General features: G+C 36.5%; 4 protein-coding genes across 4 annotated transcripts; 1 reads left to right on the forward strand and 3 right to left on the reverse strand.

Moving 5' to 3' along the window:
* Positions 1-446: 446 nt before the first annotated feature.
* LOC117344707 (sialidase-like) lies at positions 447-1274 on the reverse strand. Its single transcript, XM_033907536.1, has one exon. The coding sequence runs from the start codon at positions 1272-1274 to the stop codon at positions 447-449; it is 828 nt and encodes a 275-aa protein (XP_033763427.1).
* A 12846-nt stretch (positions 1275-14120) lies between these two features.
* LOC117345248 (caspase-2-like) lies at positions 14121-30817 on the reverse strand. The gene is made up of 10 exons (XM_033908284.1): positions 30748-30817; positions 29207-29373; positions 26517-27312; positions 25784-25837; positions 23507-23787; positions 22994-23170; positions 22057-22276; positions 20890-21006; positions 19907-20016; positions 14121-18498 (listed from the first exon to the last, which is right to left on the reverse strand). Exons 3-10 carry the CDS (start codon positions 26578-26580, stop codon positions 18364-18366), a joined length of 1158 nt encoding a protein of 385 aa, XP_033764175.1. The 5' UTR covers positions 26581-27312; positions 29207-29373; positions 30748-30817; the 3' UTR covers positions 14121-18363.
* An 8170-nt stretch (positions 30818-38987) lies between these two features.
* Positions 38988-45006, reverse strand: LOC117345097 (GDP-fucose transporter 1-like). The gene is made up of 2 exons (XM_033908048.1): positions 44931-45006; positions 38988-41850 (listed from the first exon to the last, which is right to left on the reverse strand). The coding sequence occupies exon 2, from the start codon at positions 41744-41746 to the stop codon at positions 40718-40720; it is 1029 nt and encodes a 342-aa protein (XP_033763939.1). The 5' UTR covers positions 41747-41850; positions 44931-45006; the 3' UTR covers positions 38988-40717.
* A 1084-nt stretch (positions 45007-46090) lies between these two features.
* Positions 46091-53244, forward strand: LOC117314801 (14-3-3-like protein). Its single transcript, XM_033868905.1, is given in 3 exon segments — positions 46091-46410; positions 51358-51518; positions 51521-53244. Coding segments are annotated over 3 exon segments (756 nt in total). The 5' UTR covers positions 46091-46229; the 3' UTR covers positions 51935-53244.
* The last annotated feature ends 3292 nt before the right edge of the window (positions 53245-56536 follow it).

Below are 56536 nucleotides of genomic sequence, written 5' to 3' on the forward strand. Positions count from 1 at the left end.
CCATGTACTAACATCTGAGGGGTTGTGGGGGTTGTACCATGTACTAACATCTGAGGGGTTGTGGGGGTTGTACCATGTACTAACATCTGGGGGGTTGTACCATGTACTAACATCTGAGGGGTTGTGGGGGTTGTACCATGTACTAACATCTGAGGGGTTGTGGGGGTTGTACCATGTACTAACATCTGGGGGTTGTACCATGTACTAACATCTGGGGGGTTGTACCATGTACTAACATCTGGGGGGTTGTACCATGTACTAACATCTGAGGAGTTGTGGGGGTTGTACCATGTACTAACATCTTAGGGGTTATGGAGGTTGTACCATGTGCTAACATCTGAGGGGTTGTGGGGGTCGTACCATGTACTAACATCTTAGGGGTTATGGAGGTTGTACCTTGTACTAACATCTGAGGGGTTGTGGAGGTTGTACCATGTACTTACATCTTAGGGGTTGTGGGGGTTGTACCATGTGCTAACATCTGAGGGGGTTGTGGAGATTGTACCATGTACTAACATCTGAGGGGTTGTTGGGGTTGTACCATGTACTAACATCTTAGGGGTTATGGAGGTTGTACCATGTGCTAACATCTGAGGGGTTGTGGGGGTTGTACCATGTGCTAACATCTTAGGGGTTATGGAGGTTGTACCTTGTACTAACATCTGAGGGGTTGTGGAGGTTGTACCATGTACTAACATCTTAGGGGTTGTGGGGGTTGTACCATGTACTAACATCTGAGGGGTTGTGGAGGTTGTACCATGTACTAACATCTGAGGGGTTGTGGGGGTTGTACCATGTACTAACATCTTAGGGGTTATTGAGGTTGTACCATGTGCTAACATCTGAGGGGTTGTGGGGGTTGTACCATGTGCTAACATCTTAGGGGTTATGGGGGTTGTACCATGTACTAACATCTTAGGGGTTATGGAGGTTGTACCATGTACTAACATCTTAGGGGTTATGGAGGTTGTACCATGTGATAACATCTGAGGGGTTGTGGGGGTTGTACCATGTGCTAACATCTTAGGGGTTATGGAGGTTGTACCTTGTACTAACATCTTAGGGGTTATGGAGGTTGTACCATGTGCTAACATCTGAGGGGTTGTGGAGGTTGTACCATGTACTAACATCTGAGGGGTTGTGGGGGTTGTACCATGTACTAACATCTGAGGGGTTGTGGGGGCTGTAACATGTACTAACATCTGAGGGGTTGTAGGGGTTGTACCATGTACTAACATCTGAGGGGTTGTGGGGGTTGTACCATGTACTAACATCTGAGGGCTCTTAGTCCTAAATTATTCAACATATAAGAATATGTACATGGTTTAACTGTATCATTTACTGGCGCCTAAAGTATTGTGAGTGTTATAACATGCTTGTACTATTTAGCATATTTGAAATGAAGCTGCATGATGGGACATTAGAAATCCATCACTGTTAGAACATGTTGTCATCATACGTGTATTGTGTCATCTGTAAACGTCTTAAGGACGGTTACTAGGATTTCATAAAACCCTATGGCGGGTTCCGTCAATTGCATCTTGGTAAATTTCCATCGTGTCTTTTGCTGGCGTCGGAAGGCGTACATTAGGATTGTACCAACTGATAACGTCTGTGGGGGTATCAGGTTCTATCTCATGTTTCTGATACTAATACTATTGACGCATTGTGAATGAAATAGGAGTTTATCAGTTTTGCGAATTTAGACATGAACTCTTAAGCTATTGCAGGAACGCCTGTTGTTGTAAGCCGGCGGTATGATTTTAAACATCTTTTATACTGCATTGACAATAATCGCTAACATGCTAGTCGAAGCCCAATGTGGATCAGCAAGGAAGGCCAATACGATGCCTGGCGTTCGATATCTCGACTTGTCGTTTGTCTGTCGTTCTAGACTTACGTGTGTGTGTGATTTTCACTTAATATTGCTGGTCGATACGGGACAACACGTCGCTCATACAATTGTTCAAAATATAAAATTGATTTTTCTGTCCGGGTGCCAGTGCAACTATTCAAATGGTATTTATGTACATGTATTTGTGGCGTGGTGCTCGGTTGAAATTGTACTGTTAACTATGTATGCTGTTAATCTATAAACCGTTATTGCAGTGAAGTACAATCAAGAGGCATTAAAATGTGGATTGTTTTTAATTCAGAACATTTTTAAAGTTTTTTAATTAGATGACTTATCTTTTTTATCCAATTTTCAAATCGCTCTTCCGGTCCGTCTGATACCAAGTTGCGCATGTTCCATTTTAAGACAAATCGAAAACAAGATGACCGACAGGCGGCCATTTTGAATTTTGACCGTTGAAGTATGTTATCGCTATTTCTCAGAGAGTTCCTCATCGATATTGCTTGAAATTCATTTGGAATTCTCTATTTGTCAAAATGTTAAAGGATCTTTCTAAAATGTCACATGTAGGTTCTCCTCGGCCCCCAGTTGTGAATGTTCCATTTCGAGATTGATTAGAAAATAAGATGGCCAACAGGCAGCCGTTTTGAATTTTGTCAGTTAAAGTTTGTGATAACTATCTCTCAGAATGTTCTTCGTGGGTATTTCTTGAATTTCACCTATATTCCTCTTGTATAAGTTTGAGTTTATTAATACTATTTCTCAGCGAGTTCTTGATGGATCTTTCTAAGATCTATGTAAGTTCCTCTTGTTTTCAAATGATTTAGAGGAAGAAGAAAGCAGATAAAAGATCGTTCTAACAGAGATCCAATAAGGGTCGTTCGACGGTGGCTGCCAGGACCCCACTGGGATAACATAATTATATACTAGTTCCTGTTGTGTACCAATTTAGGATTGTTTTAACATAAAAGCATATTCTGGGGTTAATTGATAAATACCTGGCTCATCTCAGCTGCTGACAAGCTACGACTCTCCTATATCAAATATAAGGATTCAGCATCTTTAAATTTAGCTTAGGCCTGTCTTGAAATGATTATTGATTTTAGTTTACATGTCGAGTTTCTGACGAATATAACACCATAGTAGTTTATTTCTACAATATTAAAACCTGTGGAGTTTAAACAATAACCTACTGGTATATTTTCGTAAATGTTAGTAAGTATATACATAAAAGCAGGTTATAGATATCTCTAAACGTGTTTTAATTAAACTTTATTCATTTTACGCGACAAAAATGAAGTACCGTATCTTTCAATTGGTTGTCCCTGATGGAATAGAATGAACCTTAAAATATCAGGAAAAACATATACCCGCTAAATAAATTACCACATGGTCGGTCATGTAAATCTACATATTTTCGCTTCTGGACATCAGAATTGAAACCCGGCTGTTATGATGAGAGGCGAGCGCGTTATCCATTGCGCCACTAAAATTTAAACATTTAATATTTTAAGATGAGCGGATAGAAATTCCATCCCAAGGTATCACCTTTCGGAACAAGAGGCCCATGGGCCTTAACAGTCACCTGAGTTTTGAAGTATTTGGGTTAATTAGACCCTTTTAGACCCCGACCATCAGCCTCTGGGGGTCAGTCAGGACCAACATGTGCAAACCATCAAACTGTTATCCGATACTGATAATTTCAACCAAGTTAGAATGAATTCCAACAAAAATCAAACAGTCAAAAAGTGTGATTTCCCTATATAAGCTATAATTAACTTTAACCCCCTCCCCAGGGGGTAAACGTGAGACCCCAGGGTCATGAAATTCACAATTCTGGAAAAGCACCTTAAAATCCGTCAACCTGATAAGAGTATTTGAATTTACTATACATTGTATTTGGATATCGGAAAGAAGATTTTTGAAATTTCAATTTGACCCTTTTTAACCGTCCATCAGCCCCTAAGATAGCCGGAATGTCCTCTGGCCCTGGCACCGTGTCTACCACGTCAGGGCCAGAGGACATTTTGGCTTCTTAGACCCTCCCATCAATGAAGAGTATTTGATTCTACCGTATTTGGGTCCTGAAAAGAGGATTTTTGAAATCAGGGAATTTGCCCCCTTTTGGCCTCAACCCTCGGTCCCCTGGGAGGGGAAGGGGATTATTATTAACAATTTTGGTTGACCTTTGGCAATGGAAGTTTTCTGCGTCCAGTGTTGGTTCAGAGAAGTGCTTCATGTCAAGTGGAAAACCCCTCGATAACGCTTACACATTATGATCGCCACAATTAGTCAGACGAACGTGACAAATAAATCTGCCACGACGTTAACGTTATGTATGTGTCTGGAACATTGTCCATTACAGGAGCAGATCTATATCGAGGACTACTTAGACCTCTTTAAGTACTGTATGATTTAGATCGTTTGGTGGCTTGTCGTTCTGTGGCAAAATTGTCAACAACTGGTCATCGATCCTGACTAATTCTACAGTTCTGCTGACGTCAATGTCCAATGTATATTGACAGAATGACCAATTTAAATATTTGATGGTTTTGAATTTCTTCCAATATTTGATAGGACCATTATATTTCAGCATTAGGTTGCTAACGTTTATAAAATATAGATTATATCGAAAGAAAAAAACATATATATCGATTTACATCACGAATCTCCCTCCTGTGTATTAAATGATAGAAGGCGTTTCGTTAATCCGAACTCCAGATATCAATAAGGAAGTCTTATTAACCATCATAAAAAAACACATAAATAAATTATACTTCTTAGTCCGGATACATGACATTAATAAGAAACTAATAAAACTTGTATTCACATCAATAAACACCCTTAGTGCGTAAATACAGTGGAACTTCGTTAACTCGAAGTCGACGGGACCACGAAAAAACTTCGAGTTATCCGAGTGTTCGAATTAAGCGAGTTATCGTTTTTGGTGAAAAGTTTGGTCAATATTTGTCAACATTATATAATCATTATAACTGTAATAATACATGTAAATATATGTGTAATGTTTCGTTATGTCACTTGTAATTTGGTGTAGTTTTGCCGATATACAGTCACGATAAAGTTTCTTTCACTTAGTCACTTCAATAACGATCTGTATATTACATCCATATGACAAAACATGAGCCACATTCATATATTACAACAGTAAAGTAGATTCGTTATTCCGGATTTCTGTCACTAAATAATAAGGAATGAGCCACATTAATATATTACAATAATAAAGTAAATTCGTTATTCCGGATTTCTGTCACTAAATAATAAGGAAAACTCGGATTTGAACGAGCCACATTAATATACTTTCGTATTATATCAGTAAAGTAAATTCGTTATTCCGGATTTCTGTCACTAAATAACTAGGAATGAGCCACATTCATATATTACAACAGTAAAGTAGATTCGTTATTCCGGATTTCTGTCACTAAATAATAAGGAATGAGCCACATTAATATATTACAATAATAAAGTAAATTCGTTATTCCGGATTTCTGTCACTAAATAATAAGGAAAACTCGGATTTGAACGAGCCACATTAATATACTTTCGTATTATATCAGTAAAGTAAATTCGTTATTCCGGATTTCTGTCACTAAATAACTAGGAATGAGCCACATTAATATATTACAATAATAAAGTAAATTCGTTATTCCGGATTTCTGTCACTAGATCATTAGGAATCTCGGACTTGAACGAACCACATTAATATATCACAGTTGTAAAGAAGATTCGTTATTCCGGATTTCTGTCACTAGATCATTAGGAATCTCGGACTTGAACGAACCACATTAATATATCACAGTTGTAAAGAAGATTCGTTATTCCGAATTTCCGTCACTAGATCATTAGGAATCTCGGACTTGAACGAACCACATTAATATATCACAGTTGTAAAGAAGATTCGTTATTCCGGATTTCTTTCATTACATAATCAGGAAAACTCAAATTTCATTGGGATACGTCACACCAATTTATATTTGCGCTGCAATTTCTCTATATAAACCTAGTAGTGCCGTTTCGGGTTATAAGGCGATGAACCGAAATTAGTATGAATATGAACATAAGATGAATGTAAGCAAACGGGCTATTTGGGTTAGAAGTTATAGAAAATTTGTTATCACTTTTTGGACAGAAAAGTACAAGATTTCAAACGCTCACAGTCCATGAAGTAGGGGTGGGGTGGGGCTTGGAATGTACAATATCGTTTCAGTGGGCCTATTATCTGAAATAATGCAGGTAGTGTCACCAAGCTGACAACATACATGTATCTGGAGAATGGGTTTTCATGTAACGCAATATACAGCGGCCGTATTGACAACAATGAAAACAGAACTCCGACATATTTTTTTCCATGACGACCACATTACTCAAATTTTCAAATTCAGCGGACATGCCTCCGTAGTAGGTTGAATTGAGATAATAATGACAATTATCCCTAGTGTGTGCAAGATTGGGGGTTAGGGAATTTCGTTTCAGAACCAGGGTAGTCACCACTTCTGCAAAATTTATTCCACTTCCTCCTAAATAAAATAAAATGGTTCCTCTTCAGCAAAGGATGCTCCAGACCAAACTTGGTTGAAATTCTGTTATTTATGACTAGAAGAGAGTTGCTTCCATTTCCTCTATTGATGTAAGCCTCATTATTCCGGACATACAATGCCGGTACATTCGTTAGTTTGGGATTTCGTTTCAGAATCATATATAACTCCAACTGTATGATTCAGCAATACATTGATGCATGATTCAGTAATCCGGACAAACATGTATAAATCGGGCGTGTTACTGATGCATGATTCAGAAATCCGCACAAACATATATGAATCGGGCGTGTTACTGATGCATGATTCAGTAATCCGGACAAACATGTATAAATCGGGCGTGTTACTAATGCATGATTCAGTAATCCGGACAAACATATATAAATCGGGCGTGTTACCGATGCATGATTCAGTAATCCGGACAAACATATATAAATCGGGCGTGTTACCAATGCATGATTCAGTAATCCGGACAAACATATATAAATCGGGCGTGTTACCGATGCATGATTCAGTAATCCGGACAAACATGTATAAATCGGGCCTGTTACCGATGCATGGTTCAGTAATCCGGACAAACATGTATAAATCGGGCGTGTTACTGATGCATGATTCAGTAATCCGGACAAACATGTATAAATCGGGCGTATTACCGATGCATGATTCAGTAATCCGGACAAACATGTATAAATCGGGCGTGTTACTGATGCATGATTCAGTAATCCGGACAATCATGTATAAATCGGTCGTGTTACCGATGCATGATTCAGTAATCCGGACAAACATGTATAAATCGGGCGTATTACCGATGCATGATTCAGTAATCCGGACAAACATGTATAAATCGGGCCTGTTACCGATGCATGATTCAGTAATCCGGACAAACATGTATAAATCGGGCGTGTTACCGATGCATGATTCAGCAGTTCGGACAAACATAAATCAAGTGGGCATTGCTATACGATTCATTTCTCAAGACAAGCATGTATCAGGGGACGTGTTGCTGATATACGATTCAGTAGTCCGGATACCCATGATGATTATTCAATTACTGTTATATGATATACGACTCATTTTTCGGAAACTCTTTATCATTGATATATTATTCTGGATTGAGTCCGATGGTATATATATATATATTGTCCGAAGTAGTAAAAATGACCATGCAGTCCACTAACTAGCACGCTGTCGCCGGCCTTTCGGTATTTAATGCGGATCCCTCATAATATCAATAACCAACTCGATAAAATATCATGTTATATTTCATAACAATGTACACGACACTGTCTATTTTTCCCACTCTAATTTTCCAAATATTATACATTACACAAGCTCTCTGGTAGGACAACACACCAGAGATTCTGTCGATACCATCGGCAGACTTCCATGGAAACATCAGTTGCCATGGCGCGTATGACGTCAGGTGAGGAGCCCGTGTCTGACTCTGTGATAGAAATGATAAGGATATGGTGGGGAGAGGAGACGTACTAAACTCACCCTACGTGATCGATTCTTTACGTGGGGCCACTAGTGTAGTATTTCTACCTGAGAGTATGGCCGGTAATTAGACCCGTATTTAATGTACACGCCGATGTAAACAACACCAAGGTTAAGACTCCCGCGTATTATGCAATTGACTTGGAATATATAAATCAATATACACGTATCACATTTGGTTTCTACGTTTTGGTAAACGACTAAATAAATAAATTAATAAATGAATTAATAGATTACTAAAAATGCATAAGTCACATGATATCATGATTCCTGGCTGTTGTGACCTTGACCTGTGTATTTATTTCGTCAAATCTAAAAGTGACCATGGCCTTGTGAGATCATAACAATATGGTCCTTCAATCTTAAAATGACTTTGACTTCAGAAATCATATTAATTCCATGAATCTAAATGACCTTGACCTGATGAGATTATAATTAGTCCGTCAATCTTGGGATAGCCTTGACCTTGACCTTCTGTGATTATAATTAGTCCTTCAATCTTAAGATGATCTTGACCTGATGAGATTCTGATTAGTCCATCAATCTTAAGATGACCTTGACCTTCTGTGACTATAATTAGTCCGTAAATCCTGAGTGACCTTGACCTTCTGTGATTATAATTAATTCATCAATTTTAGAATGACCATGATCTTCTGAGATCACGAACATGATGATTAGCTAGTAGCTAGTTACTTATCAGATTATTACATAATAACCTTTATCTTATTGACATTTTCGAGAGGAAATTAAAGCGATGTCGCATAGTCCATTATGACCTAAATTCTAAGTTGACTTTGTGACCTTTAGACAATTCAAGAAACACAACACTGATGACGTATAGCATGCGAAAGTATCACGTATCGTGGTTGTATTAACGAATTCCTTCGATTAAGCTGTGTAAATCGGTTTATCCTTATAACTGTTAAATCAGGCCAAGGCTATAGGATGGAACTGTATAAGCACTCCCAACAAAATATATATACTGGTAAAATAATAATTATATACACTAGTGTATCCTGGCTTTAGAAAAGAATGTTATAGAGCTTAAAACACACGTTTGCCATCAACACAATTTAATGCACTATCGGTATAAAATATTATTTTCTTTCGATAACGTTCAGGGGGACTGGCAGGAATTCCCAACCCACGGTAATAAAATATGTGCGTCATGGACTATTGGTTGGGGATTCGTGCCTAAAAGTCCATGTGATTAAGTTCTAATCTAATCTATTGACCAAATATCGCGATCCTATGCTATTCGCTATGTAGAAATTTCAAAGAAATAGTTGAAAACCTCACAGACGAATATCGGAAGCCCTTTCGTGCCAGCCGAGCTATAAAACCTCAGACAGGTGGAAATATTTGTGTTTTAATGGTTAGATAACGGAACTGAACCTGGTGATGTCGTGGAACAGCATGTCAATATCTAACCAGTTAATCTACTTAAAATACAGGCACGTGATTTACAGATATGGAGGAAAATCGCACTTCTGAATAAGATTTACCTGGTGATAATGTCGTTTGATCCCAAAAGGAGCCATTTTGATTTAATTTAAGAAAGAGGAGATCTGATCAATACAGGCGACGTTATCCAACCCCATGCTCCATGTACCTTAAATTACCTTGTCGGCATGCTTCATGAATAATGGGACTACAATGGTACAAAAATGATAAATAAATAATTAATATTTTACCCTGTGTCGTTAAAAAGTCATCAAAAATGTTACATGTATACCAAGAAGCCAGGTAGGGGAGATAACAGTATCTGTAAGGCGAACGCAATCGGAACCTCTCGTTATTTTCTACGAAACTAGAAGTAGACGAAGGCGAGGTATTCCGAAAGAGGCGGACAGAAAATATTTATGGGGAGATAACTGCCGTTAGGTATACTATCGGTTAAAGAAAACGATTGAAATATCGGGTTAAGGATATAACCATGTTATTAGTTAATATCGGTCCACAAAACAGTAAAATATAAGGTAGAGGGGATAACCATGTTTCTTAGTAAATGTCGGTTAACAGTTAAAATATCAGGTGAATGGGGTACTCCAATAATATTAGAGGTTTACACGACAGGAAACTTTTGACAGGCTGTCATGTAACGATATCCACCAATGTAATCAGGTGGAATAAGACCTCATATACGTATAGGAGTAGTGAATGGGGGTGAACAACCGGGTTGAAAAGAAGATAAAACACGGGTAAGGGAGACAACTCAATTTGCTAGGCAAACGGGAGATTGGGGAGAAAACCATCTTATTTTGAATAAGGGAATTAACTCTCTTCTTAGGTCATGTCAGTTCCGACAGAAGACTTCTCTAGTGAGATAGAATCTGTCAACAGCACAGTATATGTCAGATGGGGAGACAGCGTGTTCGTCAACAGCCCGAACACGTCACAGGGGAGATAACTCATGTTTGAGTTCTGTGTGCTGAAGCCAGATCCTTAACTGATGATGGGCGGATACTAATACTTCTCCGTGAAACAACATGAATAGATTGTCTTCTTTGGGAAAATAATATCAAAACCTCCCAAAGCTATCCCCTTGAGCCTATCAAAGGACATCTATTTTATTAAACTATTTTTTCTTTCGTAACTGGGTACAAAATATCTAGTATTATTCTGCATCCTTATCATCCCTTAGACAGCGAATTCACTGCACAATGTAGCTATATGGCTGTAATTTACTGTCACAAGTGATAAGAGACAATGAAAGTTACAAACAAGTCTTTTTAGGATGTTGACATAGTCAATACAGTAAAAAAAATGTAAAACATGATCACAGTGAATCATGTGAAACCATGGTTACCAGGTACATATGTGTTTAGAAACACTAACAGCTGGTGCCTGTGGTGAATCTATTTAATGTTTACCTTCATCATTACACAAGTTTGTGGTAGCTTCGTGATGCTGACAATGAAATAGAGGACAAAAGGCATTGTTAATTTCTTTTATTATAAAATCTTCAAATCAGTATACTTATCACAAGTTCTACACTCTCAAGGTATCTTAATAAAAGTTAGATTTCAGTCATACATAGCTGGTAGTCAACACCATACATCTCCCATCTTCTGGTACAGTTGTAGAATGCTAAATGTATATTTATTTTGTATTTCACAGGTAAATTCCATTTTTATAGTGAAATCTTCCTTTTCCCAACTTAGGGATGGCCGCGGACATGCACCTTTATTTTGAAAATATCACCACTCACAATAGGAAAATGTCGTTTTTTGTGGTTTAATCAAAGCACCATTTAGAATGTCATCGTTTCCCCCCAAAATTTCATCCACTTGCAAGATTTATTCAGTTTGCCATAGCTCCTGGATGGATTAATGACAGGAAAGTGTGGAAACACAACATCAACATCAGGGTCAATGGTAACACAACATCAACACCAGAGTCAATGGTAACACAACCCTGACATCAGGGTCAATGGTAACACAACACTGACATCAGAGTCAATGGTAACACACTGACATCAGGGTCAAAGGTAACACAACATCAACACCAGAGTCAATGGTAACACAACCCTGACATCAGTCAATGGTAACACAACACTGACATCAGAGTCAATGGTAACACACTGACATCAGGGTCAAAGGTAACACAACACTGACATCAGTCAATGGTAACACAACACTGACATCAGTCAAAGGTAACACAACACTGACATCAGGGTCAATGGTAACACAACACTGACATCAGAGTCAATGGTAACACAACACTGACATCAGGGTCAATGGTAACACAACACTGACATCAGTCAATGGTAACACAACACTGACATCAGAGTCAATGGTAACACACTGACATCAGGGTCAAAGGTAACACAACACTGACATCAGAGTCAATGGTAACACAACACTGACATCAGTCAAAGGTAACACAACACTGACATCAGGGTCAATGGTAACACAACACTGACATCAGTCAATGGTAACACAACACTGACATCAGAGTCAATGGTAACACAACACCGACATCAGGGTCAAAGGTAACACAACACTGACATCAGGGTCAATGGTAACACAACACAAACATCAGGGTCAATGGTAACACAACACTGACATCAGAGTAAATGATAACACAACACTGACATCAGAGTCAATGGTAACACAACACTGATATCAGTCAATGGTAACACAACACTGACATCAGAGTCAATGGTAACACAACACTGACATCAGGGTCAATAGTAACACAACACTGACATCAGGGTCAATGGTAACACAACACCGACATCAGTCAATGGTAGCACAACACTGACATCAGTCAATGGTAACACAACACTGACATCAGTCAATGGTAACACAACACTGACATCAGGGTCAATGGTAACACAACACTGACATCAGTCAATGGTAACACAACACTGACATCAGGGTCAATGGTAACACAACACTGACATCAGGGTCAATGGTAACACAACACTGACATCAGGGTCAATGGTAACACAACACAGACATCAGGGTCAATGGTAACACAACACTGATATCAGTCAATGGTAACACAACACTGACATCAGTCAATGGTAACACAACACTGACATCAGTCAATGGTAACACAACACTGACATCAGTCAATGGTAACACAACACTGACATCAGAGTCAATGGTAACACAACACAGACATCAGTCAATGGTAACACAACACTGACATCAGTCAATGGTAACACAACACAAACATCAGAGTCAATGGTAACACAACACCGACATCAGAGTCAATGGTAACACAACACTGACATCAGGGTCAATGGTAACACAACACTGACATCAGTCAATGGTAACACAACACCGACATCAGGGTCAAAGGTAATACAACACTGACATTAGAGTCAATGGTAACACAACACCGACATCAGTCAATGGTAACACAACACTGACATCAGAGTCAATGGTAACACAACACTGACATCAGAGTCAATGGTAACACAACACTGACATCAGAGTCAATGGTAACACAACATCAACATCAGGGTCAATGGTAACACTGACATCAGGGTCAATGGTAACACAACACTGACATCAAGGGTCAATGGTAACACAACACTGACATCAGTCAATGGTAACACAACACTGACATCAGTCAATGGTAACACAACACTGACATCAGTCAATGGTAACACAACACTGACATCAATCAATGGTAACACAACACCGACATCAGTCAATGGTAACACAACACTGACATCAGGGTCAATGGTAACACAACACTGACATCAGTCAATGGTAACACAACACTGACATCAGAGTCAATGGTAACACAACACCGACATCAGGGTCAAAGGTAACACAACACTGACATCAGGGTCAATGGTAACACAACACAAACATCAGGGTCAATGGTAACACAACACTGACATCAGAGTCAATGGTAACACAACACTGATATCAGTCAATGGTAACACAACACTGACATCAGGGTCAATGGTAACACAACACAGACATCAGGGTCAATGGTAACACAACACTGACATCAGGGTCAATGGTAACACAACACTGACATCAGAGTAAATGATAACACAACACTGACATCAGAGTCAGTGGTAACACAACACTGACATCAGAGTCAATGGTAACACAACACTGACATCAGAGTCAATGGTAACACAACACCGACATCAGTCAATGGTAACACAACACTGACATCAGGGTCAATGGTAACACAACACTGACATCAGTCAATGGTAACACAACACTGACATCAATCAATGGTAACACAACACCGACATCAGTCAATGGTAACACAACACTGACATCAGTCAATGGTAACACAACACCAACATCAGGGTCAATGGTAACACAACACCGACATCAGAGTCAATGGTAACACAACACTGACATCATAGTCAATGGTAACACAACACTGACATCAGGGTCAATGGTAACACAACACTGACATCATAGTCAATGGTAACACAACACTGACATCAGGGTCAATGGTAACACAACACTGACATCATAGTCAATGGTAACACAACACTGACATCAGGGTCAATGGTAACACAACACCAACATCAGGGTCAATGGTAACACAACACCAACATCAGAGTCAATGGTAACACAACACTGACATCATAGTCAATGGTAACACAACACTGACATCAGGGTCAATGGTAACACAACACTGACATCATAGTCAATGGTAACACAACACTGACATCAGGGTCAATGGTAACACAACACTGACATCAGGTTCAATGGTAACACAACACTGACATCAGAGTCAATGGTAACACAACACCAACATCAGGGTCAATGGTAACACAACACTGACATCAGGGTCAATGGTAACACAACACTGACATCAGTCAATGGTAAACCAACACCGACATCAGTCAATGGTAACACAACACTGACATCAGAGTAAATGATAACACAACACTGACATCAGTCAATGGTAACACAACACTGACATCAGAGTCAAAGGTAACACAACACTGACTACATAAGATATGACATTGGGATCATGATGGTGGATGAGACAATGACAATGACATCATAACTTTATCAATGTATAAACGATGACAAAATAATCTACGGCCACTGTCGATCTTCATACGAAAGAACAGATTTCAGACAGACAAACAGCCGCAGTAACTAATCAACAAGTAATAATCATGATTCTTTAACAAGTAGATAAAATGTATATTTGAACACATAGGGCCCAGTCTTGACTTAATTTGTCAATCTTAAAAACACTGAACACAAAAAGACAAGATTAAAATTTAAATGTACATGGTAAAGTCGAATATTTAACAATTGTCAACAAAAAAGTTTGACTCTGAACACAGCTGGAATGGTACAGACAGAAGTGTAAACACTATGTACATCTTAAATACTTATATAAAAGTTATGGTATGCTTTATGTTAATATTCACTGTAATTCTACAACAAAATTGTTGACTTGAACACTTCTGTTTTAGGAAATTTGATCTACCCATAAAGCTAAAAAATCAAAAACAAATTATAGTCAATGTCCTGTGATTCTCTACACAAACAATTTAATGCAGAAAAACTTTTTTTATAATACTGTGAAAACATTTATTTTGGTGCACTCAAATTTAAGCTGATAACTGAATCGAAACAGATTATGGCTGGAGATGATGAATTTGAATGCCTCAAAGTTCTTGCAGTAGAAAACAGTAAACTGTTATCCAAACCATGATTTAGGAGATTTTCAATGCAAAAGTCGCTTAATTAAGATCACCACTAAAATATGTACTGCAACACTACAAGTGGTAGGCACAGACCTACGGTACATCACAAAAAAAATTGTCAGATGAAAAATTAGCCTCTCCAAAGAATGACCCATCCCATGACTACATATCCTTAACTTTTATCATCTCCCGAGTATGACCCGTCCTACGACTTCATTTACTTGCGGTTAGGGATATATAGTTGAGGGAAGGGTCATTACATAATCGGGATAGGCTAATTTTCAACTGACAATCATTTTTTTGTGACATAGGTCCACGCCTATCCCCTGTGTAGCGTTAACAATATTTTGAGGGTGATAAGAATTAATGAAGATTCTCTCATTAAAACACTAATTAGATTACTAAACCCTCTTTCCCTAATCCAGTTTTCAGTTTTGTCCTTACAATGATACACTCTGAGTATTAGAATTCTAAGACATTGTTTATATATTTGAACACAATATGGCCATTCCTCAAAGAAAATTTAAAAAATCTATCTTAATTCTTTTAGCGAGACACTGATCGGCTATAGAAAGGATATTATCTCTGTAACAAGTCGGTTACAGTCCCCGACAACAACGATATGATTAACAGTTAGGATGTGTGGAACAACCGCACATAAACATTTTAAATATTCTCTATAAAATCTAAGTTTCTGTTATATTAATTCCTTTATAATAGATCCATTATTATCTATTTACATGTGAATTAAATCAGTATTATCTATTCACAATAAAGTTTATACATGATATATATATATATATATTTATCTTTGAAGACAACAATCTTAACACAATCATATATTTCATACACAGATTATGTCGGACAGTTTAAACATTTAAAACTGTTACCATTTAAAGCAAAATATCCTGTTATTCTGCTTTGAAAGCATAGTATACTGTGGTATAGCAATACCCTATTTGACACAATAAATGAAATGTGTACTAACAAAACAAAAAAAGAAATTAAGAAAAAACAACATAAATACCTCTGCTGCCATGTGACCTTTACATAAAGTTTGACCAAAATTTGTGAAAGAATGAATTTGCTTAGAGTTTAAATTGAATCAGTTGATGATTTTCTATATATAGCAAGTATGACCCTGGCCTTGGCCTTAAAATCCTTGAAAGACAGCAATGTCTGAAGTATACTCAAGCTTGACGTATGGAAATTGAATAAATTTTGACAAAAAAATGGGTCAAAAGTATGAAGTTGCTAAGTGTTTATATTGAATCAGGATAGGACGGGAAGCGGTGTGAGGGGGGACGGGATGCATCGTCATACCATAGGACTTGACATGAGGAGATGGGACGGACATGGGCAACTTTATGCACCTCTATTTTATGGCAGGGGCATAAATATCTTTGATAAATCATTTACAGGGAAAAAGTTTCATGTAACCAGGTAATCCAGGCTGAGAAGCAAGAGAGAAAGATATTTTTAGATATAATGAAATGTAAATAAGAGGCCACATTTATTTATCTTTCCAACAAAAGAATGTAGGGATGTATTTGTAAGGGTATGTGTCATTTATTACACTGAATACGGTAAAATTATTACAGTGAAACCTGACTTTACTGACCACTGACTATAACAACATCCTGTAACATCTGACCATATCCACCAGAACGGTAACATGCCCCACTACTATTGCTGACACTGTCTTCACCAACACACTGTCCTATCCGACACATTACCTAGACAAGGTCGGTAAAGTCAGGTTTCACTCTTATTGTCAAGGAAACAGTCCTGTTTTTGGGAAATTTTAAACAAAAAGTTTAATAAAGATCACAATATTAATTCCAACTTGTTAAAAGTTGATATTTAAGTTCTGTACAGGGTCATTTTCTGAAATGGCAGCATTTTTCATTTGATTCATTTCACAAATAAATCTCACATAATAGCAGAAAACTTTTGATTAAGTTCCTATAGTTGGTTTTTCCAACAATACATTTTCAAACTAACTCAGTTTACTGCTGATCAAACAAAATGTAAGCATGGATATTTTCACTCTCACGTCAGTAAGGAGAGTCATAAATATAACAGGATAGTGATCACTTCTAATGGTTACTCTACAGACCTAGCAATAATGAAACCGTAGGTATACCGTACACAGTAATTCCTATCGGAAAATGTAACACTAAAATGCAAAGCATAAAAATTCTAAATTAAACTCTAATTATACAAATTCTGTGTTTCAAACTCCTGCATCTAAAACAATATTACTTAAACTAAAATTGATCAGACTATCAAAATAAATAAAAAATAAAACTGCAATAATCAATTGTTTTTTCACTAACAGAGTCTTCAAAAAGGATTATTTCCTAGCTACGTACAAAGGTAAAGACAAAGGTTATAAATAATTATAAATTTTTATAGTGTAATTGTCTTTAAATTTTTACATTTGAATGTAAACAAGTATTTGTGAGCACTTTCTCAAATCACTGAATCAGTCAAAACAAATATAGAGGAAATGAAATATATTTAAATATCTACATAGAAAAAATATTACAGGGAACATGTTTATCTGAATATCAAATTTTCATTTCGTTGATGTTTTGTATTTTTTTTTTTATATAATTAATGGTATGCCTTGTCATCGTAATCATACATCAATCTTACTCTATCAGAGTTCATAAATACTTATAAAGGCTGAAAATTAGAGCGCCAATTTTGGAACTACATAATTTAGATGACTTTCTTTGAAGGAAGTCAGAATTCATGAGCCAACTTTAATATACATTTACAACAAATGTTTTACTTAACAAGTCACATCGCCTAGGTATAAAAATGATTGCTGGGTTTATCGTCTCCTGAACAGGAAGAGTCATTTTGAGGTCGGGTTTCCATGTAGTAGTTGGTGACTACCTCACTGAACAGAGGGAGGCCCATCGCATGCCATCCTGAGCAATTAGGGTTAAGTGTCTTGCCCAAAGACACAACCAAGACAGCACAGACAGCTAGGCCCGTTTTTCAGCTTTCCGAGAAACAAAAACTGACCCGGGTAGGGAGTGTCGATACATACAAAATGTAGCATTATCACAACTTTATAGGGACTTTAACTACATCTCTTTATAAAAATACACACTTAAGTGGATATATCTTTATCAATGAAAAAGAATGAAATTTTGACCAATGGGACTAACAAATCGTTAAGATCATGAATTAAATATCATGATACAATATTTTACTCTTGATCATCACAGTTAAAAAAGATTGGAAGAACTTTTCTCAATGACCTCTGGATTACAGGTCAAAGGTCACACAGATCCGATTCCAGGAAAGAAGAAGAGGTGAGGTTTTCGCAGTGTACTTTTGTATTCCGACATCTGCGACATTTGATCCATTTCGATCTGGGGACAGCGTGATATCTTTCTTGAAACCAACTGGTTCACCTGCAAAATATTTTATGAATTTGAGAACTGCTTGTCAGATATGCATATCTCTATTCCAACTTTGTTGTTAAATGGGAAATTAAACTGAAATTGAATTTTTGTTTAATGTTTCACACCCCCGCTCTCTGAAACATTGATTCAAACTCTCAGCACCCTATTATCATATTATTGAAAATCTCTGCAAAAACCTTCTGAAGGGAAATTTCAATCTAGAGATAGTGATAACAAAATGACAGAATTTGAAAATAAAAAGTTATAATTGTGATATTCAAATTTGACTGCAGAGCATTGATGTTCGGCTGTCAAAGAACTTGCATGCAAAATAATAACAGATTTTCACTTTATTTTACCAATTGATGATAAAGAAAGACAATGTTTGAAATCAATACCCCTAAATCACTTCGTGGTGGGAGTATGGTTAGAATGCAACAAAAGGAATGTATAGACTTACTATCATCATCACACAATGTACGTCCTTCACATTTAATGTACTACCCCCAGATTAATGTATAGACTTACTATCATCATCACACAATGTATATCCTTCAAATTTAATGTACTACCCCCAGATTAATGTATAGACTTACTATCATCACACAATGTATATCCTTCAAATTTAATGTACTACCCCCAGATTAATGTATAGACTTACTATCATCACACAATGTATATCCTTCAAATTTAATGTACTACCCCCAGATTAATGTATAGACTTACTATCATCACACAATGTATATCCTTCAAATTTAATGTACTACCCCCAGAGTAATTTATAGACTTACTATCATCACACAATGTATGGCCTTTACATTTATGTACCTCCCCCCAGATTAATGTATAGACTTACTATCATCATCACACAATGTATGTCCTTCACATTTAATGTAATACCCCCCTCCCCCTCCCAGATTTTACATCAACAAGAGGCCCAGAGGGCCTGTATTGCTTCATCAGATAAATATGAGCTATATCCATTGCTCGGTTTCAGAGAAGAAGTCGTTAATATCAATATAGCTATATTGACCCTTTTTGGCCCTGCCCCTCTGGCCCCCAGGGGGTCAGCCCCACCATTTGTACAATTTTGAATTCCCACCCCATAGTGATGCTACCAGGCAAATAGGAGCAATATCCTTTGCTTGGTTTCAGAGAAGAAGTCGTTTATATTAATAGAGCCAAATTGACCCCTTTTGGCCCGGCCCTCAGACCCCCGCGGGTCAGCCCCACCATTTGTACAATTTTGAGTCCCCACACCATAGGGATGCTTCTGACCAAATTTGGTCGAATTCTGATCTGTGGTTATGAAGAAGAAGTCAATTGTTGACGGACAGACGGACGGACAGATGCTACGGTATGGCATAAGCTCACCTTAGTCCTTCGGACCAGGTGAGCTAACAATCAGCAGACCTACCCTGTTTAGCATGGTACACATATCCTCGTTTTTGGCGTACTTCATTAGAATTTGCACTAAGGCTTCAATATACCAACTCCCACGTTCACGGTTTCTCCAAGCATAATATCCTGTCATGAAACAAAAATAAACTTTGTCAAAATGAAGAAATTTGCAGTATCGGTATGTCTCCAAAATTAATAATAGTCCGATGAAAAATATGTAATTTGAGAAAATGAAATTTGTAGTATCTGTAGGTCTTAAATATCTAGAATAGCAATATGAAAAAATATGTAATTTGAGAAAATTGGATTAAGGTCTGTTCTAGCTTGTGACCAATCAAAATTATCTACAGTCCTGATAATAACTCATTACACAGTGTGGTACGTCACTAACTACCAATAACTGATGTATGATTAATAATTTATTTTTAAGGCAATATAATTATGATCAGGAATTTTAACTTTTTGTTTTCATTTCACTCACATTTTACTTATTTCAGGCTAAATCATAAGGCCTTAGTAGACAGGTGATAGTCAAATGACCTTCCATAGACTGTTTTTACAAAGCTTCCACAAAAAGGAAAATAAGTCAATGGCCAAGGAAATAAATAGAAATGAATCCTGATAAGGCTACAAACTGGGCTACAAACTCAGACCTTTTAAGATATATTAGTTAATCACTGGTTTACGAACTAGGTCAATGTTCCGTCGGTATAATTAAGTTACAGGTTTACCACCTACATGACTTGGCCTATTGCCAGGTTTCATCTGACCGACTATAGTCTTTTTTTATAGGCATAATTTAGTTGTGGATTTACCACCTACATGACTCTACCTATTGCCAGGTTTCGTCTCACCGACATGAAGGGAGTAGACCATTGTTTTGAACCATCCCTCCTATATTAAGTTTGTTTTGTAATTTTAGGAGACAGGCCCTGGTCCTAAAAGTGTCTTTTTTGTACATTTGTCATTTTAATCTACATCTCTTGTTAAGATGTTTACCTGACTGTGTTGGATAACAGATGAGCATGTCCGACATTGTTGGAAGTTGTCGCATGCTGGGATGGGAGCCGTCAATCTCGTCCGCTTGTTTCCATTCCACACCTTCATCTAACGCACCTAGACAATAACAAAGATTTTTCATTTCATATATCCTACATGTTCAGATACTGGAATAAAGAACCTCTTCCCAACACAAGAAATATTCTATGAAATCTTCTCTTAAAAGAAGTTAAAAACAAGACACTCATCTTACATATTTCAAGAGCATTAATCATCAATCAAAATCTATTCAAAACTGAAATTTTATCATCATTCTTATCCTTTTCAAAAACTGATTATCATTTTAAATCTATTCAAAAACTCTGTCATGGTCATCATTCTTATGCTATACAAAAACTGAATTTAAATTCAATTAACAAAAAGATTTTTGCATGAAGCACTATGCACCAGACTGCCAGTATCCCATCTTCGCTAGCCAAGGCTTCTGATTACGTTACACTACACGAACCCTTGGCGGATATAGTCGTGTTCAAACCGTCGCGCCCTGGAATCCCAGGGCACCCAATGAAATCGCGTTTTACACTCGGGCTTTGTTTCGCAGTAAACAAAAATTGCGGCACCCAGTACAGAGCTACAATGTCGACTATGTCATTGCATTTTACCTATATACAGAGACATACAATCTTTAGGGGAACATTCGCAGTGTTTGATAAATCTATTTAGTCATTGATCACATATCTCATCGAAATGACACAAGCCTCCATGTGTGTTTGTTAACATCACAGATGAAGTAAATCGGTAACGCTCGTTTTGATTGGTCGAAAATTTCAAGCGTAAAGAGTGGTAATTTTGAATCTCCGCTAGAGGGCCAGAACTGACGCCTATATCTGCCAAGGGTTCGTGTAGTGTAACGTAATCAGAAGCCTTGGCTAGCGAAGATGCCAGTATCCATGCAGGACCAATTATTTTCTGCTCATGGTATTGTTCTATGCTTATGATTGATAAAATTCTATGGATCTATTCTTGTAAAATAATACATTTGGTAGGGATATGTGCTTCTCAAAATAGCTCTAAGCCTTGCTGAAATAAGGCCAAAAATATTCTATGGAAACAAAATTCCATAAAATCTGTCCCTATTAAATTAAAATCTCAAGTTTTTAAACTTACCACCTCTACAAGCTTGGATGAAAAAAATTTTTGGCTTGCCAATGAGACTTTTACAACTGTTGTTGTCGAACAGAGCGAATATATCATCAAGTTTAAGTTTGTTTCCGTCAGTTCCGAACAGGTAGCCCTCCTCTCCGTGACTGAGAAGGCACACCACACAGCAATCGGCCTGAACGTGATCCTCTAGTAAAGAAAACTGCTGCAGCTTCTTCCCAATCTCCTGTAAGTCATTAATTATCTCGAATGTAAAAACCAACAGTGATTCTGAAAATGTGCTTTAGATTAAAGCTGACATTGCAAGTTGAAAAGCTTCCAATTGAGAATTGAAAAATAAATATATAAAGAGCAGAGCACAAACTAGGATGTCGACACTTTCTTAGATACATTGACCAGAAACGATATCACAGGGGCATGGCACGATTTTATAAATGATAGTCCATATATGTATTATAGTCACTATAATACATATATATATGGACTTTCATTTATAAAATCATGCCAAGCCCCTGTGACCAGAACATACAGTCATCATAGGGAAAATCACTTTGTATATATATATATATATATTTTTAATCTCAATTTAAAAGCATATTTTGAGTTCCACTATCCACTTTAAGCAGATATATTTCTATTGCCGCCATTAGGTCACAGACACTTACTCTCAATTTTCACTCCAATTCAAATATGTACAAATATGGCAAAATCAAGCTACAATCAACTTCAACAGAAAACTGACTATGTCGATGAGATAAAATCTAGCAATAGGTTTAGTCACATAGGCAGTAAACCAGAAACTTACTAAAATGCTAGTTTCCTGTGGTGAAGATCCACTTGGATTTCTATGAGGGACAATGTTTGCTTGATAGAGAAATCAGACGGAAAAATAACAAGAACAGATATATAGTTAAAAAATTAAAACTTTAGGTTGAATACGTACATCAGCAGTGAGCTTGTCAACGTCGTTGTATACTGTTACACAGAAATGAAGCTGCGTGAGTAAGTTGTGGAGGTTGTCTCTGTCAATGTTGGTTCCCCGCCGTGGTAATTTCCCTTCCACCTCATTAACATTGATAATCAGAGCCTGGCCTCGCGGGATCCTTCGCATGGCATAAGACTGCAACAATTTACACGTGTAACTTGGTATTAACCATGGTTTTGTGGATTATTGATTCTATTAAATAAAGGACTTTTAAGAAACACAAATCATGATAAAGAGATATTCCAGGAAAATATCCATACAGGATAACTCCAGGTTTATCAAACAAGAAGGATCGAAGAAGTGATTTATTCAAACCAGTACCATACGAAATTTCCTGCACCCATCATACAAGTATAAAATTTCTTTATTTCTAGAGCCTTAAATAACATTTTATTAACTCCTGAAGATCTCAGGTGAAAAATAGATTAAATTTATTCCCAAGCTGTTTAAAAAGTATCCGGGTATACAAACCTTTTTGAAATGACTCAAATAAAACTGGCGTTGACAAAGAGCTACATTCACAGAGACAGGTCCATCAGTGAGGTCGATATCTGGGTCATCAAACTCGCCAATGGACTGGATAGGTGGGACACGGGCATTCCTCTGGCTACATGGGTCCACCATGAAGATTTCAGGCAATGGTTTGTAAATTGCTCGTGAATCGTATGATGAATCTCGTACACAGATAGAACCACCTGACCCATCTCGTGCAGGTAAAATCACGGTTTCTTCTGTTCTTAGCCGCTTGACACCTGTAATATGTACATGAATGATCAATTTGACTGAAAATATATCAACAATGTCTTCATTTCTTCCATGACATGTATGTAACTCTGGTAAATACTAGCCGCAATATACCGCTCGGCTAGAGAAATCTTCTCTTTAGCTAGATCGGTTGAGCGTAAGACTAGTAAGCCAGATGTCTCGGGTTCGATCTTTAGCGGAGGCAGTGATTTAAATTAAATTAATCATGCGCTCTGTTACATGTACATGTATATCTGTTTATATGGATTTCATCAGTTTTTGGTTTGTAATAATCTAACTTAGACTAAAACTTGTTTACAATGAACCCCACTGGATCAGATAAGATATTTTATTTTATCGGAAATTCATTACAGGGTTTTAAAACACGTGTACATGTATATCAGGGAGAACTTGGGAATTCAATTTACTTCATGATAAGAAGTATCAAGCCTTTTCATCTGAAGAAAGTTTTAGTGTAATACTGTATTTACTTGCATACTGTATTACATTATTATAATTATTGTACATGTAACGTTAATCATACTAAGAGTAATTTTGCAAATTAGATGGTGTTATATAGATATTCTATTGTAAACATGCACATTTCAGGGGTAATCCTGTTGTAGCATTTTTTGCACTAGAAGCATTCCGCTAAATTATGACTGTGCTAATTGTAGTATATCGACATTGGTATCTATGGCAATCATTGTTGGTGCGCTAATTTATCATTCTGCTAATCTATTTTAATTTGTTTTCGTGCTGAAATTTGAGTGTGTCAAATTAAGGATGCTAACAGTATATCATTAATACAGATAAGAATATTTCATTATCATTTCACTTGATTACAGAGTTTATTAATTACAGCATGAATAATATATTGGTTTGGTTTATTTTGTTTATCGTTCTAATAACAGCAAGGTTCATTTAAGGACATACACGGTTTTGAGGTGGAGGAAAGCCGGAGTACTCGGAGAAAAACTAGGGTCAGTAACAGGCAACTGCCCCACATGGGTTTTAAACTCACGACCCATAGGTGGAGGGCTAGTGATAAAGTGTTGGGCCACCTTAACCACTTGGCCATCGAGATGTTGCACATCAATAATCTCAAATGTTCAAGCTGTTGAAACTCTCTCATCTACATATATGATTCCCTCTTAACCGACACATATGAATCTGTCTAAACCTTTTAACTAATGAGACTTCCAATGTCCTTCAGAAACCGGATGACACAAATGTTTCCTCAGCTTGAAAAGTTTGGCAAATTCCGCAATGAGTGTCAAATAATTACCATTACATTGTACACAAACAGATAATCATCCTCCATACCTCAGTGTGTTCAATACGACCCTTGGCTAGTGAAGATGGCTGACACTAAGTCTATTATGTATTTGTAAATACACTAGGGTGTAAAAAGTACAGACACTAGTGTAAGAGAGCTTAAGCCAGCCCCATCAAGCCAAATCATGCTGTGCACAGTAATTTGTCTTTCCATTCATACAAATTTTTTAATTCATTTTAAGGATACGAGTATTCTAAAAATGTATACCTAAGCAGGGCATCCAGTAGAGCCTTGAGAGTATGTTTTTGACTTCCTAAATTTGGATTTGAATTTGACAGATGTTTGGATCCTTCAGTTTTCTGAGAAATAGTGATTTGACATCTGAAATTGCTTAAAGTCAATGCCATGTAATTAAGGGAAGTGCGATTATTGTTATGAAATCAGATTTCTGAGGACATCATTTTTTTCATTTCTGATCATAATGTACATGTTGTATAGAGTATTACCAAAATTCATATAATATTAATTGAAACAATATAAGGAGTTGTTTTAACTATGAAATATATTTATTTTTGTTATCTTTTACCTGATATTTTAGTTATTGTATCACATAAATCTTTTAGCATGACACAATTTGTGATCAGAAATTTAAAATCAAAGAGCAAAATTCCATAAAATACATTTCCAGACCTGTGTTAGTCTGTGTGACATCTAACTTCACTCACCTGGGTGGTCATGGGAATCTTGATTTGGCTTGAATGGTCGCTTGGTCATACCATCTACAATAAATAATAAAATTTCTTCAAAGCAAAACAAAACAATATTTTTCTTTCGGTGATTTTTGAGACTTACAGGGTTTGCACTGGGCATTTCAAAAAATCATTTTCAGCTAAAATGGGGTCCCTGTGAATAATTTGAATGGAGCTTCCAGAAAAAATGGGGTCCTTTCGATTTTCTATTCTTCAAAAGGCTATTCGGATGGCTTCAACGCAAACCCTGACTCAGATCTATTCTATCATGAATATTTGTTCTTTTGGGAAAAATGCTTTTGAAAATTGTTATGTTTACACAAAATTTCAAACGTACATACTTGTTAGAGTTTATATGTACACATTATTTTATAAAATAGCCTTTTTAACACATGATATATCTTTGAACTGAAATATAGCTATTCCCCTGTCAGGAGACGATGATACATAAACATAGGATCTAAATTGAGTTTTTATTTGATACGAGATTTTATGAAACCAGTCATTGAAGTTTTCATTTTTGCAAGCTTTGGCAATCATCATTTTCAAATTGTTGATGAATATCTTTAATAACTTAAAAAGTTTCCAATTTCAAATATGGATGTGATATAACCACTCACTAATTTACCATAACACTTAACCTGAGAGCTGGGAACTACAGGATAACTGAGTATTTGAAAATCTACAATTGCTATAAATGTGCATATACCTAGGCTATCGTTGCGCTGATAACATTTCTCGGTCACCTTGTCGCATTCGTAGATAGTCCTCATGGGGTGACGGCATCTGTCCAATGAACTCTGCTCCCTGGTGGGCAACAAAAACCTCCCTCGGAGTCATGTTTGGTAGGTTATACATTGAGTCCTTGGTAACGTAGTGTTTAGACCTGATTCGGCTGCTTAAATATTCTTCGCGTTCTCTGTCTAAATACTCTGGTTTTTCCATCATGCCTTTTGGAGGGTGCATCATGTATGGGTATTTCTGAAACCTAGCCTTGTCTGGCATTGTGTTCCAAGTCGACCCATGTGAGCTGTACCCAGTCCACTCCGGATCTTTCAGAAGTCGATTTTCTGACTCAGCACCATAACCATATGGATCCTCCATGTAAGATTTTGGGAGATTACTAAAACGTTCAGGTCCCTTCTCCTGCATGATGGCTGCATACTGAAACTGGGATCTGCTTGGGGCTAGAACTGAGACCCCTGATGGGCCAGCTAATCAAGTACTCTAGAGTCATTCTCTGAACTTTTTTCTAACCCTTGTATTTGGCTGCTTTCTGGAAGATTATCTGATTTCTGAGGTGTTGCCTCTGTGTCTTGTGTAGACTTTGTCTCTGAACTTTGAACTTTTTCTTCTTTCTTTTCACTTGTATCGGATTTTAAGTACAAATCTACAATGTATTCCTGTTCTGTAGCTACAAGACCATCACACAAGCCTTGAAATGCGTTTGGTCCGTTCAGCACGTCCAAAAGTTTTTCGGTCCTTGCTTCAGGAGTTGAACAAGCCTGGAATTAGTCCAAATCATTATTATCATGTAAATATTTCTTATAATTTTCTTAGATAGCAAATTTTTTTTTTTTTTGATTGCTGAAATATGTTATAAATACAGTGCACTCTGTCCAATCCGGATATTTGCCAAAACCGGCCAAACAATTTGGTCCCGAAAATTCCCTTCTTTATTTATAGTAAATAAACTCTGCATAATCCTGATGCTGTCTATTCTGTAATCCGGCCATATATTCAGGCCCCATTCCTTCTGTATACTAGTAAATCTACTCTGTATAAACCGGTGTCGGTCCCATTGATGTTTCCCTGGTAGCGGTAACTTCAGGGGCTCCCGACGAGTGTTTATACAGTTGTAATTGCAGCACAGGTATATTATTAATTGACCATTAAACGTCATTGTCCACAGGTGGCTACGGCTGGATAATCACCTAAACAGTTGTTAGGTACAATAAAGAATGCATTTTTGTCAATTTATACCAATAATGTTACATGTTTGTAAATGTATCGTAATTAAGAAATGTTTCATGCTGGCTGGCTTCCCCTTCGCGGACCTCACTACATGAACGTACCCGGATGAGGAAGTCGAAGATGATGGTGACGACATACCTTTTGTATTACTCCGTTTCTATTATCAACAAATATGGATCTCACGACAGCCGCCAACATTAAGGACCAATTAGAAATTGAGGCTAATTCCTCAGATTGGGAATCTGCACTTGTAGAAAGTGTCAGATCAGTTGATTAATCGGACTCGGTGGAAGGCCTCTTAAAACAAACAACAATCAGTGATTGTTTTCAACCAATGTAACGTACACATAGTCTCATGTCATATTGCCAGTGTTGCATTAAATTATGTTATTCAATTCAAAGTTTGTATATGCATGAATAATGCACAATGACATCTTCTTTGTAATATATCTTTTATTATTATTATTTTTTTTTTTTTGCATTCAACGATGATATCAAGTAGAATCTCTACAATCCGGAACTCTCTACAAACCGGCTTTATTTTGTGGTCCCAAAGGTGTCCGGTTTAGAAAGAGTGCACTGTACTTTGAAAATAATGTATACAGTTCAAAGTGAATTAGAAAAGACATTTACATCAGTGGCTATAGATAAATGTAATACCCACTCTGACTAAAGATTCACCCTTAAGACTCTGGTTCCAGGTAATCCAATACTAACCATCATACTCTGATTTTAGGCAGATATTGGGAAGAACATGTACAGTTTACATGTCAATAATTACTACCATAAATATACAAATGAAATCTAGACACAGAATGTAAAGAAATACATGTAGCAGGCAATCTTTTGATAAGACTCGCTCTGCCTTATTAAGTTCAGAGGCAAATGCCTGGTAACAGGGCAGTGGTCACACAATTGAAGTCAAACAAATAAAGGTAGAGCTACTCTGCTGAAATATCAGGTATTTCCAGTGATTTCACAAGATTTCAGAGTTGGGAGTATTCAACCGGTTTTCAAAACTTGTGTTGCTATATTAATATGCTTGACATATTCCAGGAGAGCTCTTTAAAATAAAAAGTACAAGTATGTTATTTAGTAATGAGTACTAATGACACTCCACCTTTCAGCGTTTATTTCAGCCTGAGCTTCTTCTGGCCCTGACACCAAACTTAGACATTCTGAGATTCTGACATCTATTGTTATGTCTGTCAGAATGTCCAAGTATGGTGTCAGGGCCAGAGGAAACTCAGGCTAAGTTTATTGATACAGTGCTTTCTGTTTCCTCCAGTCCACACCTTGATTTCATTGTATTTGCATACATGTATATTAACCACAAATGTTATCAACCGAACACTTTCATTATACGACTGTGAACATCCCATGACCTAATTATTAGTTACCTGGTAAAATGCAGTTTGAACTCACCTGTATTGTGTTGCCGACCCGTTTAGAGATTATTTTACGTGATAGAAGTTGTGTGATAAGTCCATCATCAATGTTGATGTTATCCACCAGATCAGCTCGGCTTGTTCGCAGAACTTCCTTGTGCTTTTTATCCATTTTTACTTCTATTGCAGGGTATCAGTCATTTTCTACGAAATGAAATTTCAAAGAAATGATAACATTTCATCTGACTGTTAGGTATATGATATATCACTTACCCTTTGATATACATATTGCAATTTTTGCATCTAATTGAAAGTTTTTTGTTTTTTTTTAAATTAGTGATAAAAAAGTCCTTTACTCATCTTTTGTGATATTACACTATTATTTAAATACCAACAAAAGAAAACAGTCTTGTGTTGTATGCAGTACTGTCATCACAGTTTCAAAGTAAGTAAAATGTTTATTTGCAAATGTAATAAATAATCCTAAACACAATATATTATAATCTCAACACAGTAAATTTGTCTCCAGTTTAATTTATATTCATAAACTAAAACTACAGTACTAATTTTGTTTCATGCATCTACCGGTACTTTCTAGCTATATAGGTCACGCTGCTATGGATTGGTTACCCTGATGATTAATTTCAAAATCTATTTAGATTGTAGATGATCAAGAAAGAAGTACACTAATTCTTATCCATTTTCAAGTTATAATAAAATCATTAAAATCCACTATCCAGGATATCGATTCAATGAGAAATGTTCTGCAGCAGAATTTGAATAGGCTCATGCATATGCTGTTAGTGTTAGCTAGGTTTATGTAGCTCTAATTATAACGGTTAAGAGTCTATATCTATATGGAGTTTGGAGTTTTGATGCCCAAGTAAAATACCTAATACATATGATTTCTTGTTGGCAGTTGATGAGACTATAGGATGCTACTGAACAGAAACTCGCCCATTTGATTTATGTTCATGTTATTATTTATTTTGACAGCATACATAAAATATGTACAGGATTTACATTCTTTCATTGTCAGCATTAATATTCTTAATACAGATTATAATACTAAAGATAGATTTTTAATACATATCTAGTATTTTCTTTATGATATTTTTACATATCGTTTTGAAATCATGTAGGCGTATACTTGTGATATAGGTCTATGATTATGTTTTCATTGATTTGGATCTGTAAAAGGGACATTTTGTCCCCCTGTAAACAGACCCTCATGATCATGATCAGGACTCCAATGTAGATATGCCACCTTTGTATTATTAATTTTGAAAAGTAATCAAATGTGCAAGGGTTTGATAATAAAAGGCATTTTGATAAAATAAGTCTGGCAGAGAAAAACATAAGCTTTTCTTTCTACATTAGAAAAATATTTTGACCCACATGTGTAAAGACAGCGCCATTTTCAAAACTGAAATATCGGTCGCCTGTCCATAAATTAAACATAGGGCGTGCGCTGATCGCATTCATCCAGTTTGAATAATGATAAGCTGCAATATAAGTGAACTTTTTGGTTGTTTGTTTGTCTGTTTCTGAATCTTCAATAACCTGTACTGGACCCACCTGTACTTTTCCCAAGTTTCCAAACTTCGTCTATTTTCTCAACACCTCTTTTTTTGCCTCACTGTTACCGAAGAGCGAGACAAGGGAAATAACTCGTGTCATTTTAGCTACAAGACCGTTTTCGTTCTTGCGGTCCTAACGGTTAGACCACTTGAGCCGGTGTTGTTCGTTTTCGAAATAAAGACGGACCTGGTGATTTTAAATTGTTTTCAGACGAGCCTTGACAAAAACTTTTAAGGCCTGTATTAACATTTGCAGGTCCGTCAAGATATATGTTTGAAATATTCATTTAAAAACTGACGGATCGGTTTGTCTGCATAAACGTTGGTCCCTGACTAAAGATTTTAAAAGTCTTGTATATCAAACAAAAGTATCTTAGATGATCTATTTTTTGTTCAAGCGAATGATTTGGCGTAGTCCGAAATTAATTTATATCTACAGTATTTGAAAATGATAAAATTCAGTAGATTTAACAAAGGTGATTCAAATTAAGAACCTATACAGTAGCTGTAGTAAAACGACGCACACGATAAAATCAATCTTTAATTCAGAATTAGACAGCTTACAGTAAAGCCGAAATGAATTAAACCGATACCTTTCTGCTAGGTCAAAGACTCCTCAGTGATGCTAAGTGCCTTGGCATGATATATATTTATCTTATCCACATAAATACACAACTCGCAAAATAATTTGATAAAAAGATAAATAATTTAATAAAAACGAATGAATAAATAAACGAACAAATATAAATAAATGAATAAACAAATAAAGAAAATTACACGGAATTTCGAAGATCTTAATATGATACAGACGTAAAATCCAATTGGTTAAGAAATTTCTATTCCTCCCGCAAGAACCTTCAGCGTCAGACACAAACCAAAATGATAACGAAACTCCCCGGTGGAAGTTAGATGCAAAATGCTTGCACGAACATTTATAAACATTCAGGACACAAAAGATCAAATTGATGCATTTGTATATTTATAAACAGTTTGTAAGACCATACATGTATATGTATGTGAAGTTGAAACCAATTCCAAAAGGAACTCAAAACAAATTTAGTTTTGATGCCCAACGGAAAATATGGGATTATTCTAAATCCAAATAATTTCAAAATTTTAAATTTTACTACACTTAGAATTCTAAATGGATGCGAGATATAAACTTACGCTTAGTATAAACAGAGACCTATATACTATATATAGGTCTCTGGTATAAACTTGGAAGTTTTTTTGATAGATTATTAGTATAAACTTGGAAGCTTTTCGATAACTTCAAAGTGAGCTTTGATGCAAAAACATTACAAGTCCTAAACATGATAAAAAAAAACAAAAAAAAAACAAGCTAAAAACAAAAACTGTTTTGATAAAGTAGTTCAACATTATATGGTAGTAATCTTACTCACTGTTTATTATATGTACGGAATAGGAAAGGTGTGAGATGCACACTTGTGGACTTGGAAGAAACTTCCGGCAAAAAACTGATATACAGAATTAGCAATGTTATGGCATAATCCCCCTTAGCCTGCATGATGTTGCAAAGACTTAATTCAGTGTGGAATCGTTGAAGTTATTGCTGTTTTTCTAACAACGTCTGGACAAGGAGTCTCAAGATATAGGACTATTTTCTATGACATGTACAATAAAAAAGATTTCCTGCCATACCAGTCTACTAGTTCTTTTCACCTCATACACAGACGTCTGCTTCTGGCTAGTAATTAATATATTAATTATAGAAAAAAAAACACCCCTACTCGTACGTTATACTAGAAGGGGCTGATATATTTTTTTCTATAAATACTTAACAATGTAGACGCCTATTACTGGCCAAACTGGCGTGAACGCTCACTTCTTCTAGAAAAAACACTAATAGACAATAAGCCGATACAATTTGACCAGCTTTATTGTGAAAGCGCAAGTGAAGGGTCCCTTTTCAGCTAGTTTTGTCCGTTCAATTTTAAGTCTGATTGGGAAAACCAATTAGACAGTTGAAATTTGTTATCAACATTTCTCGGAAAGTTCTTCTTTGATCTTTCTTTAGACTACGTATGTAGTTTCCCTTTGTAATAAAATGATTGAAAGGAAGAGGGCAAAGAAGGGCAAAGAAGTGAAAAGTAGGAAAAAAGTCGGTCTTTCAATGGACGAATACAGATTATTCAGATATGGGCGCCAATGTTCCTGTGCTATCTCTTCTGGATTCCATCCGCCTACTTTGTACTGGTCTACCTTAAAGATAAAATAAACCATTTCCAAAATTGTCCTTATTTCGATTCCTTCCGACATTTTGTTGGACTTTGCCTCTGGACTCTGAGCAGCTGCACCCAATTTCTTTTCTACCTGCGTAAACATACAAAATTACTTTGCTACGCGCATAGTGACCTAATTGGTTTAATACATTTGACCCAAGTGACCCTGAAAGTAGGTTAAGGTCATTCATTGTAACACATCTTGTATAACATGTATACATCTGTATGCACAATTATCAACAAACTGTGGACACCTTGGTTATAACAATTCATTGTATTGGAGTCATATTGAAAATATTGACGCTGAATAAACAGATGAGCGAAGACCAGAATTCCAAGGAAGTGGATGTGTCACCTGCGCAGAAAGTTGGATGATTACAAAAGTTATGGCATGGAAACAGATTTTCTATTAATAGTAACACAAATTTTCTATTTTTAGTAAGAGTGACCTTAATTGAACTTTGACCTCTGGATATGAAAAGCAACCACAAGCAAGCACTTGTTGAAAGGAAGATCTGCATGAAGTTTAAGTTTAATCAACCCAAGGGAACTTAAGTTATCACACGAAAACAAATTTCTATTTTAGTAACAGTGACCTAGACCTTTGATCTGCGGAACTGAAAAGCAACCCCAAGCAAGCACTTGTGATAAAGAAGATCGGCATGAAAGTGCGACTTTGTCGCATGGACACCTCTGTGCGGCAGCCATAGTGATGCCTATAGGTCACCTACTTTTTTAAGGCGACATGAAAAGGAAATTTTAATGTCATCATCTGTTCACAATAAACAACCAGGCATTTAAGAACAATGTGGTTATTGGCCTAATGGACCTGATGTTGTCGTATGTAGTCATAGTTTGACGCTCCCTAACCATGTCGATTTGTGTTTCTTGGGAAACTGAAAAAGGGGCCTGTTTGTGTTGTCATGGTTGTTTCCACAGGGACCTGAAAATTTGTTACAGTCTACATTGTATATGGATCTTCTATAGTGTGTATAGCAAATTTTGAGATGTACAGGGAGTGTCATTTTTACCGAATTTTAATCTAGCCCCCCATGACATCTGAAAATTGATCTGGATGGCATGCAACGGGCACCCAGTATGTTGTTCAGTGAGGTAGTCACCAACTACCACAAGGAGATCAACCTCAAAATGACCCTGGCTGTTTAAGGGGCGAAAAACCCAGCACATAAAGATGTTGTCATTCAAGGTATGGAAGAAGAGCAGCAACTCCAGAGTCCAGGTTTGAAAATGATCCTGCCGACATGTTTCGGCCTGCTAGGCAGGCTGTCATCAGGGCACAATTTATTAGTGTGACTGTTACATTTTTGAAGCTGAATAACAATAGAGGTCATGTGACTAACAATGGACAACATGATGACATGTAGTAAGGGAGCAACAAGACATCAATATGATGATTGGTCTAAATTGCATAAAGATTGTTACAAGAATCAGGTAGATATTTGTAAAGTTTTAAGTCCTTGTTGAGTAGTATAAGAGCCTAAATTACAAGATGTGTTTAGAGAAATGATAATAAAGCAATAAGTATACGATACAAAGTATTAAAAAGCATGATAAGTATGAAAATGTTCAAGTGATTTCTAGAGGTATAAAGTTAAAGGCAACTGCGAAAAGTATAATAGCAATTGATCAGACATCTAACAGCTTCAGTAGGTACTAAAAGTTCTGTCAGGATATGTCCCAAAGAAGGAATGGTCCTTGCAACGGAAAGTTCCGTAGGTATCCTGGGAAGTATGGTAAAGTTCACATCATGTACATAAGCAGCAGATATCAGGCATGTGGTGACAAATTACTTTCAGGTAGTAGAGTTGGTCTGTTTTGGATACGTGTTCATCATTGGTTAATTTGGTAGATTTCCATAGAAGTTTCCTTTGGTAATGCTGGGTCCATAGGCAATACTTAGTTTGTAGGTTGGTGATAAGTATTCTCAAGATAAAAGAATGAATATCTAGAACAATTCTGTGGAGTTCACAATTAGGGAAATAAGTAAAGTAAATGTGCTGGATGAATCTGGTAAATATATCAATCACGGTTGTAGAGATTATCACTTGTAAACATTTTGAAGTAGCTTTTGTCAGTGGTAAGTTTCCAGGCATAAGTTTCCATACATAAAGTCTTTGAAGGTTGAAGGTGGTAATCATATATCTGCGATTCAGTTACTTCTTAGTCAAACGAAGGGAAGTAACTCTTACAGATCAGAGTGATTCATTGTAAAGTAAGACTCTCCTGTGCTTTTCCCTGTAATTTAATTATATAATGTATCCTTGAAAATATAACAACAATAAGTTTACCTTTTAACATTTAATTGTGATGGACTTTGAAATACAGGTTATTGACCAATTAGCATAGCTTTAACATCTGCAACAAAGGAATGCTGACCAAAGAACAGTATTTGTAATGAATATGAAATAAATCTCAATATTTAACAATCAACTGAATACTAATTAAGTTACATGCATATGCAGTGGTGAGAACACATTTACACAATATCGCACCAGATATATACTGTTGTATAAGATTAAGAAGATTTTGAAAAGCTACGAGGTCACTAGCCCGAGTTTCCTCTGGGCCTGACACCATGCATGTCTGGTGTCAGGGCCAGAGGAAACTCGGACTATGAGGTCACCTGCCCGACCATGTGGGTTTCCATTGGTACCCTTCCTACCATAATAAGACCCCCCATCCCATCGCATGCTTCTAACTGGCCCAACATGTTTGATTAATAAAAGTTTGTATAACTTGGTTCACAATTGTTGGAAAATAATGTATATATTTTTTTTGCAGCCTGCTTGGATTAATTCATGCAACCTCAGGTTAAAATCTGAGATGAGGGGTTTCGATATACTCACCTGGGTTACCACAGACTCTTCTGTTTTTTGTGCACACGGTTGTGTCTTTTGGCAAGATATTTTAATCTATTTACAGTACTCTGGATTATTTCATGTGGTAACCACCTGCTACTACAAGTCTCAAAACGACTCTGACTGTTGTCTAGGTAATAACCCAACAAACTACAGTAACAAACCTATCCTTCGTTCAGTAGCAAATACATACAATTTTACCTAATAATATAATTATTCTTAATTTTTGACAAAATGAGGAAGACCTTCATGTACAATAACAAATGTCAGTTACTTCTAAAACCTTCTATAATGCTGGCAAGATGTGGGATTGCTTTTGGTATACATGCATTAACATAAAATATTTTTGAAAATAAAACAATGTTTTAATAAGAAGGTTTTATCTACACCAACTGCAGATATGAAGATGCGTCATTTGTGGACAAGCTCAGGCAAGGTGACGAGCAAGAATAGTAACAGCAAAGACCATTTACTGAATAAATATGGGGTTACATTTGTCATATACACAACAGATATACATACAGGATCAAATGGCACATTTCTGGCAATCTCATTCAGCAATATATTCATAGACTTATTAATATACATGTACACACAATTATGCTACAGAGGGTAATACTGCTATATATATACTTTGTGGTCAAAGTCCGCTATTACACATATAGATGATACAGATTACTGGTCAAGTATGGCAGATTAATTTATAGGTAGGTTATATAATAAACCCTAAACTATTTGCTTTGAAAATCTTTCTAATACATTTTTTTTTTGCTCTGAAGACTTTCAAAGTAATAATACTCATCACCTATTAATTTTGCTAGATTTGAGCAATTTTTTCTCACAGAAATATCGTAAGAATACTTTTGTTGTTGTGTAACAATATGTAAGAATATTCTATCATCCATTTTTCAACAAATTTTCATGGATTTTCCAAAATACTCCAAAAATGCTTATAAAGCATAAAAGAGTACCATAACACAACACTCTGTGCCAATATGTATGAATAAGTGAGATTTCATTCTGAAATACAAAAAATCTTATTCCTAAATAGTGGTAACTGAAAGAGTTCCAGTGGATTTCTTTTATACTAGATGAGGCGTATATATTCTTGTAAATCTTTTTTTTGTCTTTGTGACATAAAAAAAAACCCAAAAAAACCCAACAAAAATGATGAATGCACAATGTTTAAACCAGCTACACGACTTAAATGTCAATCGCAATAAATAAATGTCCTGTTTACAATAAGATATCACAACAAATTGATTACATTGTATTTTGATATTTTAAGGAAAATTAAAAGTCCATAAATACTGTCAAAGGTCAATTTATAAATGCATTAAAGATTCCATATATTTGAGATGTTTACAGTACTAAATACATTTATATTGTTGTATGTTGCTAATACAGTGGAAAAAATTGTCCGGATGTGAAGAATTTATAACAAAGCCTGAATCACACAAATGAATTTGGTTCTAGTAAATGAAGTTGAAGAAGAAATTAAAGGTAACCAAAATATTTTCAAGACAGACGATTAGTCAACCATGAAAGATTTATTTTGACTAAGATTTATTTTGACAAGGAATTATTTTGACAAAGAATTATTTTTGACAATCACTTTAGAGTAACTTTGTCCAAATGTTGAACTTTTGTAATTATTTGGGAAATGGCTTTAATAATGTTGTTATAACTTGTGCCCAATCCTATTTGCTTTGATTTATGGCAATAAAATATTTTTAAATCAACTCTGTCATATCAAGTTATTAATAATTAAAAACTTTAATGAATGTCATTACCCTGCCTGTATGTCAGAGACACTCGTGAGATCTTCTATTTTGACTGATTAGAAATCGGGAAAATTGATATTATTTTCTTCATAAACCATTCACACTAAGTAGAAACCCCATTTAATCTGGAAAGGAGCGATTTCATCAAATTCCTTTTAACACAAATTTGGATTGTGACGAATATATAATTATCCATGTTGATAATCCTTTTAACACAAATTTGGATTGTGACGAATATATAATTATCCATGTATGCAATAATATTTTTTCACATTTTTTTGAAAGATAACACATTTGTGAAATGAAATTTCAAATCACACTTCCATCCATAAAAGACTACTTGTAAATACCACACTCTTTTTAGTTGTTGAAATATATGTGAATCAGTAACTTCAATGTTAAAATTCATTTTCATGAGAAGGGAGGGATCAATTTTCCAAAAGATGCCAAAAATGCACAAAAATCATGATGCTAATCATTCTTTTTAAAGATGTAACATAACATTTGACTTTCCGTGAATTATCCCAAGCAAAAAATTGTGTCTCTGAAAGTTTGCTCTCAATTTAACAAAATTTCTAAAAAGACATGATATTGCGAAAACTGTTGAATTTGGAGGATTTTCAGATCAACAATAACCGTATCGACTATTGATAGACTATAAAGGCATTAAACCCGAATGAGATAACAGATCAAAAATACAATATGCAATTCTAACGGTATTTACCGTATTTCAAAACATTTTCTGCAAAGTGTAAAGGAACTTATGCATGACAGTGTAGATCAACATCATAGATATATCATGACCAAGATCGGATACAGGATACTCAGTTAGGAGGGGCGTTCCACATTATGGGGGGTCTGGGGGTACTCCCCCCGTGAAAATTTTAAGCAGGTAAATGCAAAATCCTGCATTCTAGTACTCATACAATTTTAAGGGGGGGGGGGGGGGGGGGCGTGTGCCCCCAACGCCCCCCTTAAATCCGCCAGTGATGACTATAAAAGTCATCCTCTCTATTCATTTACATGCGTAAATTTGTGAAATAGAACCTGCTAGCATACACGAGGTATAGGTAGCTCACCAAATAAGTAGTGTAAAAATAAATTAAAGCTCACATAAAGCAATATAATATCTGTCTATTGATATTTTAAACTAATCTAAACAAGAGATCACACAGGAGAGTCAACAAACTCCTATTTCAAAGCAAAAGGCTGAGATTTCTATCCTCTACACTGTGAAAACATATTCTTCCTTACCATGTACACATATGTGTGTGAGGGTGAGGGTGTGTGTGTGTGTGTGTGTGTGGGGGGGGGGGGGGGGGGGGGGGGGGGGGGGACGTCACTGTTAAAATTGAGACACTGTGTACAAAGTTGTAGGGAAAAAATAACGCTGCTAGCATTTAAATTCTGCTGTGACAATATTTGTACTTCTCCATACAAATAAATCTTTAATACCAGTTTTGTTTTTATTTACTGTTGTGACCTGATTACTACATATCTACAATTCCTGTGACATAAACTTTTTGTTCATTTAGATTGTTTAATATATAACATGATAAACACTGGTAGCTAATAAAGGAGTCTTTAACATAAAACTGAAACGAATTCAAAATTTTTTTTTGTGAAATCGCATTTCTGTCCAGTGAGTAATAAGGACAGTATTAAGTCAAATTATGCAAAAATACATGTACATTATATCTCACATAACAATTAAAAATAACAATGCTGACAATTATAATACAAAAATTAAACTACATTCATAAAATAGCATGCTTACTCATATACTTACTTGTATGCTCATATATATAACACAAACTTCTAATGTGAAATTAAAAAATGATTGCTTACAAAACATCTACATTAAAAAATCCAGTTAAATTATAGATAAAAATATCTGACTAGTGAACTCATGAATACAAAATTGCAAAATTAACCATTTCACTGCAGCACCATTTGCGACATGAAGAAGAAATGAAGAGCAAGACAAATTTGTCTACATCATATAAAAAGAATTTATATTTGCAGTAATTACATGTATATATTTTTTCCTTATCAATGTAGGCACCATTTTGTAAAATTTTGTTCAATCAAATTGTTGATTTGAAATCTATTGCTTCTTTCTATGATTTGACATATCAAAGCGGTTTACCCGACTTAAAGAGTTAAAAAAACGTTATCTCCCTTTTGCAGATATTTTTATCCCCTTTGGCATGATTAGAAAGAGTCTTTGTAATGACTACACATCTGGATCTGATTTTCATGAATATTTACAAAAAAATATTAAGAGTGCAAAATTAACAGTAAATTTGAAGCAACTTAACAAGTTAACAAATTATTAACTACTGCAGAATGTGTGTGTCTCCCAAATGATACCGTGTCACAATGGTACAGAGTCACCCTAACTGTACCCAGTATCACAATGGTACAAAGTCACCCAAATGGTACTCTGTATCACAATGGTACCGAGTCACCCTAACTTTACCCAGTACCACAATGGTACAGAGTCACCCAAATGGTACCCAGTATCACAATGGTACAGAGTCACCCAAATGGTACCCAGTATCACAATGGTACAGAGTCACCCAAATGGTACCTTGTGTCACATGGTACAAAGTCACCCAAATGGTACCTTGTACCACAATGGTACAGAGTCACCCTAACTGTACCCAGTACCACAATGGTACCGAGCTCTCCCAAAAATGGTACCCAGTATCCTAATGGTACAGAGTCACCCAAATAGTGCCCTGTATCACAATGGTACAGAGTCACCCAAATGGTACCTTGTGTCACAATGGTACCGAGTCACCCAAATGGTACCCTGTGTCACAATGGTACAGAGTCACCCAAATGGTACCTTGTGTCACAATGGTACAGAGTCACCCAAATGGTACCTTGTGTCACAATGGTACCAAGTCTCCCAAAAATGGTACCCAGTATCCTAATGGTACAGAGTCACCCAAATATGGTACCCAGTATCCTAATGGTACAGTCACCCAAATGGTGCCCTGTATCACAATGGTACAGAGTCACCCAAATGGTGCCCTGTATCACAAAATTAAGAGTCAATTCGCGTTTGTCTTCTGAATGGAGATGTCTGTATAAACTGGAAGTTGTTTTCTCGATCCGTTCACAACATTACTACTGGGCTGGCTCTCGTTCATTTTCGTGTAAGCATACAAGAAGATGCCTAGAATTACAAGTAAATTACCACACCACCACATCAAAGTTTTATATTCGTGATAAAACATGATGGCTAGCATGGTTTGTGCCACTGATTTGGCATTTATGCTGATATGATGCGTCACTGGAGACGTGTATTTCACCTGTAAAGCACTAACCCATCCAATTGATAAGCTGAGAAAGCCAGAGAAGGTCAGGAACATCCAGAAACTTGCATTGGTCATAAGATCTGATGATAAAACCTGTTGAGCTTGGCCAGAGCTGATGACAAGAGGCAGAAAGATCCAGATGCTGTTCACATTGTTGTAGTATGCTTGTTTCAAACTGTCACCATCTAAAACCATTTCAACTCTCTTGAAATAAATTCCACAAACCGCATTTGCTAAACTTGCGAAAATTCCATAGATCATTCCCCAAATACTCAGGGTGCCAGCATTATCCTCTTGGTCAATCCCGATAACAAATCCCATGATTACCAATGCACATGAGGCGATTCCTAAAATTGGAACATATTTTTTTAGTACGCAAAATGAAAGAATGATCGTGAAAATCAGCGTGAAAGACCTGGCCACTTGGTAGAAGGCAACACCGATATGTTTCAGCATTAAATTGTTGAAGGTCAAACCAATGACAAAGGCGAATGAAAGTTTCAGCATATCACTATTTAGCAATGCATGTATATCTAGACTCGGCAGGGTCAAGCCTAGACGTAGGTGGCCGGACAGCCATGTGACCAGTTTGATGAGAAAGACTGCCGACAAACTCTGGTACCAAGCGACGAAGATGGACAAATCATTGATACCGTAACTACCACTGAGGATGTGCTTGTTGATAAAAACCATGGAAATGGACACGATCCAGTACAGGGCGATAACTAAGGCAATCTGTTGAGTTGATCGCTGTGTTTCCATGGTAGAGACAGACAAATTTCATTGATCGGACACAATTATATTTTTGGCTCCCCAATTGTTTCTAGGTGAGGTTCCTCTGTAGAATTGCTTATCTCTCTGGTTTCCTAAAAAAAAAGAGCAAAAATCAGCAGTGAGCATATGACTTTAAAATGTTTTATCATCTAAAATTAATAATGCAAATTGGTGATCATGAAAAGTTCTACTTGTTTAAAACTAGAAAATGTCTGTATTAAAGACATATAAATGTCCCCGCTGCCACTTGACACCCTGAAACCTCAGCAGTTCCTGAGATTAGCTAGTTACATTGCATCAGGATGGGACCGGACCGGACGGATGGACATGGATAACACTAGTATATGTCCCCAATTTCATGGCGGGGGCATAAAAAAAAAAACTAATCACAAATCATGTAAATGTTTAATTACAAATACCTAATAATATATATCACACAATCCAACATACATACACTTACAATTACCTAGATCACATGAGCTGAAGAGTGAAGACTAACTGGCAATTGGCAATATACTCATTACTGACATAGGGGGAAGTAAATCAAACTATTGAATATTATCTGTGCAGAAAGACATCAGGACTGACTGTGTGGCTTTCTAGATATATTTTGTTCCTGTGATGTTTCTGATAGACCGCTCCTATCATAGAAAAAATATTCTGGTATTGTAATTGTGCATAGAAATTATAAAAGAGTATTGTATACTGGGTATACAGAATATGTCTGCCCTGCAGGAAGGATGTGAGAATTGTGCCTGTTGCCCCATTGCATGATCGTAAGAGGCGACTAAATTTGGGATCTTATCTTTATCTCTTATATCTCCCTTGACACTGCCTCAATTTTGGCCTTTGGTTGAGCATTCAAGAATCAACCCTGTGAGGGAGGCTTTGAGTCTACACACAGACATTATTTGGGGGGGGGGATTCCTTTAAATAACCATATCTGGTCTACAAGAGTGTTTAACAAGAAGGCAATAGCTGATTTGTCTGGATAAAAATAATATTTTACTCCATACAGTATGACCGTGGTCATCTCCTTTGATAGCACAGAACTAATGGTTGTTATAGTGCTACCTCACTGAAACATACTACTGATGACATCCCACCTGGTCATCTTATACTGACAATGTGCAAATCAACCAGTCGTCCCAACTCAGGGCTTTTTCTCACTGGTTTGGGAAGGATACTTTTTGTCTCATTTTGGGAAGTAAATTGGTGAATTGGGAAAGAACTTTTCAGGAGAACAGCCCCAGAAAGCCCTCAGAAAAAGCCCTACAACTCCCAAAAATGCTCAGCTCTAACCAGGAATACTATCATTTTCATAGATTCTGCTATGTTTTGATCAGGGGACATATAACCCAAAGCCTTTCTGACAAGACAAATGCTCTTGAAACTAATGAGCAAATGTGAGGCACTATTAAGGGAGATATCAGAAGGAAGGAAGTAGAATAGAAAGAAGATCGAGAGATACAATTCCATATTTAGTCTTTCAAATCATGCAAAAGGGGCAGTCGTTTCGGTACCTGTCTCACTATATAATTGTACATACAGGGTAGAATTCAGTTGATAGAAAACAATGAAGTTCCAGTGCATGATCTCTGCATACAGTTGGGATTGAATACTACATGTCTTGGAAATAGTAGTCATTATGCTAAATAAAATATTAAGAATCATCCCTGCTATTTTTGTTACAAACTTTTATCTAAACAATAAAATATAATATAATACTATCACCATACTCTCCGTGTGTTTTATAAGCCTTAACAAATACTAGATAGATATACGATAATATGTCAACATATGCAGCTCATCCCTTTTTCATTTAACAAACTTTCTTTTATATTTGGATTTATTTTGGACAACCATCTACCAAGTAACAGTGTAGACAATGAAATAACTATAATATTAAAGCAGTATATTTATAAAACCAGATGTCTGATGTATGAAAAATTCCAATTCCAATTCCAAATAAAAACAAAATACAATGTGCATAAAACTTCTATAGGCTTTAATAAAAGTATAAATAATTATCATTCCTTATGTGCGAGAATATGTATGTGTTCAATTGGTGTGCGAGAATATGTATGTGTTCAATTGGTGTGTAAGTTTATATTGGTACACCAGAATATGTATAATCTTTTGGTATATGAGATCATGAACATTCTATTGGTGTTCGAGAATATGTATGTTTAATATTGATATGCAAGAATATGTATGTTCAATATCGGTATGCTAGAAGATGTATGTTCTATTGGTATGAGAGAATATGTATGTTCTATTGGTATACAAGGATATGTATGTTATATTGGTACGTAAGAATATGTATGTTCCATTGGTATGCAACAAGAATATGTATGTTCTTTTGTATGGTGTGTAGTCAAAATGTATATATTGGTGTTTTGCGTACAATGATCTCTTTGCATGCCTGGAGTATTGTTATACCATATATACCGGTAATAATCACTGCATAATTGGAGTGTGTGTAATAATATCATTATACAGAATTTTCTATGTATGTGTGTGCTTATGTACCAATGTATATGTATGAGCAGATGTACGAGTAGTGTTATATAGATGTGTGTAAGCGCATAGATGTTGTGTGAAGAGGTTACAAAGTGTTCTGTTTAACATGTACATGCATCACTGGACCCCGCATCACTGATGAATAAAAAATATAAGTTACAAAAAAAACATATGCAGCTTCATCAGATTTTGATAAAACTCTCTAAATACGTAACTGTAACTGGAAATGACCCAGTACAGTATCGGTCTGTCAACAGAACGACCCGTCAAAGCACGGAGACATATTTTATTATAGACATGTCCTCGTCAGTCTGTGATCCAAGAAAATAGGCAGATATGTGATACTCATATTTCATTTCATGTGCACGCTTGATGGCGAGGGCTTATTAAGGTGACAGATGTTTCAATACCATAGACATAGGATCCTATATGGAGTGGATGAGATATTGTTTTTGTACCATTTAGGACCAGTCAGTGCTGCAGTGGATCTTTACTACCATTTTACCCACATGTTAGTCCAAATTTTCTGACGATCTTAATGCACAAGGCAACTTGAAAGGTGATATTAACATCAGAACCATTCGGATTACCCACATGTGTGCTACTGCTTCGTTTCTGTTCGAAACACAAAGCATTTTCTTACAATTACCTCTGATGCATTTCCCTATCGTCTGTCACCGCCTTCCGGCATTCAATGTCATTCAATGGCTTAGATTGCGGTAATTCAAACACTTCTATGCAAAACGTTTGGATGACCATGATTTTTATAAAGGTTCCGGGAAAGGCGTGGGTGCCTCTTAAACATATATCTTGACGGACCTGCAAATGTTAATACAGGCCTTGAAAGTCTTTGTCAAGGCTCGTCCGAAAGCAATATAAAATCACCAGGTCCGTCTTTATTTCACAAACGAACAACACCGATCCAAGTGGTCTAACCGTTTAGACCGCAAAAAAACGAAAACGGCCTTAGTGGTGGGTTTTCGTTATAATATCATTTATCTGTGATAAGGAGTTAGTGGACTTCCCCTTTCATGTTTTGTTAAACTTATTCTAACTGACCAAGAAATATTACCCCCCCCCCCCCCCCCCCGCAAAAAAAACCCCAGCTGGTAAGGCTATGTAATGTCAACTCTGGCAAAATGGATTCTCGACACAAAACCGTACAGTAACGTCCCGGATTCGATTTTTATCGCTCCAGCCGAGAATATATATATTATATTTCAACATGTTACATGCAACGACAAATATAACATTTACTATCATGCCCGATATCTTAATAAAAAAAAGCTAATGCTCAAGTCCCTGTGATCTGATCCATTTTTCTGTTACATATTTGATACAAATAACATTAAATTGAATATATATATGATCTCTCTCTCTCTCTCTCTCTCTCTCTCTAGACGAATACTTATTACAATCGATAATCGACAAAAAAATAATCTTAAGAAATGTTTTGTCAATAAATGGCATCCTCAAAATACCGAGGTAGATGTGCCAGGCCTGGAAGTACTATATCATGTTCTTTTTCACCACAAGTAAATTTTCTCTGACGTTTTATCCGTACTTTACCCCGTCCCAATAAGCCAAGCCGGGGGTAATCCGGTCTATATTTAGAGCTCTCGTGAGTATATATATATATATAACGACAGGAGATAGCGTTAAGCGGTAAAACATGATCAGTACTTCGTTATTAAAATTTAAATTCCCATTTTTTTTTGTTTTCTGTTAAACATTTACCATTGAATATGAAGATAGCCTTTCCATTTATGGGCTCCCCTCGTAATGCTGCAGAACTAGTCATATACAGGTCACGTGAGCGTCTGATACACACATTCGGAATCCGCCATCTTGATTTTAGACCACACCATTCCATCCTTGTTTCACACCTTACCGCTTCACTAGATTGTCGGTATTCATTGGCGATTGTTAAAATCTATAGTTCGTCCAAATGGCCGGAGTAAAAACCAAAGAAGAACATGTTGCTTACGCCAAGTTTGCTGAACAAGCCGAAAGGTTTGAAGACATGGCATCCCATATGACAGAGGTTATCAAGAAATGTAGTGAAAACGAGGAGGAGTTGAGCATTGAAGAAAGGAATTTATTGTCTGTTGCTTATAAAAACGTTGTTGGTGCTAGGCGATCGTCATGGAGAATGGTAAATATGCAAGAAGCGAAGTCCCCAGACAACCACATCGTCAAAGAGTTCCGGGAACAGATCGAACAGGAATTATCGAAAATCTGCACTGACGTATTGAATTTACTCGACTTAGATCTTCTCCCGAAATGTGCAAAAAAAAAAGACAGCCAGGTATTTTTTAAAAAAATGAAAGGCGACTATCTTCGTTATATGGCAGAATTTGCTACTGCAGATAAGAAATCAGAAGTTGTGGATAAAGCTGAAGCGGCATACACGGAAGCTTTCAAATTAGCAACGGAAACAATGCATCCAACTAACCAAAGCAGATTGGGACTGGCTTTAAATTTCTCTGTCTTTTACTATGAGATAATTAATGAGCCCCAAAAAGCTTGCCATCTAGCTAAAGCAGCATTTGATGAAGCCATAGCAGAATTGGATACTCTGGATCAAGAGTCATACAAAGACAGCACACTCATAATGCAGCTTTTGCGTGACAACTTGACTCTCTGGACAACTGAAAATAGTGAACAAGATCAGGATCAAGAACAAGAAATTGAACAGGACAATTAGGCGCTTAGGTCCAAGACAAAGTTCAGCATTGATGATAGATCAAATGACATTTTGAAGTGGTAACCTTGTCCATTCTTATTTTATGTGGTCTCCAAAACTTTTCCTGCAGATATATACATTTTGAAGTATTTATTTGGCTAAGAACTGAATATTGGACAGAGGTAATGAACTGAACTGTCTGCAATGCAGGTTTTGTTACTGCTACAACTTGACAATTGTGTTGACGACAGAATAGTGAAGTTATGGACCCTATTTCATCATGAGTATGTGGACTGCACCTGTTTGTTTCCTCCCAGCTGAGTGTCTACATATTGACAAACCAGTGATCATGATGGTACCAAGTTACCATTAAATTTGATCAGTTCAATTCTGTACTTTTTTAATCGGAACTCGAAAAAAGTATCTTGGAAATGATTCAACAAATCTGTCAAACTAAAATAATTGGCTGTTTTAATTTAGAACTGCATTTGCATGCTGCCATAGCCTCACAAGACATTTAGAAATTTGTTTTTCTCTTAATCAGCCACAGACGTTTGTTACTTTTGCTGTCACTGATATTATCCTGTCTTAAAACTTGTGAGGAAAGTTTTGCATCAATGTGTTTACTGCATTGATATACATATATTTGTTTATCATCATTTACATTTATACTAGTATACATATTGGATTTCATAAAATGTTTTTCTGTAAAGCCACATGTTCTGCTGTTAATTTATAGGCTGCTTCAGTCAGGCTATCATCTATAAGTAAAGGTCATAGTGAAATTAGTTTTTAATTATTTAATTTTTTATGTCATAAATGTTATCGCTGAAGTAAGATATATCTGGTATGTATGGTATACGTAGATATATATATAGCATTAGAATTTAGATAGTAAGAAATTATTCCATGATGATTATTATTATTGAGTACATCATTTATTATTTAATTTGTAGGCAATATTCTGCAGCTAAAGTGAAACACTCTGAACTATGTGCTCGGTGCTCACGGAATAATACTAAATTTTACTTCACCATAGATCTACAAGTAGTATCTATACTGAAAAGATAAATTTAGCGATCCGGCAGATGTTATTTTTTGTTAAAACAGTAATCTTTCAGTGTAAAAGTAGGTCTGGTATGGAATTTTGTATTGAATATTGTAATCTTGCACATTTATGTGAAATCTGCACAATATTTAAGGAGCACAAATGTTTAGAATATGTCAGTATCAATTCATGCATCAGTTTAAGAGAAAATCTTGCACAAAATGCTAAGATATTTGAAGTAGTTTTCTGTCATTAAATCTCTTTTTTTACCTATACACAATATTGGAGCTTGTCCTTTTTTTAATGTTTAAAATATATGCCATAGGCTAGAGTTGTGGAAATTTAAATGAGGAATAATGACAAGTGGCACCAAGGGTCGGAAGATACAAATTCTAATGGCATGGCCCTTCTGTAGATTAAGTGGCCTTTTAATACACCTTGTAACCTGGTCAGTGGTTTGTTTGTTTGCTTGGTTTATCACCCTGTGAACAGCCAGGGTTATTTTGAGACAGAGTCGCCTTGTAGTAGTTGGTGACTATATGTCACTGAAAAACATATGGCAGGCCCATTGCATGCCATCCAGAGTAATTAGAGGTAAATGTCTTGCCCAATGACACAGCCATGACAGCAGTCAGCACAGACTGCCGAAACAAACTGACATGGGTAGGGTTTGGTTTGTTTTGTTTAATGTCCTACTAACAGCCAGGGTCATTTAAGGATGTGCCAGGTTTTGGAGTTGGGAGGAAAGCCGGAGTATCTGGAGAAAAAGTAACGGCCTACGGTCAGTACCTTGCAACTGCCCCACATAAGTTTCGAACTCGCAACCCAGAGGTGGAGGCCTAGGGCTAGTGATAAAGTGTCGGGGACACCTTAACCACTCGGCCACCGCTGCCCCATGGGTAGGGAGTACAGGGGTTGACACTAACTTAATTGACCTGACAGACCACTGGCATGGGCTGCCAGGTTTTGAAATCAGGCAGCCTTGACTGCCAGTGGTGAAGCCCCTCCTGGCAGATTTGGGGGCAACCCAGAGGTGGAGGCCTAGGGCTAGTGATAAAGTGTCGGGGACACCTTAACCACTCGGCCACCGCTGCCCCATGGGTAGGGAGTACAGGGGTTGACACTAACTTAATTGACCTGACAGACCACTGGCATGGGCTGCCAGGTTTTGAAATCAGGCAGCCTTGACTGCCAGTGGTGAAGCCCCTCCTGGCAGATTTGGGGGCATGTCCCTACAGCCCCTAACCCCAAGTCTGAGCAAAACAATTGAATTTTAGATGCAGTTTCCTGCGGTCTAGGTTATTCTGATGAGCATAAAAATATTAGATATTATTACACCAAAGAGTTTTATAAAAACAAAGTTTTGAAAATCAAATTATTGAAGTAAATGAAGAAAACTTAAACTGGACATTAAGCTGGTCTGGACATTCTGGCAGCTCGACCAGATTCCTATCAGCTCAGGGCTGCCGGTCTACTGTTAGCGTCGATCCCTGCTGTTTTTGATTGGTCAAATCAGAAAAAGTGATATTCAGACAAATGTATTTCTCTAGTGAAAAATATCACTTTCATAGGAGGGAGTAAGGTTTGTGTCGTCTGGCCATGGCTGCTCTACCACATTGTCCATCATAAGAATTTTGGATGGTGAGCTTTTCAAATCGCCCTGCATCCGTGGTCCGTTGTCCGACTCGTCCATCCATCAACAATATTTGTTATTGCTGTTTCTCAAAAAGTACTAGAGGGATATTCCTCAAACTTCAAGTGTAGGTTCCCCTTGGTCCCTAGTTGTGCCATTAGAATTAAGATTTTTGATCAGGAAAACATAGTGGCCATCTTGGATTTTGAGAATGGAATTTAGTTATCTCTATTTAGTTTAAACCATATTTTATTTCAAATTCAAAGTCATACATTTCAACATATTAAAAATGTAAGGATTCAAAAAAAAATATTAGAATATCTCTATTATTTCTATATATTTATATAATACTGGAACTTTTTACTTGGGTTCTGACTAGAGCAAACTTGTCTCAAGCCAGATGTATTTTATTGAATTTTGTGCTATTGCGATTTTGATTCAGATGTGTTTCAGATGGGATATCTCTTGTAAGATATTAATATTATTCTAAATTTGAATCCGTAATAAGTGGTATCAAAGCTAGACTGTTTGATTTATATCTTTATGAATGGGTCGATCTAAATTAGTGTTGTCTGATTCATTTGAACTTCTGATATCGCCTTCTCAAATTATTGATATTAAAGAATTTATTCACATTAATTCCACCAATTGGAATTAGATAATGAAACACATGCATAGTATACATGGTGTCACCGGATGCTATTTCGGAATAAAGCTTATCTTTTACAATTGTAACCAGCAGGTTTATAATTTGCAATAGTAATTTTTTTTACACAGACACTATTCCTTATTGAATATGATGTATATATCTAAAATTAGTTACTGCACAAATTCATCATTTGGCAATAATCCAGCATTAGATAAGTATAAATTTGACAAATTGTCTTGTTTTGAATTTAGTGTTGCCATTTAGCTTGTCTGACTTTTCATAAAGAAGAGGCATTGTATAACCTTCAGCTCCTATATGTCTGATCCTGATCAATTGTTAATCAATTTTTACAGGAAATAATCAAATGTATTTTGAAGTTCTGAGCGTTTTGGGAAAGATCTTGACATAAGATATAGTTATATGGTGCAAAGGTACCATTACACATAGTTCAACAGTTCAACCCTTTTTAGTTCACCTCACCTGAGTCTCAAGTGATCTATTCTAATTGCCTTTTGTCTGCGTCCGCCTACCCTCCTTAAACAGTTTCATTTTCGACTTCTCAGAAACCTCTTAACCAATTTCAATAAAATTTTGTAGAAACCTTCCATGGCCAAAGGTCAACCAAAATTGTGAATTATATGGTCCTCAACCCTCGGAGGCCTGAAGAGTGGGGCCAATAGGGTCAAATTAACTGAAATTTTAAAAGACATTTTCTCAAGACCCAAATATAGTAGAACCAAATTCTCTTCATAGATGGAAGGGTGTTAAGATGTTTTACCAAACTTGTGAATTTCATGACATTAGGTCTCGTGAATTTCATGACATTAGGTCTCGTGTTTGCCCCTTGTGAGGGTGTAAACTTGACTATAGTTTATATAGGGAAATCACATTTTTGAGTATCATTTGTTTGAACTCATTCTAACTTGGTTAAAATTACCCGGGTATCAGGTCGAGATGACAGTTTGATGGTATGCACATGCTGGCCCTGACTAACCCCCTTGGCTGATTTGCAGGGCCAAAAGTGTCAAATTAACTAAATTATTCCATAAAAACGTTGTTGGTGCTAGGCGATCGTCATGGAGAATGGTAAATATGCAAGAAGCGAAGTCCCCAGACAACCACATCGTCAAAGAGTTCCGGGAACAGATCGAACAGGAATTATCGAAAATTTGCACTGACGTATTGAATTTACTCGACTTAGATCTTCTCCCGAAATGTGCAAAAAAAAAGACAGCCAGGTATTTTTAAAAAAAATGAAAGGCGACTGTCTTCGTTATATGGCAGAATTTGCTACTGCAGATAAGAAATTAGAAGTTGTGGATAAAGCTGAAGCGGCATACACGGAAGCTTTCAAATTAGCAACGGAAACAATGCATCCAACTAACCAAAGCAGATTGGGACTGGCTTTAAATTTCTCTGTCTTTTACTATGAGATAATTAATGAGCCCCAAAAAGCTTGCCATCTAGCTAAAGCAGCATTTGATGAAGCCATAGCAGAATTGGATACTCTGGATCAAGAGTCATACAAAGACAGCACACTCATAATGCAGCTTTTGCGTGACAACTTGACTCTCTGGACAACTGAAAATAGTGAACAAGATCAGGATCAAGAACAAGAAATTGAACAGGACAATTAGGCGCTTAGGTCCAAGACAAAGTTCAGCATTGATGATAGATCAAATGACATTTTGAAGTGGTAACCTTGTCCATTCTTATTTTATGTGGTCTCCAAAACTTTTCCTGCAGATATATACATTTTGAAGTATTTATTTGGCTAAGAACTGAATATTGGACAGAGGTAATGAACTGAACTGTCTGCAATGCAGGTTTTGTTACTGCTACAACTTGACAATTGTGTTGACGACAGAATAGTGAAGTTATTGACCCTTATTTCATCATGAGTATGTGGACTGCACCTGTTTGTTTCCTCCCAGCTGAGTGTCTACATATTGACAAACCAGTGATCATGATGGTACCAAGTTATCATTGAATTTGATCAGTTCAATTCTGTACTTTTTTAATCGGAACTCGAAAAAAGTATCTTGGAAATGATTCAACAAATCTGTCAAACTAAAATAATTGGCTGTTTTAATTTAGAACTGCATTTGCATGCTGCCATAGCCTCACAAGACATTTAGAAATTTGTTTTTCTCTTAATCAGCCACAGACGTTTGTTACTTTTGCTGTCACTGATATTATACTGTCTTAAAACTTGTGAGGAAAGTTTTTCATCAATGTGTTTACTGCATTGATATACATATATTTGTTTATCATCATTTACATTTATACTAGTATACATATTGGATTTCATAAAATGTTTTTCTGTAAAGCCACATGTTCTGCTGTTAATTTATAGGCTGCTTCAGTCAGGCTATCATCTATAAGTAAAGGTCATAGTGAAATTAGTTTTTAATTATTTAATTTTTTATGTCTTAAATGTTATCGCTGAAGTAAGATATATCTGGTATGTATGGTATACGTAGATATATATATATAGCATTAGAATTTAGATAGTAAGAAATTATTCCATGATGATTATTATTATTGAGTACATCATTTATTATTTAATTTGTAGGCAATATTCTGCAGCTAAAGTGAAACACTCTGAACTATGTGCTCGGTGCTCACGGAATAATACTAAATTTTACTTCACCATAGATCTACAAGTAGTATCTATACTGAAAAGATAAATTTAGCGATCCGGCAGATGTTATTTTTTGTTAAAACAGTAATCTTTCAGTGTAAAAGTAGGTCTGGTATGGAATTTTGTATTGAATATTGTAATCTTGCACGTTTATGTGAAATCTGCACAATATTTAAGGAGCACAAATGTTTAGAATATGTCAGTATCAATTCATGCATCAGTTTAAGAGAAAATCTTGCACAAAATGCTAAGATATTTGAAGTAGTTTTCTGTCATTAAATCTCTTTTTTTACCTATACACAATATTGGAGCTTGTCCTTTTTTTAATGTTTAAAATATATGCCATAGGCTAGAATTATATACATGTGCATAACACAGTTGTGGAAATTTAAATGAGGAATAATGACAAGTGGCACCAAGGGTCAGAAGATACAAATTCTATTGGCTCTTCTGTAGATTAAGTGGCCTTTTAATACACCTTGTAACCTGGTCAGTGGTTCGTTTGTTTGCTTGGTTTATCACCCTGTGAACAGCCAGGGTTATTTTGAGACAGAGTCGCCTTGTAGTAGTTGGTGACTATATGTCACTGAAAAACATATGGCAGGCCCATTGCATGCCATCCAGAGTAATTAGAGGTAAATGTCTTGCCCAATGACACAGCCATGACAGCAGTCAGCACAGACTGCCGAAACAAACTGACATGGGTAGGGTTTGGTTTGTTTTGTTTAATGTCCTACTAACAGCCAGGGTCATTTAAGGATGTGCCAGGTTTTGGAGTTGGAGGAAAGCCGGAGTATCTGGAGAAAAAGTAACGGCCTATGTTCAGTACCTGGCAACTGCCCCACACATAACTTTCGAACTCGCAACCCAGAGGTGGAGGCCTAGGGCTAGTGATAAAGTGTCGGGACACCTTAACCACTCGGCCACCGCTGCCCCATGGGTAGGGAGTACAGGGGTTGACGCTAACTTAATTGACCTGACAGACCACTGGCATGGGCTGCCAGGTTTTGAAATGAGGCAGCCCTGACTGCCAGTGGTAAGGCCGGGCGCCCCTCCTGGCAGATTTGGGGGCATGTCCCTACAGCCCCTAACCCAAAGTCTGAGCAAATGAATCAAATTTAAGATGCAGTTTCCTGCGGTCTAGTTTATTTTGATGAGCATAAAAATATTAGATATTATTACACCAAATAGTTTTATAAAAACAAAGTTTTGAAAATCAAATTATTGAAGTAAATGAAGAAAACTTAAACTGGACATTAAGCTGGTCTGGACATTCTGGCAGCTCGACCAGATTCCTATCAGCTCAGGGCTGTCGGTCTACTGTTAGCGTCGATCCCTGCTGTTTTTGATTGGTCAAATCAGAAAAAGTGATATTCAGACAAATGTATTTCTCTAGTGAAAAATATCACTTTTATAGGAGGGAGTAAGGTTTGTGTCGTCTGGCCATGGCTGCTCTACCACATTGTCCATCATAAGAATTTTGGATGGTGAGCTTTTCAAATCGCCCTGCGTCCGTGGTCCGTTGTCTGACTCGTCCATCCATCAACAATATTTGTTATTGCTGTTTCTCAAAAAGTACTAGAGGGATATTCCTCAAACTTCATGTCTAGGTTCCCCTTGGTCCCTAGTTGTGCCATTAGAATTAAGATTTTTGATCAGGAAAACATAGTGGCCATCTTTGATTTTGAGAATGGAATTTTGTTATCTCTATTTTGTTTAAACCATATTTTATTTCAAATTCAAAGTCATACATTTCAACATATTAAAAATGTAAGGATTAAAAAAAAAATATTAGAATATCACTATTATTTCTATATACATATTTATATAATACTGGAACTTCTTACTTGGGTTCTGACTAGAGCAAACTTGTCTCAAGCCAGATGGATTTTATTGAATTTTGTGCAATTGCGATTTTGATTCAGATGTGTTTCAGATGGGATATCTCTTGTAAGATATTAATATTATTCTAAATTTGAATCCGTAATAAGTGGTATCAAAGCTAGACTGTTTGATTTATATCTTTATGAATGCATATGGGTCAATCTAAATTAGTGTTGTCTGATTCATTTGAACTTCTGATATCGCCTTCTCAAATTATTGATATTACAGAATTTATTTGCATTAATTCCACCAATTAGAATTAGATAATGAAACGCATGCATTGAGATTTTGATGAAATTTGGTCAGGAGCAGTATCTGACAAAGGAGATCCAATGTTGTATAAACAGAGAGTGTGGCTCCCCTTTGGTGGGAGGGGCAGGGTTCAACAGGGGAAATTGAGGTTAATCATTTCAATCGCAACTAGACCTGAACGACTGAAAAAATTTTGATGAAATTTTGCCTGGAACGATATTGGGCAAAGGAGATACAATGCTATATAAACGAAGGTATGGTTCCCATGGGACTGGAACGTTTAAATCGCTACTAGTCCTGAATGGATTTGATGAACTTTGGTTAAAGGCATTATTGGGCAAAGGAGATCCAACAGGTATATAAACGGAGGATGCACGTGGCTTCCTCTGGGGCTGGAGGGGAGGGGTTCCAACAGGGGGAATAAATATATATGTAAACCTTCATCTTTGCGAATGACAGGATTCGATCCACATTTGATTTGAACCATTATTGGGAGAGGCAGCTCAAAATAGGAAATAAATTGTAATATAACTTGCCAGGATTACTGAAATATCCAAGTGAGGGATGCAGGCCCTCTGAGCCTCTTGTTTAAAGTCATCTGCCACGGAAGCTTTAAGACTTATCAAAAACTCACCTAGAATCAAATATTTGGTTTCTAGGATGTTTTGAAAAGAAATGACCTTGACCCCATATTCAAGGTCACAGGAGGACCGATTTGTTCATAATTTGCGATAACGTAGCTCTGGACGACGGACGGACAATTTCTGACAGATGGTAGTCGTCGGAGTCGGGCAGGGTATGAAGCCAACGACATAGTATGTAGCCTGGGAGTTGGCAAACAGCAGTCAGGCGTTGGAATAACTGCATGTGTGGTGTCGCCGAGCTGGCTTGGTATGTTATCGGAATTGTAGAGAGATAATCAAAACTCGGTCGATAAAGTTTTATTTAATCGAATTACTTCATTATGTCACCAGGTAAAAAAAATGAAATAAAATAAACAAAATTGTGATCAATATTTACCAGGGAAGTGCTATTGTAATCTTCAAATTTTTTATTGTTTTATAAAACTCAAAATTCGTCAGAAAGCTTTGACATTTATGCAAAATCTGTTGTCATCGTCTTTTTTTTAAGAACTGCCGAATGGGTTTTGACTATATTTGGCATGAAACATCTGTACATAAATGTACCAAAACGCTGACATACCCGTACATAGGAAATGGTAGCCCGAGTTGTCTTTGGCCCTGTCACCATGTCTGGTGTAGGGCCCCTACACCGGACATGGTGTCGGGGTCAAAGACAACTCGGGCTAAGGAAATGGTTACTAAGGAGGCGACGAAGGAACACGGGTATGTTTTATATTTATACCATTCAAACAATTATAATTATTTGGTCTTTACAACCATACATTGGACTTTTCAATGTATGTATATAAGTACTGAAAATATGCTGTCTTGTATCG

This window comes from Pecten maximus, chromosome 16 (assembly GCF_902652985.1).
Source record: "Pecten maximus chromosome 16, xPecMax1.1, whole genome shotgun sequence".
In the NCBI taxonomy this organism is placed as follows: domain Eukaryota; kingdom Metazoa; phylum Mollusca; class Bivalvia; order Pectinida; family Pectinidae; genus Pecten; species Pecten maximus.

What these genes read in the sequence shown, in the direction of transcription:
- LOC117345097 (XM_033908048.1), bottom strand. Translation starts at nt 41,746, where the DNA reads ATGGAAACACAGCGATCAACTCAACAGATTGCCTTAGTTATCGCCCTG.
- LOC117344707 (XM_033907536.1), bottom strand. Translation starts at nt 1,274, where the DNA reads ATGTTAGTACATGGTACAACCCCCACAACCCCTCAGATGTTAGTACAT.
- LOC117345248 (XM_033908284.1), bottom strand. Translation starts at nt 26,580, where the DNA reads ATGAGGACTATCTACGAATGCGACAAGGTGACCGAGAAATGTTATCAG. An exon ending in ATTTGAGTCATTTCAAAAAG is followed by an intron (nt 23,171 to 23,506) that starts GTTTGTATACCC and finishes AAATTGTTGCAG; the next exon opens with TCTTATGCCATGCGAAGGAT. An exon ending in TGTGTACCATGCTAAACAGG is followed by an intron (nt 18,499 to 19,906) that starts GTAGGTCTGCTG and finishes AATATTTTGCAG; the next exon opens with GTGAACCAGTTGGTTTCAAG.